At 42.9% G+C, this 62381-nt stretch overlaps 1 protein-coding gene and 1 pseudogene across 2 annotated transcripts; both read left to right on the forward strand.

Annotated features, from left to right (window-relative positions):
* The first annotated feature begins 12806 nt into the window (after positions 1–12806).
* On the forward strand, positions 12807–21861 carry LOC104988327 (pregnancy-associated glycoprotein 1-like). 2 transcript variants are annotated; one of them, XM_010839608.1, is made up of 9 exons: positions 12807–12901; positions 13982–14132; positions 15111–15228; positions 15327–15445; positions 16632–16825; positions 17756–17872; positions 19536–19677; positions 19765–19863; positions 21565–21861. In XM_010839608.1, the coding sequence occupies exons 1-9, from the start codon at positions 12849–12851 to the stop codon at positions 21712–21714; spliced, it is 1143 nt and encodes a 380-aa protein (XP_010837910.1). In that variant the 5' UTR covers positions 12807–12848; the 3' UTR covers positions 21715–21861. The 2 variants fall into 2 exon arrangements, with proteins under 2 accessions (XP_010837910.1, XP_010837911.1); XM_010839609.1 differs by lacking the exon at positions 17756–17872 and having other exon boundaries at positions 12816–12901; positions 21565–21859.
* Positions 21862–41697: 19836 nt separating this feature from the next.
* On the forward strand, positions 41698–51062 carry LOC104988351 (annotated as a pseudogene).
* Positions 51063–62381: the final 11319 nt, after the last annotated feature.

Genomic DNA, 62381 nt, shown 5'->3' on the forward strand with positions numbered 1-62381 from the left:
GAGCCACAGTCAGCTCCTGGTCTTGTTTTTGCTGACTGTATAGAGCTTCTCCATCTTTGGCTGCAAAGAATATAATCAATCTGATTTCGGTATTGACCATCTGGTGATGTCCATGTATAGAGTCTTCTCTGGTGTTGTTGGAAGAGGGTGTTTGTTATGACCAGTGTATTTTCTTGGCAAAACTCTATTAGTCTTTGCCCTGCTTCATTGCATATTCCAGGGATTTAATGTGTTTAATATGATATGCCCTTATTATTTTGTTGGGTTTGGTGAATATATTTATATATTACATTTCTCTAATTTTTTATTTTATAAATTGATTCATCAACCATTATATGTAAATTGTATAAATGCAAAATTATGATTATGAGTGTGCTTTCCTTTGGATTTTGAATTTTTATACTTTCTTATCTTCTTTCCAGTCTTGTTTTCTCCATATTTGTACAGCCTGGGCTATGTCCTCTTTTATAACCTCATCCATATCCATATCTGCAGGTGAAAACAGGCTGAAAGTTGTGTTGAGAGAACCAAAGAAGAACGAATTACAGGGACATGAATGAAGGGTGGTGCCCCTTGTTACTCATCATGAATATTCTGTAGTAGGATCACAGTCCCCTGCCCTTCTGTGTGCCCACCAACCCCAGGTTTGTCATGACCATGGAAGATACTTCACCCCGTGGAATTTGAATAGAGGTGATATGTTACTTCCAAATGGAAGTATTATTTTCTGTCCCACTAGCTGGAATGCAAATATAATGACAGGAACTAGAGCAGCCAAGTTAGACCAGAGGTAAGTAGCACAGGTGGAAGATGTGACAAGAAAGAAGTGGGCCCTCATCTCTGTGGAGAGACCTGCACTAACATTATATGACAGAGTATTGAAACTGTATTTAAGAAAATGTTATTTAGGTTTTGATTACAGTCGTTGAACCTGTAACCTAACACTCATAATAGAATAACTGATCTTTGTGTTAGCCTTGTCTTGACATTAGGATCTGAATAAGACAATATCTACTGACGTATACTTTCAAGTGAGTCAAGTGATAGCCCTGCACTCTGGAAGCTGTGCTCTAGTGTGGGATTCAGAAACTCAAGCAAGAACAAAGCCACATGGCAGGAGAGCTTCAAGATCCTATAGGAACCCTTGGGAGGGGAACCTCAATCAGTCCTGATCTCAGGAGGTTGCTTGAAACAGGGATAATCCTCTATCAGTCTCCTCATAAATAGGCCATGGTGCCAAGTTTCACGTAAAAGTTATTTATTTCCAATTTCTTCCAGAGAGCTTTCCCTTTTGATCCAGTGCTTAAAATGTGCTTTTGAGACCTGGCTTGGGAAGATTGCAAATGCCCCAGGGCAACTAAGCCAGTGGGCCACAGATACTGAGTCTGAGTGACCTAGAGCCTGTGATCTACATCAAGAGAAGCATAGGATTGAAAAGCCAGTGCACTGCAATTACAGAGTAGCCCCTGCTCGCTGAAAATACAGAAGTCCTGAGCAGCAATGAAGACCTGCTGCTGCTGCTAAGTCACTTCAGTTGTGTCTGACTCTGTGAGTCCCCTTAGACGGCAGCCCACCAGGCTTCCCCGTCCCTGGGATTCTCCAGGCAAGAACAGTGGAACGGGTTGCCATTTCCTTCTCCAATGCATGAAAGTGAAAATTGAAAGTGAAGTCACTCAGTCATGTCTGATCCTCAGCGACTCCATGCACTGCAGCCTTCCAGGCTCCTCCGTTCATGGGATTTTCCAGGCAAGAGTACTGGAGTAGGGTGCCATTGCCTTCTCCACAATGAAGACCTAGGGCTGGCAAAAAAAAAAAAAAAAAAAAAATTAAAAATATTAAAAAGAAAAAAAAAGATTCTTCCAGAGAAACCAGTGAGGTCTCAGAGGAAGTAGAACATGAAAAATGATGAAACCAGTCTGGGTCTGATATCATGCAAGTCATGGAGAGGGAAGCTACAGCCTGTTATCACAGGGAAATTGGGATATAAGTTGTGCTTCAAACATGCCCCAATCCAAGGCTAGGGAGCTGAGATTTCACTCTCAGACAGGTGACTCCCTCTCATCCTTCAGCTAACACCAAGCTGGTGTCTCCAAGCCCTTGTATTAGATCCTCCAAAGATAAATCAAAGGTGACACTAGAAGCAAAAGAAACCAAAGCTCAGGAAAATGCAACCTCAGATAATGTCTAGATTTCTGCACCCAGTCTGCCATCTCCAGCATCATATCTGAAATCCTGCCAGTCTAAAGAACTCCATGGGTCTCTACATGTAAGCATTTTTTTAATTCAAGTTTTAATTTACATAGGAGTGTAGTTGATTTACAGCATTCTATTAATATTAGTTGTATGGGAAATTAATTTCCTTATGCATACACATGTATCCATTGTTTATTAGATTATTTTCCCATACAGGATATTACAGACTATTGAGCAGAATTCCTGTGCTGTACAGTAGGTCTTTGTTGATTATCTATTAAATAGAATAGTATACAGATATTAATCTCAAACTGTCAATTTATCCCTCTCCCACCTTTCCACATTGGTAACTATAATTATTGTTTTGATGGAGGGAAGTGTCTAGACACTTTTTGGATCAGGGTCTGTGCTTGTGAGAGTGGAGTGGCCAGGGAAAGCAAGCCTGAGGGAGACTCATTTGAGATGATGCTAAATGTTGAGAAGGACCTGGATATGCAAAAAGCTGGGAGAAAAACTTTCTAGATGTGGGAAGTAGCCCCTGCTAAGGACCAATGTAACCAAGTTTAATGAATGGATAATGTTCTACTGCCAATCTTCCTTCCATGCCTGGAACTTGGCCTACAGGTCAACCATCATGACCTCATCCCATGCTTCAGTTGTGAGTTAGCAGCAAATGAGCCATGTCAGCCTTCCCAAGAAGGGAGAACCTGGGTTTATCACAAGACTGAATATGCTCTGGACTCAGGGTCTTGTCCACAAACTGGTTGTCACTACGAGGATCAGGTGCCAGGGGCACCACCAATGCCTGTGACTATCTCCACGTACTTGTTCTCAGGAGTAGAAACATCAAGGAACTGACAGAGCAATGAAACAAGTAATGAAGATGAAACAAGTCATTACTTGTGTGTAATGTGATCACACATTACCCTTGTGATTCCCACTGCCCTTTGACCACACTACTCTCTGCCCAAAATCTCTTTCCTCTTTTGCTTCTTCAAAGGTGGTTTGTGAATAACAACAGCACCTGACTCTGAAGCCTGGTGGCTGGAACTCAAATCACAGTCAGCTGGGACTCAGAGATGTCCAGCCTTGTCCTATGTTTCTGTCCTTTTTCTCCAACCAGATTCATAAAGCAAAAGTGAAAAGTAAAAGTGAAGTCGCTGAGTCGTGTCCAACTCTTTGAGACCCCATGCACTGTAGCCTACCAGGTTCCTCCATCCAAGGGATTTTCCAGGCAAGAATACTGGAGTGGGTTGCCATTTCCTTCTCCAGGAGATCTTCCTGACCCAGGGATTGAACCCGGGTCTCCTGCATTGTAGGCAGACGCCTTACCTTCTGAGCCACCAGGGAAGTCATGTCATAAAGCAAAGTCCCTACAAAATATAAGGGTGATTGTAATTCTCTTAAAGCCTTTGAATCTCCAAGGTCTATTTGGAGCATCAAAGTGGGAACACATCCCCTGCATCCAGGCTAGTCTCAGACCTTGACGTCGCTCAGCCAGTGGTTCCCTGAGGAAACATAAGGCACATATCTAAGTTGCCAGAAGGCTGAGAAGAGAAAACTTCTCGCTGTGAATGCAGGTTCATGTTACCCAGTCAGCCAAGGGTCTGTCTTGTATGAAGGATGAGAGGGGGCTCAGGGGATCTCAGTTGGGAGTGAGTCAGTCACCACCTGCACGATGGCCTCCTAGGGTCGCTAACAGCTGGGTTCTCCCACTGTGCCTGGAACCCAGAATAAACAGCCCTGAATATTGCTTTCCTGCTGCTACATGGAGGCTGGCCTGCTGATAAAATGGGAACCAGACTTGAGGGGCAACGGGGAAGAGATTTCCACTCTGATCTTGCAGATATCTAAGAGCTACCCAGCAGTGAATGCAATGGAGTTTTCTCCCATCTTTCCCTTCCTGGAAGTCTCCTAGCCTCGGAACCAGAGTTCCTGGGTCCCAAGTCTTCACTAACTTACCTGCAGCTAAGGTAAGTCATACAGCCTAGGGTTCAGTTTCCCATTTTTTGGATGAGGGAAACTGGACATGCACCAGAACACTTATCCCAGACTGAGGCTCAATGCCAATCAGTGGACAAGTGGCTCAGAGGTGGGTGTTGCTGAGGATGATGAGGTTGCCTCTGGTGGGCAGGGGGCTGTAACTGTCCGGTGATGTTCATGGGTCCTGGATCAGGACTGAGAGTGGTAGACCACTTGGCACACAGCTGCTGTGCCATGGAGGACTTTAGAGGCCTTGTCCACTAGAACTTACCATCATTTGGGTTCTGTGGGATGAGATCAGGTAGTTATAAGTCAGAAGTTACCAATGGAGATGCTTGTATATTCCTCAGCAGAAACCCAAATTAGGCGGATGAATCATCTCTCTAAAAAATCTCTGGGAACTAGATATGCCACAACACTTAAATAAATTTTATAGTATTTTAAATACTATTTAAAGTAAGTCATCTTTTGGATGACCTGCCATTTGCTCTCTGGCTTGGGATGATACCCACAGTTAGAGTGGAATCAAAGGGCCTCTGGGGGAAGCTGTCCCTCTCCCTGTGACTCATCAGCAGTGAGTACAGCTCTCTCCCCTCCACATCTGGAGCAGGAATTCCAGCAGGAAGGAAGTGGCCTCCAAGTTTAACCGGAAGGGTCAAGAAGGTCTGACCCTCGGTAGGCACTATTCTCTTCCCAGTGTTTCTTCTTTCCCTCCTGGGTCCTGTGCAAGCTGCCCACCTCCTGGTTACCGGGTTCTGAATTCCTCTGCCCTTCACTTGTAGATATCTAGGCAGTCCCACTTGTGGCTCCCTTCCTACCCAGGCCCAATCCCTCATCTGCAGATGGCACTAAAGAAGGGAAAAACGAGATGGGCCTTCCCAGTTCATTCTTTCTAAAAATATCTGCATTCTTTCTGCTTCCAGACCCTGTCCTGAGTCATTAACATGTCTAGCTAGATGACTCAGCTTAGGAGAGGAATGGAGATGCAGATTAGGAATGGGTATGCTAAGGGTTTCACGTGTGGGGGACAGTTTTCAGATGACAAGAGATGAGTTGGAGTAAGGAGCATGTGATCCTCCAACCACTCATTCATTTGGGACCTTCCTGAATCTATTATCTTGGGCTCCTCAGGGTATCACTAAGACAGAAACTTCAAAATGGACTTTCCATAAACTTCTTATTGCAAAACTATTTCAAACACAACAAATATAAGAAAGAAGAGTGTCGTGAACCCTATATTTCATCATTCGGCATCAATAACTACAAAACTAACCTCTTAGTCCCACAGGTTGTCATAGACTGGAGACTATCCAACATCAAGGTGGTGGCCAATTGAGTTCCCAGGGAAGACATTCTTGACTTGCATCCGTCTTTCTCTTCTTGCTATGTTCTCACATGTGGTGATTGAAGGAAAGGAAGGAGAAGGAGAATAAGAGAGAAAAGTGGGAGAGGCTAATCCCATCATGAGGGACCACCATCAAAATCACATTTCAACCTGGGTATCTCTTAAATTCCCTACTTCCTAATATCATCACATTGGGAGTCAAGGGTGGGCACAATTCAGTCCATAGCAGCTATGCATAGCTATCTGTTTTTACATCAAGACAGACCATCATTTCATTCTCTCTTTTAATGCTTATTCATTTTCCCTGAAGTATTTTAGGGACAAGATGAACATTTAACCAAATTTACATAATGAGTATTTTTGGTAGAATGATAGGATATGAAAAAAATGATCTGTTGTTCCCCATAAAATGATCATTTTATATCCAGTCCATGTGCAAATTTCCCTGATTCTCAAACAGCAGATGTCTTTTCACAGTTTATTGAAAGAATGTAGTCATATGTTACACTTGGTTGTTCTCTTTTAAGACAAAATAATTATTTCTTTCCCAATTTTAATGCCATTTAGTGTTCAGAAACAGGGAGGAAACAGAGTGGTTTGTCTTACAGAATGTCCCACTACTGGTTTTAGAGCAGGAGTCCACAATACCAGCACAGTGGGTCAGGACCAGTACCAGTCCTTGGTCTATTAGGAACCAGACCTCCACAGAAGGAGGTGAGCTGCAGGTCAGTGAGTGAGGCTTCATCTGTGTTATAGCTGCCCCCTGTCACTCTCCCATCAACCCGAGAAGGGAGAATTTAGCTTGTTTTCCTGCAACTGTTTGTATTTGCATAACCTATGCTTAATAGAAACAAAAATAGCTTAAATATTGATGATTATTTTCCTTTCTCAGTGCTCAGAATGGTGAGCTGGTGTCCTAGCAGTCTATCACATTGACAAATTAGATGTTTCCTTTTAACATTTGGACACATTCAGACAGCTTAAAATTAAATATTAAAAAACTAAGATCATGGGATCCAGCCCCATCCTTCATTGCAAATAGAAGGAGAAAACGTGGAAGCAGTGACAGATTTCTTCATCTTAGCTTCTAAAAACCACTGTGGATGGTGCCTGCAGCCATGAAACCAGAAGACATTAGCTTCTTGGCAAGAAACCTATGAGAAACATAAACAGTGTATTGAGAAGGAGAAACATCATTCTGCCCAACAAACTGGTAGATGTTTGGCCTTTTCATTTGGATTCCTAAACATTCTGTCCAGTCCCCACTGGTCTTTGAAGTCCCTCCATTTTCTGGTCCTCCACAATTCCCAAGATTATTTTGTGCATTTCTTTACCCAGTCCTGAAATCAGCCATCTCTTTAAGATGGTCTGATGGGAAATGTATTTAGAAGCTACGTGTTAGACCTCAGAATAGTAACGGTCATCAAGTTCTCACTGCTTCTAGGCTTTACAGTGGTCGGAGGAGGAAGTACACATTTTCTTAAAAATTAAAATAAAAAGGAATATAATTATTTGGTACAAACTTATGCTTTCAGTTCAAGATTTAAGACAGCAGGGTTTGAATTAAACTTGTATATGTTATGTGTGAACCTCTTTTTCTAGCCACTGAAAGGCTTACTTCAAAACATTAGTTTTAATTATTGTCTTGCTTTTACCTGTTAATATACATACGATTCTGTCACAATAACAGAAACAATATGAGGAACAATAAGTTGTTGAATTATTGCTCGCCTCAGCTGCGATGGCGGTGCAGATGCATGGCGGCTGCAATGGCAGCCCAGAAGTGTGGCGGAAAGGAACTACCCCACGTCCAAATCAGGGGCAGCAGCCGAGAGGAGCTACCCTACTTCCAAGGTAAGGAGCAGCAGCTGCGCTTTGCTGGAGAAGCCCACGTCCAGGGTAAGAGAAACCCGAGGAAGACAGTACGCACTGAGAGAGGCCATCAGAGGGCAGACAGACTGAAACCACATTCACAGACAACTAGCCTATCTGTCACACGGACCACAGCCTTGTCTAACTCAATGAAACTAAACCATGCTGTGTGGGGCCACCCTAGATGGACGGGTCATGGTGGAGAGGTCTGACAGAATGTGGTCCACTGGAGAAGGGAATAGCAAACCACTTCAGTATTCTTGCCTTGAGAACCCCATGAATAGTATGGTAAGGCAAAAAGATAGGACACTGAAAGAAGAACTTCCCAGGTCGGTAGGTGCCCAATATGTTATTGGAGATCAGTGGAGAAATAACTCCAGAAAGAATGAAGGGATGATGCCAAAGCATAACAACACCCAGTTGTGGGTGGGATTGGTGATAGAAGCAAGATTTGATGCCATAGAGAGCAATATTGCATAGGAACCTGGATTGTTAGGTCAGAATCAAGGCAAATTGAAAGTGTTCAAACTGGAGATGACAAGAGTGAACATAGACATTCTAGGAATCAGCGAACTAAGATGGACTGGAATGGGTGAATTTAACTCAGACGACCATTATGTCTACCACTGTGGGCAGGAATCCCTTAGAATAAATGGAGTAGACATCACAGTCAACAAAAGAGTCTGAAATGCAGTACTTGGATGCAATCCCAAAAATGACAGTATGATCTCTGTTCGTTTCCAAGGCAAACCATTCAATACCACGGTAATCCAAGTCTATGCCCCTATCAGTAAGGCTGAAGAAGCTGAAGTTGAACAGTTCTATGAAAACCTACAAGACCTTCTAGAACTAATACGCAAAAGAGATGTCATTTTCATTGTAGGGGACCAGAATGCAAAAGTAGGAGTCAAGAAACACCAGGAGTAACACGCAAATTTGGCCTTGGAGTACAGAATGAAGCAGGGCAAAGGCATTCTGCCAAGAGAACGTACTGGTCATAGGAAACACCCTCTTCCAACAACACAAGAGAAAAGTCTACACATGGACATCACCAGATGGTTGGCACCAAAATCAGATTGATCATATTCTTTGCAGCCAAAGATGGAGAAGCTCTATACAGTCAGCAAAAACAAGACTGGGAGCTGACGGTGGCTCAGATCATGAAATCCTTATTGCCAAGTTCAGACTGAAATTGAAAAAAGTGTAGAAAAGCACTAGACCATTCTGGTATGACCTAAATCAAATCCCTTATGACTATACAGTGGAAGTGAGAAATAGATTTAAGGGACTAGATCTAATAGACAGAGTGCCTGATGAACGATGGACAGAGGTTCATGACATTGTACAGGAGACAAGAATCAAGACCATCCCCAAGAAAAAGAAATGCAAAAAAGCCAAATGGCTGTCTGAGGAGGCCTTACAGATAGCTGTGAAAAGAAGGGAAGCAAAAAGCAAAGGAGAAAAGTAAAGATATACCCATTTGAATGCAGAGTTCCAAAGAATAGTAAGGACAGATAAGAAAGCCTTCCCAGCGATAAACGCAAATGAGAGAGTCATTTCCTAGGCAAATTGATAAGGAGTCTAGGGGTCCCCAACGAAAGAGGGGTCAGGAATTCTCAAGGAGGAAGAAAATACAAGCTTTTTTTTTCCTTCTCCACAGTTCCTGAGGATTATATAACAATAATGTATCCTGCCTGAGGACAGTCTCTGGATTAAACCTGGCTAATTCTGTTATCTTAAAATGTAAATTATGGGAGTAGACCTGGTCTTTACAAGGATTATATAACAATAATGTATCCTGCCTGAGGACAGTCTCTGGATTAAACCTTCTGGCTAATTCTATTATCTTAAAATGTAAATTATGAGAGTAGATCTGGTGAGGTCTTTACAACATCCAGACATTCTTTGGATTCATTGTAGAGTATATAACTTCATTGCTAACACTAGCAAGTCCATACTTTTTCTGCCCCCTTCTGATGCCTGTCAGAAGCTTTCTCTGTCTCCTTTACACTTTAATAAAACTTTATTACACAAAAGCTCTGAGTGATCAAGCCTTGTCTCTGGCCCTGGACTGAATTCTTCTCCTCCGGGGGCCAAGAATCCCGGTATCTTCATGTGATTTAACAACAACCTTTCACAAAGAAATAGAGGAAAACAATAGAATGGGAAATACTACAGATGTCTTCAAGAAAATCAGAGATACCAAAGGAACATTTCATGCAAAGATGAGCTCTATAAAGGACAGAAGTGATATGGACCTAACAGAAGCAGAAGATATTAAGAAGAGATGGCAAGAATACACAGAAGAACCTGTACAAAAAAGATCTTCATGGCCCAGATAATCACGATGGTGTGATCACTCACCTAGAGCCAGACATCCTGGAATGTGAAGTCAAATGGGCCTTAGGAAGCATCACTACGAACAAAGCTAGTGAAGGTGATGGAATTCCAGTTGAGCTATTTCAAATCCTGAAAGATGATGCTGTGAAAGTGCTGCACTCAATATGCCAGAAAATTTGGAAAACTCAGCAGTGGCCACAGGATGGACAAGGTCAGTTTCCATTGCGATCCCAAAGAAAGGCAGTGCCAAAGAATGCTCAAACTACCACACAATTGCACTCATCTCACACGCTAGTAAAGTAATGCTCAAAATTCTCCAAGCCAGGCTTAAGCAATACGTGAACCAGGAACTTCCAGATGATCAACCTGGTTTTATAAAAGGCAGAAGAACCAGAGATCGTATTGCCAATATCTGATGGATTATCAAAAAAGCAAGAAATTCCAGAAAACACCTACTTCTGCTTTACTGACTATGCCAAAGCCTTTAACTCTGTGGATCACAATAAAATGTGGAAAATTCTTAAAGAGATGGGAACACCAGACCACCTGACTTGCCTCTTGAGAAACCTGTATGCAAGTCAGGAAGCAACAGTTAGAACTGGACATGGAACAATGGACTTGTTTAAACAGGAAAGAAGTACATCAAGGCTGTATATTGTCAACCTGCTTATTTAACTAATATACAGGGTACATCATGAAAACGCTGGACTGGAGGAAGCACAGGCTGAAATCAAGATTGCTGGGAGAAATATCAATAGCCTCAGATATGCAGATGACACCACCCTATTGCAGAAAGTGAAGAAGAATAAAGTACCCCTTGATGAAGGTGAAAAAGAAGAGTTAAAAGTTGGCTTAAAGCTCAACATTTAGAAAACTAAGATCATGGCATCCAGTGCCATAACTTCATGGCCAATAGATGGGGAAACAGTGGACACAGTGGTTGATTCATTTTTCTGGGCTCCAAAATCACTGCAGATGGTGATTGCAGCCATGAAATTAAAAGTCGCTTACACCTTGGAAGGAAAGTTGAGACCAATCTAGACAGCATATTGAAAAGCAGAGACATTACTATGTCAACAAAGGTCCATGTAGTCAAGGCTATGGTTTTTCCAGTGGTCATGTATGGATGTGAGAGTTGTACTATAAAGAAAGCTGAACCTCTAAGAATTGATGCTTTTGAACAGTGGTGTTGGAGAAGACTCTTGAGTGTCCCTTGGACTGCAAGGAGATGCAACCAGACCATCCTAAAGGAAATCAGTCCTGAATGTTCACTGAAAGGACTGATTCTGAAGCTGAAACTCCAATACTTGGCCACCTGATACAAAGAGCTGACTCATTTGAAAAGACCCTGATGTTGGGAAAGATTGAGGGCAGGAGGAGAAGGGGATAACAGAGGATAAGATGGTTGGATGGCATCACCAACTCAATGGACATGAATATGTGTGGTCTTCGGGAGTTGGTGATGGACAAGGAGGCCTTGCCTGCTGCCATTAATGGGCTCACAAAGAGTTGAATACGACTGAGCAAATGACCTGAACTGAACTGAAGTTGTTGAACATAGTGTCAGATATCTTTCCTTTTTTCCTTTTGGTATTCTTTGGTTTTGTTTTGATGGGCAGGACTTTTGTTTTTCCTTAGAAGACATTCCACTCTGAATGTAGAGTCATAAGTCTGAATTTTAAAGCCACTTAAGTAATGTGTTGTTATAGGTAGCTAGTCAACAACTTGATGCAATTAGATTTCTTAGTCTTTGTTCTCAATTTGTTCAGTTCAGTTCAGTCCTTCAGTTGTGTCTGTCTCTTTGCAACACCATAGACTGCAGCATGCCAAGCTTCCCTATCCATCACCAACTCCCGGAGCTTTCTCAAGCTCATGTCCATCGACTTGGAGATGCTATCCATCCATCTCATCCTCTGTCTTCCGCTTCTCCTCTTGCCTTCAATCTTTTCTAATAACAGGGTGTTTTCCAATGAGTCAACATGTTCAGTATGCATTCAGTCTCTTTTACAATCAACCAACATGAATTAAATTCCTCTCTGTCCTCATTGCACTCCCAATTCTAGGCCAGAAACAAAAAACTGCAGAGACTGAAGGCTGATAACAGCACATTGCTGTGGAGATTTTGTTCCCACTTTTTTGGGGGGGTAAATAAAATTAGTTGCTAACATTAAAATCAGTAGACTGTACATAAATATCTAAACTTCTGATTCTCTTGAAAACATGCCCAACAGGCCTGCTTTCCAGCATGGGCGAAGTGAAGGAAAGGCTGCTCCCAGAGGTAAGGCCTGTGCTGCCCAGATTCCAACATGCCCACCTAGTCCTAGTATCATATCTCCTGCCTCCTGGGGCCAGGAGTTTGTGAAAACCAGGCTTCTAGCTCTCTTAAGATAAAGACTACTTTTGTCTTGATCAACTTTGACTTTGAAGCCTTTAACCCAGAACCTAGCACACAGTTCTTCCTTGTACGTTTGTTGGATGATATAAAATATCTTGTGGATGCATATGACATTTCTTCCAATACTGAAACCATGCAATTGAAGTACTGTTCTGCCCTAAATCTTTGATGCAGCCTGGCATCATAAATGCCCCTGATGTCTGCCATTAGACCCACTACCTAAAGCCAGTTGTTTGTCCCTGGGTTGTCCCTGAAGTCTTCACTTTGCCATTTGACAACTTATCATCCTAGAAATGTCCTTGCCAACGAAGACAGCAATGCATATCTCATGAGGTGGCTAGGAAGATGACATGAAACCACACGTGTCAAACATGGCCCCAAGTATCCATTTTCATGATGATTTTGGCAGTTATTTCTCCAAGTAGGCAAGGTTCTCTGTCTTCTTAGATGTCCATGCAGATCAGTTTGATTTTCCAGCCAAGGTTCAAGGAAGAGATTACAGTTCAATTCTCTGTATTCTGAAAAGCTTCAAAGTCGATTCGCCAAGAACTCTGATGAAGGTAAAGATTTTATCTAGACCTTTGTGTTTTTTTTCAGATCTTTTAGTGGCCTAAAGGGGAAAACTAGGGTAGGTCAGAGCATATATAACTAGGGGCTCCCGGTCACCACTACATGCTAAGAACCAAAACTTCCCTGAGTACTTGGAACCAGGAAAGAAGCATGAAGTGGCTTGTGCTCCTCGGGCTGGTGGCCTTCTCAGAGTGCATAGTCAAGTATGTATGGGGACCGTATGTCACATCATATTCCTTTCTCGGATTTTTCTTTTCATCTGATTATTCTACCACCCATCAGATTTGAAGGGAATGGAATATTTCCCTAAGAGTCTTAAAGTTCAACTCTTACTTTTTGATAAGTAACTTGCTATAGGAACTGTGGATCCCAAGGTCTTGGTGTAAATTTGGGTTGCACAAATCTTGGGGTTCAGACATGTCATGACCTGTTCAAAATGCAACTCCTTGCAACTGTTCAGTGCACAGTCTATGCAGATGTTGATGTGGTCCTCTGGAATAGCACTTTTCTACATTTTGTTCAACATGTTCTCTTTTCTCCTGTCTATTTCAATGTGTATATGCCTATGTCTACATCTCTGTATCACTGTCATTTATCTCTCCATCTCTTTGGAAGTCACTGGGAGTGTATTTCTCTTTGTGTTGTTTGCTTTTAATTGTTCATTTGACTCTTACTTCCTTCTCAAGCCTCTGAATTTCCCTTAATTTTTCCCTATGTCTTGGATTCTTCTTTTAACTCTCTCCTCTCTTTCAACTTTGAGGAAGATACACAATTTTATATACACTGATTTATATCTGACGAGCAGTGTGACCACTGCCAACTCAGAAACCTCTTGTATTTCAAATTGCTCCCTTGTAAAAGAGGATAAGAGTCCCCCTTCTACCTCCTTCCTTGAGGTTCTTTGAGAAGGAATGAGTGGGATGCCAACGGCAATGCTGATGGCTGTCATTGTTGAGACTTCCTATTTATCAGGTACCTTATATCCATCACTTCACTTATCCCCAAGGTATTCTATTTGGAGGGTTTGTATTGTTACATTCCACCATTTTGCTGAAGGGGAGACTCAGACACCACATGGTCATATGGCTTACCCAAGATTGCAGAAAAGAATCTGTATTCAAAACTATGTCTTTGCCATGTTATATGCATAAAATTCTGATAATAATGTGCCTCATAAAAATGATTAGAAAATACACAGGGCCATTACAATGACAGTTATACCTTAACACTGACAGCTAATTCTAGCATCTTCTTTGTTTTCTTTGTCAAATGCTCGGTGAAAGAATACCTATAAGGAGAGTGAAGACCATGAGAAAAACTCTCAGTGGAAAAAACATGCTGAACAATTTCTTGAAGGAGGATCCTTACAGACTGTCCCAGATTTCTTTTCGTGGCTCAAATCTAACTATTCACCCGCTGAGAAACATCAGAGATGTGAGTATTTGGGAAGGATGGTACTCCACAGCGCCCCCTGGAGCTCCAGCCTAGCATGGGGCTCATCTGGAGGTGCCAGATGGGATGTTGGGGTTTGGGGTTCCTACAGGAGGCAGAGACACTGGAAAAGAGGGACCCCCCCCCAAAGGAGAAGGCACTCTCATCCTCAACTGTTGGTTTTTGTGACTGGGCCTGGCAATTACCAGGTGGCAGGTAAATATCCATTTTTGTGTCAAAGATGTGTCATTAGTTTGAGGGTGACTGTTCCCTCTGAACTAAGTGAGCCACTCAGTTACAGATGAATAGTGAACCATCACTGATCAGAAGGTAGAACCAACTGCAAAGCAATTGTGAATCCCCAGGTAAAGGAATTCAGTTTCCACAGATGCAAGAATGACAGCAGAAAAAACTTACTGAACCTGTATTCTGTGTATTGCCATAAGAATCTAACACAGTGCTTACTGTTTTTAGATTAGAAAAGGGCTTATTTTGTCTTCAAGAATGCCAATGCCAGCCTGAGAGATAGGCAAAGAGTAAATACATCTCAAACAAAACAGTCACCTGTGTGGTGTTGATTGGATGTGGTCTAAGTTTAGAGGGAGTGGCTGGGGTTCATCAAGTAGGACCTCCTGGAGAAGGGGGTGCTATGCCTTGTTTTGAAGAGACCTCAGAGCTTCTCAAATGAAGGCACCAGGACTTTCCTGGGTGTCCAGCGGTCCTGGAGGCCCAGTGCTTATGCCTCTTGGCTTCCCATGAAGGAGCTATGACTTCAACACCTGGTCATAGAGTCAATATCCTGCATACAATGTAGCACAGGAAAAATATATCAAATGCAGATGCCTCTGTGACCAAAGTCTATGAGCTGCATGGTGGTTAGAAAGTGGTCTCAAGAGATATGTGACACCCAGAGGGAGGCATCAATGTGGGAATAGAGGATAGCCAGTTCTGCACTAACCCACTCCCTCCTTCTCCCTGTAGATCTTCTATGTCGGAAACATCACCATTGGAACACCCCCTCAGGAATTCCAGGTTATCTTTGACACAGGCTCATCTGACTTGTGGGTGCCCTCGATCGATTGCAACAGTACATCCTGTGGTGAGTACAGACACCCCCTACCCGGGCCATCTTTCACTTGCCCTGCTACCCTGTTTCCACCCTTGGCACCTGATGACACTCATCTCTTGTGTCTGCAGCTACACATGTTAGGTTCAGACATCATCAGTCTTCCACCTTTCGGCCTACCAATAAGACCTTCAGGATCATCTATGGATCTGGGAGAATGAACGGAGTTATTGCTTATGACACAGTTCGGGTAACAGTGTAACATATGCTGAGTCAGGACTGGCTATAGAGTGACCATGGCTTGCAAAACAGATGCAGGACCATCTGGCAGGACCCTTCCTAGCCTAACTCCCATAGATATTGGCCACCTTATCCACAGGATCATGTCTCTGGGGGGGCAGTGACCATGGTGACACACAAGCAAACAAATTAGCTAACCCAGAGAGTGGCTTGAGATGTGGACTTGCAGCTCCTCTGCCAATGAGCAGTTCAAGGTCCATTTATCTGGGAACGAGAAGGGATAAAGCACCCACTTTTATATTCACAGACTGTTCCAGCCACTTTCAGGTGATAACTGGTTTAATTCTGCAACAACTCCACAAAGCAGTTACTCTGATTAGCTCATGAGACATATGAGGAAACTGAGGTCCAGACAGCAAGGGCCTTGCTGAGAGCACACATGTGATAAAACATGGAGTTAGGCTGGCTTTTCAGGACTGAAGTTGCTGTGGGGTGTTTAGGGACAGGATAAAACTGATCTGAGGGCCATGGGGGCAGTCAAGGGCTTCAGGTATCCAGAGTGGGAAACTGGAGGCCTGAGAAGTCAAGGGGCCTGATAAATGAGTTTTCACTCTCGAGCACCCTAATAAATCTATGGCTTGCCTCCCCCAAAATACTTGAGTAGTTCCCCTCTCTCTCTTTCTCTCTCATACACACTCACAGAAATACACAGATATCCCCAAAAGTGAATTCCCCAGGCAGTAATTTCATAGAACTCTGCAAGCAAGATTGAGTTTTTGGCTTCTGTCTTCCTGGACAGATGCAGAGTCCACAGTACCTTACAGAGAATGCAGTCCATTCCTGTCATTAGGTCACAGTGACACCAAAGAGAAGGCTATCTTGCTCTTGATTGTTTTGTCCATAAGGTGGCATCAATGGGACCTGTCCTGACTCTTGGTTGCCCTACTTGTACAGGAGCCACGAGGCCAATTTAACTCACTCAGGTGGTGTTCTTCAGAGGGGCAGATGTTTTAAAATTCACAGCCTCTCTCAAATGGAACCTAAATTCCCCTTCTACCTTGCGCTAACCATCTGTGGGCAACCAAAGACAGAGCCCAGCCTCAATTCTTCTCTGAGGATCTAATGGCAATGCACCCCAGCCCAGTCCTAGCCCCACTTCACATATCTGTAAGTGGGAACACTCTTCTCTCCCACAGATTGGGGACCTTGTAAGTACCGACCAGCCATTTGGTCTAAGCGTGGAGGAATACGGGTTTGTGCACAAAAGATTTGATGGCATCTTGGGCTTGAACTACTGGAACCTATCCTGGTCTAAGGCCATGCCCATCTTTGACAAGCTGAAGAATGAAGGTGCCATTTCTGAGCCTGTTTTTGCCTTCTACTTGAGCAAGTAAGTCTGAGATGGACAATTCCTTTCTCCAAATTAACTGTAAGATGCTTTCAGTTGCACAAAAATTATAGAACACTTGATAAAGTATCCTGAGAGTAATATAACCAAGGATAACTATGGCCCCAGGGCCCTACCTGGCTTTACCACTGGTTTTTATAAATAAAATTTTAGTGGAACACAACCCTACTCCTGGGCTCAAGACCAGTAACTTGGTCTGGCGGGGGGGCAGTGGGTCAGTGAGGAGGAACGCAAATGAAAGGCAACAGGAAACAAGTTGAAGGAAAAGGCATTAGTATTTGCTTATGAATTTGATAAGGAAGGAAGGAGAAGGATGGTGGATATCTTTCCTTCCTCATTAGCATTTCACTGAGAAACCAGGACCAGCTACCCAATTTTTAGGAGCCAGGGAGTAATGAAAGTGTGGGACACAAAAGTGTGGGACCCCTTGTTCAAGACATATGAGGCATTTCAAGACAGGGAGAACAGAGGTGGGGTCCCTTCTGAGTGTGGAGCCCTTTGGACAGTGTAGGTCATAGGCCAGTGGAGCCAACTCTGGGTGATGTGAACCCACACCCTTAGAACTCCCAGGCTTTATTTTCCTGAAAAATGACAAAGAGGACACGAGGAAAGCCAAAACACTTCAGCACCCTGTCCTATGATGGTGTCTGAGCACTCAGGTCACTGGAGGTCCAGGGTGTCTTCAGAAGACATAAGGGATGGAGCTCAGACAAGTGATTCAGCTTCTAACCTCCTCTGTGCCACTCACGAGACATTAACAGACTTCAGTCTGGATCTAAATCTCTCCTAGATGCTATTTCTGCATCTGTACATCAGGACCTTTTTAGGGTGTTGATCATTGGATAAGCACAGCTCTCAGACAGTGCTGTTGTTACTGTCCTCCAAGGATCCCACCCTCACTTCTCTCTACAGAGACAAGCGGGAGGGCAGTGTGGTGATGTTTGGTGGGGTGGACCACCGCTACTACAAGGGAGAGCTCAAGTGGGTACCACTGATCCGAGCAGTCGACTGGAGTGTACACGTAGACCGGTAAGCCTCTCCCTCTGAGGGTCAGCCCAAGTGATGCTCCCGCTAATGTACAAGGACACAGGCAGACACACACAAATGCATTCTCAGACACACAGTCACACAGACATATACAGCACCTTCAACGACAGAGACAGACACACAGACACATGGAAACACACAAGCAGACACATATAAACAAACACAGAGACACATAAAAACATGCATAGCTAGTCAGAGACACACAAGCACAAACAGAAACACATACAAACAAACACACAAGCACATAGATACACAAACAACCCATGGGTTCATAATCCCCAGGCCTTCTGAACAAGGCTCTGACCAGGGTCCTAAAAGGGTCCAGAGAGGTCTGTGCAGCCGGGAGAGGGCTGCACCTACTGCCCTTTGAAGTGGAGAGCATGGTTAGAGGACTCTACAGTGTGGTGAACAGAGGATCAAGGAGAATTTCACCAGCCTGAACAGAGTTATGATAAGATGACCAACTGCCCAGGGCTACCTAGGACATAGGAAGTTCTCAGTACAGATAAATGTCATTTTAAAAACAGGGACAGTCCTGAGAAAATGGGGAAAACTGGTCTTAGGGAGCAGCTACCCAGCAGTGGAGAGGGGTTGGCTGCAGTCTTAAGACGTTAAAGCAACTAATAAAAAAGGCACCCCATGTTCATGGGCACACAGTGGGGCAGGGGCTATAACAGAGAATCAGGAAAGTGGGATCCAGGAGTGACCTGAGGACAAGAGGCATAATTGATAGGATTCTGTGTGATACTCTCGGACAAAAGCTGACTTATCCTTTGGAGTTTCTGTGGGCTAGTCATGTATTTCCTGGCCAGGGTCTCAGGGTCTGAGCTGGTTGTAGGAGCAGTTCTGGGAGATACCCTCTCCCAGAGGAGCCCCTCTCTCCCCCTACTATGAGAATCTGCTGCTCCTGCGAATCTCTATCTTCACTCTGTGTGTGACCCATTATTTGTTGCCCATCAGATACAGCTCTCTTGATGTTTCTTATTGTTTTCTCAGTCTTCATTCACTCATTGAACAGATAAGCATTGGACATCCACTGTGTGCCAGGCACTGTAGGGAGGCAAGGAGAATAAAACTCGCCCTCACATTTAAGAAGGCAGATGTACGTGAAGTGACTCACCCACATAGTGAATTGTAACTTTGGTACATGATAGACATGAGGAGGAGAAGGCAATGGCAACCCACTAAAGTACTTTGCCTGGAAAATCCCAGGGACAGCAGAGCCTGGCGGGCTGCTCTCTATGAGGTCACACAGAGTCGGACACGACTGAAGTGAGTTAGCAGCAGCAGCAGCAACAGTCATGAGGAAGGGTCTACAGAGATGACCAAGACAGGAGACTGATAAACACCAGGTGAAAGAATTCCCGAAAACAATACAATTAAGGTGGAATCTGGAAGATGAGAAGAAATTTGCTAATCAAAGGGGAGTGGAGTCTTCCAGGAAGGAAGACCAGCTTGTGTCAAGGTACAAAAGATCCTGGTGTATTCAAGTACTACATTTGAGGATATCAGGAAAGGTGCTGTGTCGAGAGCAAAGGAAAAGAGGGCAAAAGATGAAGGGCTGCTTAGGAGACAGTCGGGAAGGGGGCAACTCTGGGGAGACTCAGAGTGACCTTGATGCCCGCTTTCTTCCATTGTCTTTCAGCATCACCATGAACAGAGAGGTTATTGCTTGTTCTGAAGGCTGTGCGGCCCTTGTGGACACTGGGTCATCAAATATCCAAGGCCCAGGAAGACTGATTGATAACATACAGAGGATCATCGGCGCCACGCCACGGGGTTCCAAGGTGAAGGGTCATGCCCCAGGGTCACTCCCAGGCTCCACACACAACAAGGATCTCCAGGGCCAACCTCTCACCCTCTCTCTCTAACAGTACTACATTTCATGTTCTGCGGTCAATATCCTACCCTCTATTATCTTCACCATCAACGGCGTCAACTACCCAGTGCCACCTCGAGCTTACATCCTCAAGGTGAGGGGACAATACTGAGGGTTGGTTCTCAAACTGGAACTTGCAGGAATCCTTGGGCTGCTGCTGGGAGGAGGGCGCCCTCTGGAGGCCATGTCACACTATTGCAGATGCTGCTGAGCCCAGTGGCTGGGCCAGTGCCTCCCACAAAACCAAACACTTGAGAGTAATGGGCTGTGTGGGACACTGATCTTCCTGAAATAAATGTGGAGATACCACACCATATGGCATGGTGGGAGTCAGGGAGAGGGGAACATTAAAATTCTCAGTCCTCAAAGAGCTTCAATTCAATCTGAACCCTTAGGTGCATGAACATGAAATTCAGTTCTAGCAGTCCCTGAAATAGGCCATGTTACATGGAGAATGGCTGGGGACAGTCCCAGTGTGATGTCCCTGCATAAGTTAACAGTCTGCCTTCCCTTCTCAAGATTTTTCTGGTTTGAATGATAAATTACACGGTCAGCCTAGTCCTAGCCTGCATCTTCCCCTTGCTCTGGACAGGTGCCTCCTTTTTCAGTTGGGATACCAGACCCCTCTGTGGGGAGGTTGGATAATAAGGTGAATAAAGGGTGCACAGTGACTGCTCAGCCCCAGCAGAGGGAGGAGGCTTCATGTCAGCTCCCTGTGAGAGTTCAGAGCTGGCTGATGGGCTCAAAGAAGACTTTGAGGAAGAGAGGGAATTTCAGGAATTCTAAAACAACAAACTGATTGAGCCATTTTGAGGGTTGCTTGGTTTAGGAAAAAGTGCACTGGATTCCATGCAAATGGCATCTCAAGGTGGTCTGCACTGGGGCACTGGGGACTTACTAGGGCTGATGAGGGCTATGGACTGACCATTGGGGATGGGGAACCAGAGTACGTTACCCAGCTAAGCCTGGAGTGGCCAAAGAGGGTGAATGTGGGCCAAAGGAGGCTTCTCAGAGTTCCTGGGTTAAGTCTTCAAGAACGTGTTGTGGGCACTGCTGTATTTAAGATGGATAACCAATAAAGAGTTACTTTGTAGCACAGGGAACTCCACTCAGTTATATGACAGCCTGGATGGGAGGGGTGTCTTTGGGACCAGGATACCCGGATACATGTGGTTGAGTCCCTTTACTGTCCACCTGAAACTCAGAATATTGTTGATCAGCTATACTCCAATACAAAATAAAGTTTTGTTGTTTTTTTTTTAATAAAGTACAGATTGTGGGGATGGAGGAGGAGAACCAGCATTCTATGCAGAGAAAACAAGGAGCAGGAGTCAGAAGGAAAGAAACAGGGAGTGAGGGGAACTATGGACACACTTGTTCTTTTCAAAAAAATTATATTGAAGTGTGGCTAATCTTCAGTGATGCATTAAGTTCTGCTGCATAACAATGTGACTCAGTTATACACATAAAAATATATTTTTTCTTATTCTTTTTCATGTGGTTTATCACTGAATATTGAATATAGTTCCTGACGCTCTACAGTAGGACTTTGTTGTTTTTCATTCCTCTGTTTCCCCAACTCCCAGTCCTCCACTCACCACACCCTTCCTCATGATAAACTGATGTCTTGGCCCTCTTTGGTTTTGGATGAACTCTCATATACCCTGCTGCTGAGAAAACCCCTTGATACTTACTAAAAGAGGGAAATAAAACAAAGAATTGTGCTGGGTCTGGATATTGGGGGAGTCACCGGTAAGGGTTCATGCTGACTGCTGTGTGTCTTTGACTTCCCCAGGATTCTAGAGGCCACTGCTATACCACCTTTAAAGAGAAAAGAGTGAGGAGATCTACAGAGAGCTGGGTCCTGGGTGAAGTCTTCCTGAGGCTGTATTTCTCAGTCTTTGATCGAGGAAATGACAGGATTGGCCTGGCACAGGCAGTATAAATGCTTGGAGTGGTTCAGGAATTAGTAAGGCCACTCCTAACACACACTCACTCACACTTTGGGCACTCCTGCCCAGGATGCTGGTGAACTGTATTTGGTGTTCTGTACACCCTATTCTCAGTAAAGAATAAAGGGTTTCACTCTTAATGATGCTGAAACAAAGGTTGCTTCTGTTTGTGTCTGGGTGTGAGGAATCTAGAACCAAGTCTGAATCAAAATTGAGAGGAGCCCTACTCCAACTGGCTTCAAGGAATAGGGAGACTCACTGAAATGATTCTGGGAATCCAGGATACAAGAATCAGAGCAAATACAAAGATCTCAGTGACTGGACCCAAGAAATCAGAAGCCATCAATTCTCTCGCACCCTCGCTATTTCCCTTCTGTCTACTTTGATGGTTTTAGCCTGGCAACTTTTTTTCTTTAGGCTTCTACACCTAGTGAGGGAGTTCAAGCTACCTGCCCTAGGGTTTTAAATCCTGAAGGCATCACCTAGTAAGGAAAAAAGTTTGCAGACATCAGAGTTCAAGGGTGTTCTCTGAATCACCCACCTCAGTTCACATGTACAGCCCTAGATCAGCCATCCTGGCAGGGACATGGGGTCTTATGACTGGCTTTACATGGTCTTTGGCCTTGACCCAGCAACACACATGGTTGTCAATTTCCTCCAGAGCTATGTGACTGATGCTGGGGAGAGGCAACCCCAAGGATAGCAACTGGCATGTGGTCTAGGCCATGGAAGAGTTTGTGATGACCCACCAACTCCACCACTTCCACATTCAGAGGAATTATAAGGGATAATGAAATAGACTCTCTTCATCCCATCTCAGATGAACTTATCACTGGGCTTCTCCTCCAGTGGATTTTGGATGAGGTACTTCATGCAGAGCTGGTTCCCTCTTTTTCCCACGCCCCAGTCACCAGCTCTCTGCCACATATGCCTGTTCTGTCCTTTCCAGCCCTACTTGGTAAATGGTGGCTCCAGTGGATCCCTGAGCCATCCTCCTCCTCCAGGGCCCAGAATCCCCCTTCCTTGGCCTCCAATACTGTTGAGGATAATGCAACGCATGTATCGGTGAACCCAGGGTACACAGAGCCTTCAGCCTTTCTGAGCTTCCTCCAGGGCTGGAGCTACAAACTATCTGCTTGGAGCTGCCATGGTTAGGCTCTTTTGAAGTGGAAGAATCCATTCTTTCCACCTGGAGGCCCTTAGTACATGGCTCAGCTAAGAGAGCAGGGGTCACAGGTTGATTTCCTTTCAGATTGACTAGTTTGATCTCTTTGGTTTATAAGGGACTCCCAAGAATCTTCTCAAGCACCACAGTTCAAAAGCTCAATTCTTCGGCATTCACCCTTTCTTATGGTCCAAATCGCTCATCTGTATGTGATTACTGAAAAAAATAGTTTTGACACTACAGACCTCTGTAGCAAAGTGAGTCTCTGCTTTTTAATACACTGTGCAGGTTTTTCATAGCCTTTCTTCCTTCCAAGAAGCAAGTGTCTTTTAATTTTGGGCTGCAGTCAAGCTCCATTGTGGTTTTGGAGCCCAAGAAAATAAAATCTGTCACAGTTTCCACGTTTCCCTCATCAATATGCTATGATGTGGTGGGACCAAATGCCATGAACGTTGAGTATATTTTTGTGAAGAGTTTTTGAATATTGAGTGCCAGGGTCCAGCCCCGGTTGGATCCAGGGATTCCCTCAGGATGACGGCATCAGCGATTAGAATAGCAAAGCAAAGAGATTTTAGAGACTCATTATAACTGGTTTACGTGGAAAATCAATATAACCCGTGACACCAGGTTTGCTCTGACCATGGAGGCCACAGGCACTCTCTCGAATCACTGAAGGTGCCCCACCTTGGGCACCTTCTCAAGTGGGTCTTAGAAGCCCAGGCAAGTAAGTGGTCTCAGAGGACCTCCACGCTCCAATTATTTTGGCCTGAAGGAAGATCAGAAGAGAAAAGGAGGAAAAGGAAACAATAAAGAACGACACGGGGAGACCAACCTTTGAGCAAGGCCCATAGCTTTATTTTCAAAGAGAGCTTATTTAACTTAAGTTGTGCATAGAGGATAATAGGAGGTGTGAAATCATGCAAAGTCAGCAGTCTTTGATCCTTTTCGAGACCAGGCTTTCTTTTCTGCAAACTTATTATATATAAATGGTTTAGGTGATTTACATCATCTTCTGGTGAGAAGACCTGTTAACATTTTATGACTCTGATAAAGGTTTGTCAACCATAAGACTTATTTTCTCTAAGAGTAATTATTTTAAAGTTTGGCGCCATCTTCCGAAGGTGTTAGATAAGGTTGCATTCCTATAGGGCAGAGGTACAGTGGGTTTACAACAAGGAAATAATTTATTACCTTGAGGGTCTAAAGTTGTTAGCACCAAGGCCACTACTTATTTTTTCTATGTACCAACTATATTAATTAGTACACTTCCAAGGATACAATACAGGGGATGTGGAAACTTGGCAGCAAGCATTGGCTTAACAATGAAATCTTCTACTAGTTCTAACAATTTCTAACTCTCCAAGAGGCTCTATACTATTTGAATATCTTAAGCTTCCCGTGCCTTTCGTGGTTGGGAGACTGTAAACAATCGTAGCTGTAGGAGTCCAGATAAACCTGTCAGGCAAGTTAGAGAGCCATCTGAGGGGTTTGGATTGAAACACTCCTATTATGCCCAGGAGGCTAATTAGCTAGAGCTCTAAGTTGATTTCCTTCGGAGAAAAAGTGGTCAGGGATAGCCCCCCGTTAATGCCAGAGGAGGTGGTGAAAGTCGTAAAATAGTAAAACAGATTCTGGTATTGGGGTAGACACTCAGGCAGATCCAGGGGGACCCCCTTGAGCCCTGACTCGCCTTTGCATATCAGGCCTCTCCGCATGACCTTTGTCATGGGTGGGAACTCCTGTGCTGGCTCCTGGCAGTTGAGTTTTAAGCCAGTTTTTGCATCTGCTATCTCATCAAGAGGCTCTTTAGTTCTTTTTTGCTTTCTGCCATTAGGGCAGTGCCATCTTCATATCTGTGGATGTTCATGTTTCTCACAGCAATATTTATTCCAGCTTGGGATTTATGCAGTCCAACATATCAAATGATGTAGCCTATATAGAAGTTAAATAACCAGAGTGAGAATGTACACCTTGTCATGCTTCTTTCCCAGTTTTAAATCTATCAGTTGTTCCGTGTCTGATTCTAACTGCCACTTTTTGACCTACATACAGACTTTTCAGGAGACAGCTAAGGTGATCTGGCACTCCCATTTCCTTAAGAATTTTCCACAGTTTGTTGTGGTCCTTTATGTGAAAGGCTTTAGCATAATCAGTGAAGCAGATGGAAATGTTTTCTGGGATTCCCTTGCTTTCTCTATGATCCAATGGATGTTGGCAATTTGATCTCTCATTCCTCAAACCAGTTTGTACATCTGGAAATTCTCAGTTCATGTAGTGTTGAAGCTTAGCTTGAAGGATTTTGAGCATTACCTTGCTAGCAAGTGACATGAGCACAATTGCATGATAGGTTGAACATTCTTTGGAATTGCCTTTCTTTTGGATTGGAATGAAAATTGACCTTTTCCAGCACTGTGGCCACTGCTGAGTTTTCCAAATTTGCTGACATATTGAATGCAGCACTTTTATAGCTTCATTCTTTAGGATTTTTAAATAGCTCAACTGGAATTCCATCACCTCTCCTATCATTGTTTGTAGTGATGCTTCCTAAGGCCCACTTGACTTCATACTCCAGTATATCTGGCTTAATATGAGTGACGCAAACATCATCCCTATCCTGGTCTTTATGACCATTTTTTGTACAGTTCTTCTGTGCATTCTTGCCACTTCTTCTTAATCTCATCTGCTTCTGTTAAGTCTCTGACTTTTCTGACCTTTATTGTGCCCCATCCTTGCATGAAGTGTTCCTCTGGTAGCTCCAATTTTCCTAAAGCAATCTATACTCTTTACAGTTCTGTTACTTTCCTCTAATTCTTGCAGTGTTCACTTAAGACTTTCTTATATCCCCTTGCTACTCTCTGGAAGTCTGCATTCCATTCAGTATATCTTTCCCTTTCTCCTTTGTTTCTCTTATTTTCTCAGGTGTTTTTAAGGCCTCCTCAGGCAACCCCTTTTCCTTCTCACATTTGTTTTTCTTGGGTTTGGTTTTGGTGACCACCTCCCATACAATGTTACAAACCTCCATCCATAGATCTTCAGGCTTCCAGACCTAATCCCTTGAATCTATTTTTCATCTCCACTATAAAATCATAAGGGATTTTATTTAGGTCATAGCTGAATGTTCTACTGGTTTTCCTTACTTCAATTAAACCTGAATACTGCTTGCTTCTGCCTAAGCATTGTTGGCAGATCACCACCCACCACTCCCAGTCAGTGTGGAGCAAAAACACACAATTTGAAGACTGTTACCCTGGGTTTATGCTTGGCTTTTCATATGCTTAGCTGTGTGACCTTGATCAAGTCCCTTAACCTCCGTTTTCTCATCTGGTCAGTGGGCATGATGATAATAATTCCACCTCTAGTTGCATATGTGCCTGCTAAGAACAAGTGGCCCTGAGAGAGCTTACTTGGTTCCTGAGTCTGAAAGAGTAAGAATTATTCTGCCACCTAGGGAGATGGAAATCTTCTGTTTAGAGATTATGGTTGCCATCTCCAAGGCTAAATACTGATTCAAGCCAAATGACATCTATCTCTGAACCTGATCCAGAACTCTGACTGAGCCAATGATTCTGTTTTCTCGGCCCCCAAAAGAGCTAATGATTACTGTCTCAGATTACTCCCTTCCAAGCCTTACCAGTCAGCCTTTCCTTGTCAACTACTTCTAGCCTGAAATCACACTGCAAGGAGAGCTGTAAGACTGTTGGTCTCTTTTCGGTTTCCCACATCTCCAGCGTAGAAAGAAGTAGCTGTTATGGCTACTTGTCATAGCAACAGCTATGGCAACCTGTACAGTCCAATCTCAGCCTGTTAAATGAAACTGTCCCCATTTGGACCCTCATGTTTAAATTACCTACAGTTGCCTTAGAAACCTTCCTATGCTTGCTGTTTAATGACCAAATATGTGTGGACTTAATCTAGTTTTCTTTCCCAAGCATGATTTCAACCATTCAATGAAGTAAGCAGACATTTAGTCATCTGATTATCCACAGGAATTGACAAAAGCAAACCACCCATCCATTTCTTGCTGGCCCCAAAACAACATTGAAGTGATCTGCTGAAACAATGTGATACATTGGCATGTACAATCCAGAAGGGACATGTTTTCTGGATCCGTTTTCCACCTAGTGCCAGATGTCTACCACAAGCCTCACACTCCAGCAGCCGGTCACCTGGTTTTTGCAGACTCAGCCCACTCCAGATCTCTTCGACATCCTTCAGTAAAATCTAGAGAACAAACTCAGTCAAAGCTGTCTCTCCTGAAGAAAACAGTTTTTTGTTTTTTTAGAAAACAATTTTTGGTAACACATTCAAAATCTTGTGCTCCTTGCCTTGGATTCAAGGACCTGCACCAGAGGATGGGAAGCCTCCCCTTCCAACTAAGTATTTCTCCACTCCAACCAGGACCAGAGCCTTCACTGGACCCTGTCTGCTCATTGGTATCATTCAGTTGCTAAGCCATGTCTGACTCTTTGTGATTACATGTTTGGCAACAAAACAGGCCTCCCTGTCTTTCACTATTTCATGTAGTTTCCTCAAACTCATGTTCTTTGAGTAGGTGATGCCATCTCATATTCTCATCTGTCTCCCTCTGCCCACAACCTTTCCCAGTATCAGGGTCTCTTCCAAATAGCTGGGTCTTGACATCATTGGCCTAAGTGTTGGAGCTTCATCTTCATCATTAGTCCTTCCATTGAATACTGTTCTACCACTTCCAAAACAAAAGTCATTTTTCCAATCACCTAACAATATTGAACACTGATAAAGTTTAGTAGAAGTCGGATCTGGTCCTCTGAAAAAATCCCAGCACTGCCTCCCTGCCTTTCTCTTACCATTCTTTCCACCTAGCATAGAATTGCTTCCCTACAGCTTCTCCAGCTTGAAATGGCCTGCTGACCCAAAATTGTCAGCTATCCAGGAATTGTTCCTTCCTCCTTTCTTAAAGACTTCTGCCTGCTCCTTGATTGTCCTCTGTACATCAGTTCAGTTCAGTCTCTCAGTCATGTCCACTCTTTGCTATATCATGGGGTGCAGCGTGCCAGGCTTCCTTGTCCATCACCAACTCCCAGAGCTTGCTCAAACTCATGTTCATCAAGTTGATGATGCCACCCAACAATTTCGTCTTCTATCTTCCCCTTTGCCTCCTGCTTTTAATCTTTTCCAGTATCGGGGTCTTTTATAATGAGTCAGTTCTACCCATCAATTGGCCAAAATAATAGAGGTTCACTTCAGCATTGGTCCTTCAAATTAATATTCAGGACTGATTTCCTTTAAGATGGACTGGGTGGATCTCCTTGTAGTCCAAGGGACTCTCAAGAGTCTTGTCCAGCACACAGTTCAAAAGCATCAATTATTTGGTGCTCAGCTTTCTTTATGGTCCAACTCTCACAACCACTCAAGACTTCTGGAAAAACCATAGCTTTGATTCTACAGATCTTTGCTGGTAAAGTAGTAATGTCTATGCTTTTTAGTATTCTGTCAAAGTTTCTCATAGCTTTTCTTCCAAGGACCAAGTGTTTGTTTTTTGTTGTTGTTGCTGTTTTGTTTTTTTTTCCACAGCTGCAGTCACTATCTGCAGTTATTTTGGAGCCCAGGGAAATAAACTCTGTCACTGCTTTCATTGTTTCTCCATGTATTTGCCATGAAATAATGGAACTGGATGCAGTGATCTTCATTTTTTGATCTGTACGTACCTAATCAAGACCATTCCCAATATAATGAAATGCAAAAAGGCAAAATGGTTGTCTGAGGATGCCTTAGAAATAACTTAGGAAAGAAGACAAGCAAAAGGCAAAAGGGAAAAGAAACACATGCCAATCTGAATGCAGATTTCCAAAAATAACAAAAGAGATTTAAAAACAAAGCCTTCCTAAGTGATCAGTGCAAAGATATAGAGGAAAACAATAGAATGGGAAAGACCAGAGGCCTGCTCAAGAAAATTAGAGGTAGGGAAGGATCCTTTCATGCAAAGATGGGCCAAATAAAAGACAGTAAAGTCATGGACCTAAGAGAAGCAGAATATATTAAGAAGAGGTTGAAAGAATATGTAGAAGAACTATACAAAAAGGATATTAATGACCCAGATAACCACGATGGTGTAATCACTTACCTAAAGCTAGACATCCTGAAATGTGAAGTCAAGAGGGCCTTACGAATCATCACTATGCATAAAGCTAGTGGTTGTGATGGAATTGCAGTTGAGCTATTTCAAATCCTAAAAGATGATGCTGTTAAAGTACTGCAATTAATACGCTAGCAAATTTGGAAAACTCAGCAGTGGCCACAGGATTGGAAAGGTTGTTTTCATTGCAATCCCAAAGAAAAGCGATTTCAAAGAATGTTTAAATACCACACACTTGCACTCATCTCACATGCTACCAAAGTAATTTCTTCAAGCAAGTCTTCAACAGTACATGAACCATGAAATTCCATATGTGCAAGTTGGATTGAGAAAAAGCAGAGGAACCAGATATCATACTGCCATCATTCATTGGATCATAGAAAAAGCAAGAGAATTCCAGAAATATACCTACCTCTGCTTTATTGACCATGCAAAAGCCTTTGACTGTGTGGATCACAACAAACTGTGGAAAACTTACAGAGACTGGAATACCAGACCATCTTATCTGCCTTCTGAGAAATCTGTATGCAGGTCAAGAAGCAACAGTTAGAACTGAACATGTAACAACAGACTGGTTCCAAATCAGGAAAGGAGTATGTAAAGGCTGTATATTGCCACCCTGTTTATTTAAATTATATGCTGAGTACCTCATGTGAAATGCCCAACTAGATGAAGCACAAGCTGGAATCACGGTTGCTGGGAGAAATATCAATAACCTCAGATATGCAGAAAAGACCACTCTCATGGCAGAATGTGAAAAGAAACTAAAGAGCCTCTTGATGAAAGTGAAAGGGGAGAGTGAAACATCTGGCTTAAACTCCACATTCAGAAAATGAAGATCATGGCATTTGGTCCCATCACTTCACGGCAAATAGATGGGGAAACAATGGAAACAGTGAGAATTTATTTTTAGGGGCTCCAAAATCACTGCAGATGATGACTGCAGCCATGAATTAAAAGATGCTTGCTTGTTTGAAGGAAAGTTATGACAAGCCTAGCAGCATTTTTAAAAGCAAAGACATTACTTTGCTGAAAAAGTTCAGTATAATCAAAGCTATTTTTCCAATTGTCATGTATGGATGTGACAGTTGGAGCATAAAGAATGGTGAGTAATGAAGAATTGAAGGTTTTGAACTGTGGTGTTGGACAAGACTCTTGAGAGTCCCTTGGATTACAAGGAGATCCAACAAGTCCATGCTAAAGGAAATCAATCTTGAATATTCGTGGGAAGGATCGATGCTGGAGCTGAAACTCCAATACTTAGGCCAACTGATGTGAAGAACTTACTCATTAGAAAAGACCCTATTACTGGGAACGATTGAAGGCAGGAGGAGAGGAGGATGACAGAGGATGAGATGGTTGTTGGATGGCATCACCAACTCAATGACATGAGTTTGAGCAAGATCCAAGAGTTGGTGAAGGACAGAGAAGCCTGGCGTGCTGCAGTCCATGGGGTTGCAAAGAGTCAAACGTGACTGAGAGACTGAACTGAACTGAACATACTCCATAGCAAATGCTATTTGTAACTGTCATGTTTCTCCAGCAAGACGGGGCTCCCCAAAGTCCCATATCCCTAGTCAGTCTGCACCCATGCACAGAAGTCACTGCCTAACATTCACAAGGCATTCAGTGAGTTCTGATTTCAGGGGGACCTCCATTTTGGTAGACATAGAGGAGCAAAGGACACATTTATTCTCCTGTCTCAAACAAATCAAAGAGCAGTTTTTTACATCAAATGTCAAGCAGCAGAGAATGGATTTCTGAGGCAGGGAGCAAGCAAGGTGAGTTCTACAATTGCCCCAACTCTATAAATAGTTTCCAACACATACATGGAAGGGCTATCTAGGCAGAGACAAACGGTCTCCCCAAGAAGAGAGATTTGAGACTCTAGATAGTTAGAGTTCACAGGAGAGAGCTACACACAGAGAACTGTGTGAGTGTACAGGTGATAACCTTCCAGTTTTCAGCAGAGAGTCAATAGTACTGGTCAGGATTATAGGGAACAATCCTTGAGTCTCAAATTGCAGCAAGTCTAATGGTGTCCCCACCCACCAGCATGGAAATTACTCATAATCCCCATGACATCAGTATGGCCCTGAAGACAATACTTCCTTACTAGTGGGGAATAGTAAACCTGGTCTAAAGGTTGGTCTTGTATCAGCTAAAAAACCTGAACAGCAAGCCTTCAAAAAATGCAATTGTTTCCAAGAAATTAAGTGTCTGCAAACAGTGCCATGAATAATTTATAAAAATTAAGAATATCCAGCTTCCAAAGGGTAAAAATTGCCATATCCAGTATCTATCCAAAATGAGGGGAAAATCAATTAGTAAAAACACAGCTAAAATATACATTACATAATTAGCAAGGAAGGACATTAAAATGCTTCCTAGAATAATAATCTTTATAGTCATCAAGCTGAATAATATTGAGTATGTTAAATAGAGACATGGAAAATAGAATGAAAAGACTGTGGGAAAAAATTTAATTGTGCATCACAGAGATTTGAAACAACTTTAAGAATACTAACATATATGTAAATGGCATCCCATAGGAAGTGAAAGAAGAATAGAGAAAAGAACTACATAATTACTGGCTGAAAATTTTCCAGATATGATGAAAGCTTTAAACTCATTAACACAGAAGTTCAATTAATTCAAGGACAAGAAATGGGACAACTATTCAAAGGTGCATGATAAGTCATTGTTTAAAACAATCAACCAAAGAAATGTAACCAGAAGGAAAAACAGACACAATAGAACAAATATGGGAAAGACAGCAGATTAAGCATACGAAACAATGTTAGCCAGAGGACACTGGCACCACATCTTAAAATGCAGAGAGAAATATAATTGACTCAGAATTCTATACCCAAGAAAAATACATATCAAAAACAAGATAAAATACTTTCTCAGATGTACAACAACTATGAGACTGCATCACCACAAACAGACCAATGTAACAAGAAATTACTTTAACCAGGGCTGAAACGTGAGATCTCCATGATTCTAGCCATCTCAGTCCTTCAAAAGACCTTGATAAGGACAAACAAATATTAAAGTAGAAATAGTCATTGTGTTTCTACCCACTTCTAGAAAGTATTGCTAACTCCTCAGTTCTGGATCTTGCAATGCTGATGGACTAGATGGAGAAGTGATGTGAACAGAAATAAGCAAGGTGAGACAGGTAGGTCAGAATTTGAGATAACAAAGACAAGGTATTTAGAAGCTGAAGAATTGAGAGAGATTTGGGACCTGAGTTGGAAAAGCAGTTTTCAAAACAAATTGGTCCTCTGGTGTGTATAATCCTCACTTCAGTCCTTAAAAGATCTCTACTGATCAGTCTGCCTCTTTTTTCTGGAGCACAGTTTAGGTCCATCTAGGTGTTTCTCATTGCTGTTCCTTTCTCCTGGCTTCCACACTGTACCCAGCCATTCAGCCTAATCCATTTAGAAAAGGTTTGTTCTTTCAGACAGGCAATGCAGGCTACCTACAAAATGATCTATTCTCTGATTCTCTTTCAAAACTGAAAATAGTTTGTTATATATCCATGAGCCCAGTAACTACAGGACTGCATTTCCTACCCACCTGTGCTCTTAGTCATGACTGGTGACTGAGATGCAAACAGATCTGTAAGAGGGATTTCTTTAAAGACTGCTTTCAAGGAGCTGATTTAGCTGAGAGATTGGACTCTTCCCTTCCCTACTTTCTTCCTAACTGTTGTCTGGATTTTAGTTGTGATGGCTGGAACTCCTGCAGTTGTATTTTGGACAATCATGTAACCCAGGAGATGGATACCACCCAAGCTCTGGCTGGCCCACCTGCAGCTTTGTTTCAGTGGGAGAGAAAAATCAAGTTTATCTTGCTAAAGTTATAGTAGTTTTAGTTGTTTGCAATGTGCATCCAAACTTAATCCTGATACTACTATGTGTTTAATATGACATAGCGTTATTATTTTGTTAGCTTTAGTTTAGTGAATATATTTATGTTTTACATTTCTCTATTTTTTTATTTTATAAATTGATTCATCAACCATTATACCTAAATTGTATAAATGCAAAATTATGATTATAAGCATGCTTTCCTTTAGATTTTGAATTTTTATACTTTCTTATCCTCTTTCCTTTCTTGTTTTCTGCATATTGGTACAGCCTAGATCATGTCCTCTCTGTTAAACTCATCCATATCCATATCTGCAGGCCAAAACAGACCAAGAGCTCTGTGGGGAGAACCAAAGAAGAATGAATACAGGGATATGAATGAAGGGTGGTGGCCTTTGTTACTCATGGTGAATGTTCTGAAGTAGGATCACATTCCCCTGCCCTTCTGTGTGCCCACAACCCCCAAGTTTTCCATGAACATGGAAGATACCTTGGCCAGTGGAATTTGAGTAGAGGTGATATGTCACTTCCAAATTGAAGTATTATTTTCTGTTCCACTAGCTGGAATGCAGATGTAATGACAGGAGCTGGAGCAGCCATGTTAGACCAGAGGTAAGTAGCACAGGTGGAAAATATGACAAGAAAGAAGTGGACCCTCATCTCTGTGGAGAGACCTGAAGTAATATTATATGAAAGAGAGTTGAAATTGTATTGTATTTAAGATAATGTTATTTAGGGTTTGATTACAGTCATTGAATCTGTAACCAAACACTCAGAATAGAATAACTGACCTTTGTGTTAGCCTTGTCTTGACATTAGGGTCTGAATGAGACAGTATCTACTGATGTATACTTAGAAATGAGTCAAGTGACAGCCCTGCACTCTGGAAGCTCTAGTGTGGGATTCAGAAACTGAACCAAGAACAAAGCCACATGTCAGGACAGCTTCAAGATCCTGTAGGAACCCTTGGGAGGGGAACTTCAATCAGTTCTGATCTCAGGAGGTTGCTTGAAGCAGGACAATCCTCTCTCAGTCTCCTCATAAATAGGCCATGGTGCCAAGTTTCATGTAAAAGTGATTTATTTCAAATTCCTTCCAGAGTGTTTTCCCTTCTGAGCCAGTGTTTAAGACCTGGTTTGGGAAGATCACAAATGCCCCAGGGCAACTAACCCAGTGGGCCAAAACTACTGAGCCTGAGTGCCCTAGAGACTGATCTACATCAGGAGAAGTGCAGGATTGAAAAGCCAGTGTACTGCAATTACAGAGTAGCCCCTGCTCGCTGCAAATAGAGAAGTCCTGAGCAGCAGTGAACACCTAGTGCAGCCAAAATTAAAAAAGAAAAAAAATTCTCACAAAGAAACCAGTGAGGTCTCAGGGGAAGCAGGACATGAAAAAGGATGAAACCAGTCTGGGTCTGATATCATGCAAGTCATGGAGAGGGAAGCAAGAGCCTGTTTTCACAGGGAACTTGGGATGTAAGTTGTGCCTCAAACGTGCCCCAACCCAAGGATAGGGAGCTGGGATTTCACTCTCACACTAGCATCTCCCTCTCATCCTTCAACTAACATCCAGCTGGTGTCTCCAAGCCATTGTATTACATCCTGCAAAGACAAATCAAAGGTGACACTAGAAGCAAAAGACATGAAAGCTCAGGAAAATATAACCTCAGAAAATGTTTAGATATCTGCACCCATTCTGGCATATCCAGCATCATATCTGAAATCCTGCCAGTCTAAAGAACTCAATGGGTCTCTACATGTAAGCATTTTTAAAAAATCAGCTTTTAATCTATATAGTAGTATAGTTGATTTATAGCATCGATTAATATTTGTTGTATAAGAAATTAATTCCCTTATACATAGACATGTATCCATTCTTTCCTAAATTCTTTTCCCATACAGGATATTACAGACTATTGAGCAGAATTCCTGTGCTGTACAGTAGGTCTTTGTTGATTATCTATTAAATAGAATAGTATACAGATATTAATCTCAAACTGGCAATTTATCCCTCTCCCACCTTTCCACATTGGTAACTATAATTATTGTTTTGATGGAGGGAAGTGTCTAGGCACTTTTTGGATCAGGGTCTGTGCTTGTGAGAGTGGAGTGGCCAGGGAAAGCAAACCTGAGAGAGACTCATTTGAGATGATGCTAAATGTTGAGAAGGACCTGGATATGCAAAAAGCTGAGAGAAAAACATTCTAGATGTGGGAAGTACTCCCTGCTAAGGACAAATGTAACCAAGTTTAAAGAATGGCTACCATTCCACTGCCAATCTTCCTTCCATGCTTGGAACTTGGCCTACAGGTCAACCACCATGACCTCATCCCATACTTCACTTGTGAGTCAGCAGCAATGAGCCATGTCAGCCTTCCCAAGAAGGGAGAACCTGGGGTTATCACAAGGCTGAATATGCTCTGGACTCAGGGTCTTGTCCACAAACTGGTTATCACCAGGAGCATCAGGTGCCAGGAGCACCACCAATGCCTCTGACTATCTCCATGTACTTGTTCTCAGAAGTAGAAATGCCAAGGAACTGACAGAGCAAAGAAACAAATAATGACTCCTGTTTCATCTTGCCCCGTGTGATTCCCCTGGCCTTTTGACCACACTGCTTTCTGCCCAAAATCTCTTTCCTCTTTTGCTTCCTCAAAGGTGGCTTGTGAATAATATCAGCACCTGACTGTGAAGCCTGGTGGCTGGGACTCAACTCACAATCAGCTGGGACCCAGAGATGCCCAGCTTTGGCCTGAGTTTCTGTCCTTTCTCTCCAACCAGATTCACAAAGCAAAGTCTCTGAAAAACATAAGGGTGATTGTAATTCTCTCAAGGCCTTTGAATCTCCAAGGTCTATTTGGAGCATCAAAGAGAACATATTCCCCTGCATCCAGGCTAGTCTCAGACCTTAGCCTCTCTCAGCCAGGGATTCCCTGAGGAAACATAAGATACTTATCTAAGTTGCCATAAGGCTGAGAAGAGAATGCTTCTCACTGTGAAAGGAGGTTCATATTATCCAGTCACCCAAAGGTCTGTGTTGTCTGAATGAGGATTGGGAGCTCTGGGGATTCTGAGTTGTGAGTGAGTCAGTCACCACCTGTACGACGGCCTCTGAGGGTCACTACAGCTGGGGATCCCCCACTGTGCCTGGAACCCAGAAGAAACAGCCTGCAGTATTGCCTTCCTGCTGCTACAAGAAGGTAGGTCTGCTGATAAAATCAGAACCAGACTTGAGGGACAACGGGAAAGGAATTTCCACTCTTGTGCCTGCAGCTATCTGAGAGCTGCCCAGCAGTGGATGAAATGGAGTTTTCTCTCATCTTTCCTTTCCTGAAAGTCTTCTGGTCTGAGAACCAGTGTTTCTGGGTCACAAGTCTTCACTAATGTACCTGCAGCTTTAGAGTTAGTCATACAACCCAAGGTTCAGTTTCCCATCTCTTGGATGAGGGAGACTGGACTCGCTCCAGAACACTTGTTCCAGACTGAAGCTCAGTGCCAGTCAGTGGACAAGAGGCTCAGAGGTGCATGTTGCTGAGGAAGCTGAGGCTGCCTCTGGCGGGCAGGGGGCTGTAACTGTCTGGTGATGTTCATGGGTCCTGGGCTCAGGACTGGGAGTGGTAGACCACTTGGCACAAAGCTGCTGTGATACCGAGGACCTTAGAGGCCTTGCCCACTGGAACTTACCATCATTTGGGTTCTGTGGGATGAGATCAGGTACTTAAAAGTCAGAAGTTACCCATGGGGAAGTTTGTAGATTCCTCAGCAGAAACCCAATTTAGGCTGATGAATCATCTCTGCTAAAAAACTCAAGGAACTAGATATGCCAGGACTCTTAGACAAATTTTGTAGTATTTTAAATACTATTTAAAGTAAGTCATCTTTTGGATGACCCACCATTTGCTCTCTGGCTTGGGATGATACCCACAGTTAGAGTGGAATCAAAGGGCTCTGGGGGAGGCTGTCCCTCTCCCTGTGACTCAGTAGGAGTGAGTACAGCTCTCTTCCCTCCACATATGGAGCAAGAATTCCACCAGGAAGGATGTGACCTCCAAGTTTAACCGGAAGACTCAGGTAGATCTGACCCTCAGGTAGGCACTATTCTTTTCCCAGTGCTTCTTCCTTCCCTCCTGCGTCCTGTGCAAGCTGACCACCTCCTGGTTCCTGGGTTCTGAATTCCTCCTCCCTTCTCTTGCAAATATCCATGCAGTCCCACTTGTGGCTTCCTCTCTACCCAGGCCCAATCCCTCACATGCAGATGGCACTAAAGAAGGGGAAACAAGGAAGGGTCTGCCCAGTTCATTCTTTCTAAAAATATCCACATTCCTTCTGCTTCCAGACCCTGTTCTGAATCACAAACATCTCCAGCTAGTTGACTCAGCTTAGCAGGGTAATGGAGATGCAGATGGGGGGGTGGGTGGTGGTAAGGTTGTCAGGTGTGGGGGATGGTTTTCAGATGACAAGAGATGAGTTGGAGTAAGGAGCATGTGGTCCTCCAACCACTCATTAATTGGGGACCTGCCTGAATCTGCTATCTTGGGCTCCTCAGGGTATCTCTAAGACAGAAATTTCAAAATGGACATTCTATAAACTTCTTACTACAAAACGGTTTCAAGCATAACAAATATAATAAAGAAGATTGTCATAAACGCTATATTTTATCATTTTGGCATCAATAAGTACAAAACCATCCTCTTAGTCCCACCGGTTGTCATTGACTGGAGACTGCAACATCAAAGTGGTGGCCAATTGAGTTCCCGGTGAAGACATTCTTGACTTGCATCAGTCTTTCTCTTCTTGCTATCTTCTCACATGTGGTGGTTGAAGGGAACAAGAAGAGGGAGAATAAGAGAAAAATAGGGAGAGGCTAATCCCATCATGAGGGACCACCATCAAAACCCCATGTCAACCTGGGTACCTCCCAAACACTCCACTTCCTAATACCATCACATTGGAAGTCAAGAGTGGACACAATTCAATACATCGCAGCTATGCAGATCTGTTTTTAAATCAAGACAGGCATTCATTTCATTCTCTCTTTTACTTCTTATTCATTTTTCCTGAAATATTTCAGGGACGAGATGAACAATTCACAAAATGTACTTAATGAGTATTTGGGGTAAAATAATGGGATGTTAAAAAATGCACTTTGTTCCCAATAAAATTAAAATCTAATATCCAGTCCATGTACAAATTTCCCTGATGCTCAAAAAGCAGTTTTCACAGTTTACTGAAAGAATGTAGTCATATGTCGCACTTGGTTGTTCTCCTTTAAGATGAAATAACTGTTCCTCTCGCAATTTTATGCCATTCATTTGTTCAGAAACTGGGCGGTAGCAGGGTGGATTGTCTTACAGAATGTCCCACTATTGGGTTTAGAGCAGAAGTCCACAATACCACCACAGTGGGTCAGGACTAGTACCAGTCCTTGATATATTAGGAACCAGACCTCCACAGAAGGAGGTGAGCTGCAGGCCAGTGAGTGAGGCTTCATCTGTATTATAGCCGCTCCCCATCACTCTCTCATCACTCCCAGAATCGACAGTCTAGCTTGTTTTCCTGGAACTGTTTATAGTTACATAACCTATGCTTAATAGAAACAAAAGAGCATAAATATTGATGATTATTTTCCTTTCTCAGCGCTCACAATGGTGAGTTGATGCCCTAGCAATCTATCACAGTGACAAATTAGATGTTGCCTATTAACATTTGGACACATTTAGCCAGCTTAAAATTAAATATTAAAAAAGTAAGATCATGGGATCCAGCCCCATCCTTCATGGCAAATAGAAGGAGAAAAGGTAGAAGCAGTGACTGATTTCTTCATCTTAGCTTCTAAAACCTCTGTGGATGGTGCCTGCAGCCATGAAATCAGAGGATGTTTGCTTCATGGCAGGAAAGCTATGAGAAACATAAAAAGTGTGTTGAGAAGCAGAAACAACATTCTGCCCAACAAACTGGTAGATGTTTGGCATTTTCATTTGGATTCTTAAACTTTTTGTCCAGTCTCCATTGGGCTTTGAAATGCCTTAGCTTTGTGGTCCTTCATGATTCCCAAGATTATTTTGTGCATTTCTTTACCCAGTCCTGAAATCAACCATCTCTTTAAGAATCCATGCATCGTCTGATGGGAAATGTATTTAGAAGCTGCATGTTAGACCTCAGAATAGTCACTGATATCAAGTTGTCATTGCTTGTAGGCTTTACATTGGTCAGAGTAGGAAGTACATGTTTTCCTTAAAAAATAAAATAAAAAGGAATATAATTAGTTGGTACAAACTTATGCTTTCAGTTCAAGATTAAAGACAGAAGGGTTTGAATTAAACTTCTTTATGTTATGTGTGAACCTCTTTTTCTAGCCACTGAAAGGCTTACTTCAGAAAGTGAAAGTGAAGTCGCTGAGTTGTGTCTGACTCTTTGCAACCCGGTGGACTGTAGCCTACCAGGCTCCTCTGTCCATGGGATTCTCCAGGCAAGAGTACTGGAGTGGGTTGCCCTTGCCTTCTCCAGGGGATCTTCCCAACCCAGGGATTGAACCCAGGTCTCCGGCATTGAAGGCAGACACTTTAACCTCTGAGCCACTAGGGAAGCCTTCAGAACATTAGTTTTAATTATTGTCTTGCTTTTACCTTTTAACATGCATATGATTCTGTCACAATAACAGAAGTTATGAGGAACAATAAGTTGTTGAATATAGTTTCAGATTTCTTTCCTGTTTTTCTTTGTTTTGTTTTGGATGGGCAGTATTTTTGTTTTTAGTTAGAAGATATTCCACTCTGAATGTAGTCATAATTCTGAATTTTAAAGCTACTTAAGTAATGTGTTGTTATGGGCAGCAAGTCACCAACTTGATGTAATTAGATTTATCAGTTTCTTTGTTCTCAATTTATTCACTTCAGTTCAGTCCTTTCAGTTGTGTCGGTCTCTTTGCAACGCCATGGACTGCAGCATGCCAGGCTTCCCTATCCATCACCAACTCTCGGAGCTTACTCAAGCTCATGTCCATCGACTTGGTGATGCCACCCAACCATTTCATCCTGTCTTCCCCTTCTCTTCCTGCCTTCAATCTTTCCTAACATCAGGGTTTTTCCAGTGAGTCAGTTGTTCCCATCAGGTGGGCAAATAATTGGAGCCTCAGCTTCACCATCAATCCTTCCAATGAATATTCAGGACTGATTTTATTTAGAATGGATTGGTTTGATCTCATCGAGGTCCAAAGGACTCTGAAGAGTCTTTTGCAACACCATAGTTTAAAGGGCATATATGTGTGTCATTTGTCAGTGATGTCATGTTCCCCCTGTTGGGATTTAACCACCAGAACTGAATTTAAACAATATGAAAAAATGAGGACTAAGTCACAGTGACCCATCTAAACACACCTGGCAAAAGGAGAGGCTCCTGTTGTATTCAAGGGACAGGCATGGATAAATCTCATGCAGGAATAGGCCCTGGGAGTCCTGGATGAGTCATTAAACACGATTATCTTCGGCTGCCACAGTAGTTTTGTCTTCTTTGGTTGGGAAGACATTTCAAAATTATTTTTTGTATGTTTGGTTTGGCAGACAAAATTTTTCATAACATAGACCCTATGGGGAGATTATATCAGAAATATATCCATTTATCTTAAGCAGTTAAATTATGTTGGTTTGTATGTCCCTGATGATCTTTCTTTATAAATAGAAACGAAACTCACATGTTCAGTATGCATTCAGTGTCTTTGTAAATCAACTGACATGAATTAAATTCCTCTCTGTCCCCACTGCACTCCCAACTCTAGGCAAGAAATAAAAACCTACAGAGACTGAAAGCTGATTCCAGCACATCGCTGTGGAGATTTTGTTCCCACTGTTTTTCTGGAAAAAATTTAGTTGCTAACATTAAAATCAGTAGATTATACATAAATATCCAAACTTCCAATTCTTTTTAAAACATGGCCAACTGGTCTGCTTTCCAGCATGGGTGAAGTGGAGGAAAGGCTGCTGCCAGGGGTGAAGGCCTGTGTGGCCCAGGGTTCAACTTGGCCACCTAGTCCTAGTATCATATCTCCTACCTCTTGAGGCCATGACTTTGTGAACTAGACTGCTAGGTCTCTTAAGATAAACACTACTTTGTCTTCATCAACTTTGACTTTGAAGCCTTTAACCCAGAACCTAGCACACAGTTCATCCTTGTACATTTGCTGGATGGTATAAAATATCTTGTGGATGCATATGACATTTCTTCCAATATTGAAACCATGCAATTGAAGTACTGCTCTGCCCTAAATCTTTGATGCAACCTGGCATCATAGGTGCCCCTGATGTCTGCCATCAGACCCACTACCTAAAGCCAGTTGTATGTCCCTGGGCTGTCCCTGAAGTCTTCACTTTGCCATTTGACAACTTATCCTCCTAGCAATCTTCTCGCCAATGAAGACAGCAATGCATTTCTCATGAAGTGGCTAGGAAGATGACATGAAACCAAGAATGTTGAGCATGGCCCTTAGTATCCATTTTTATGATGTTCTTAGCAGTTTTCTCTCCAAGTAGGCAAGGTTCTCCATCTTCTTAGATGTCCATGCAGATCAGTATGATTTTCCAGCCAAGCTTCAAGGAAGAGATTACAGTTCAATTCTCTGTATTCCAAAAAGCTTCAAAGTCCACTCACCAAGGACACTGATGAAGGTAAAGATTTTATCGAGACCTTTGTGTTTTTTTAAGAACTATTATTGACCTAAAGGGCTAAACTAGGGCATGTCAGAGCATATATATCTAGGGGCTCCCAGTCACCACCACATGCTAAGAACCTGAACTTCCATGAGTCCTTGGAGCCAGGAAATAAGCATGAAGTGGCTTGTGTTCCTTGACCTGGTGGCCTTCTCAGATTGTAGGGTCATGTATGTATGGAGACTGTAAGCCACATCATCTTCCTTTCTGTGATTTTTCTTTTCCTCTGATTATTCTTCTACTCATCAGGTTTAGAGTGGAATGGAATATTTCCCTGACAATCTTAAAGTTCAACCCTTAAATATCGATAAGTACCTTGCTCTAGGAACTGTGGAACCCAAGGTTCTTGGTGTAGATTTGCATAGTTGCAAAACTCTGGGGTCCAGTCATGTCATGACCTATTGAAATTGGAACTCCTTGCAATTGTTCAGTGCACAGTCAATGCAGATGTAGGTGTGGTCCTGCGGAATAGCACTTTTCTAGGTTTTATTTAGCATGTTCTTTGTTCCCTCTCTATTCCAGTGTGTATATGTCTATGTCTACATCTCAGTATCACTATCATTTATCTCTCCATCCCTTTGGAAGTCTCTGTGAGTGTATTTCTCTCTGTGGTGTTTTCTTTTAACTTTTCTTTTAATTTTCTACATTTCCTGAACTTGTTCCCTATCTCCTGGATTCTTCTTTTAACTCTCTCTTCTCTTTCAACTTGGAGAAAGATTGGCAGATCTACTTATACACTGTTTTATATCTGAGCAAGCAGTGTGACCACAGCCAATTCACAAACCTCTTGCATTTCAAATTCCTCCCTTGTAAAAGAGGATAGGAATCCCCCTTGTAGCTCCTTCCCTGAGCTTCTATGAGAAGGATACAGTGTGGTGGCAACAGCAATGCTAGTGGCTGTCATTGTTGAGACTTCCTATTTATCAGACACCTTATATCCATGACTTTACTTATCCCCAAGATATCCTATTTGGAGGGTTTGAATCATTACATTCCACCATTTTATCGAAGGGGAGACTGAGACCCTGCATGGTCATATGGCTTACCCAACATTACAGAACAGAATCTTTATTCAAACTTACGTCTTTGCCATGGAATATGCATAAAATTCTTATAATAAGGTGACTCATAAAAATGATTGGAAAGTACACAGTGCCATAACAATGACAGTTATACCTTAACACTGACATCTAATTGTAGCATCTTCTTTGTTTTCTTTGTCAAATGTTCAGTGAAAGAATACCTCTAAGGTATTCACCCCCTGAGGAACATCATGGATGTGAGTGTTTTTGGAGGATGGTGCTCCACAGAGCCCCCTGGTGCTCTAGCCTAGCACTGGGGCTCATCTGGAGATGCCACGTGAGATATTGGGGCTGGGGCTCCTGCAGGAGGCAGAAACACTGGGTAAAAGGGGCCCCACACGAGGAGAAGGCACTCTCATCCTCAACTGTTGGTCTTGGTAACTGGGCCCATAAATTACTAGGTGGCAGGTAAACATCCATTTCTGTGTCAAAGACATGTCATTAGTTTGAGGGAGATTGTTCCTTCTGAGCAGAAGGCAATGACCACCAACTGCAGTACTCTTGCCTGGAATAACCCAAAGACAGAGAGGCCTGGTAGGCTGCAGCCCATGGGGTCGCTAAGAGTCGGACACGACTGAGTGACTTCACTTTCACTTTTCATTTTCCTGAATTGGAGAAGGAAATGGCAACCCACTCAAGTGTTCTTGCCTGGAGAATTCCAGGGATGGTGGAGCATGGTGGGTTGCTGTCTATGGGGTTGCACAGAATCGGATATGACTGAAGTGACTTAGCAGCAGCAGCAGCTCCTTCCAAACTAAGGGAGTCAACTAGTTACAGATGAAGAATGAACCATCTCTGATCAGAAAGTAGAACCAACTGCAAAGCAATTGTGAATCCCTAGGCAGAGTAATTCAGTTTCCACAGATGCAAGAACCTCAGCAGGAAAAAGTTGCTGAACCCATATTCTGTGTAAGGCCATAAGAATCTAACACAGTGCTTACTGTTTTTAGATCAGAAAAAGGGCTTATTTGTCTTCAAGAATGCCATGTCAGCCTGAGAGATAGGCAAAGAATAAATACATGTCAAGTGAAAGGGTCACTTGTGTGGTGTTGATTGAATGTGGTCTGAGTTTAGAGTTAGTGCCTGGGGTTGATCAAGAAGGATCTCCTGGAGAAGGAGGTGCTAAGGCTGCATTTGAAGAGACTACAAAATTTCTCAAATGAAGGCACCAGGACTTCCCTGGGTGTCCAACGTTTCTGGAGGTCCAGTGGTTATGCCTCTGGGCTTCCAATGCAAGAGGTGCCATTTCAACACCTGGTCATAGAATCAATATCCTGCATACAATGTAGCACAGAAACAAAAAAATCAAATGCAAGCACCTCTGTGATCAAAGGCTGTGAGCTTCACAGTGGTTGGAAAGTGATCTCAAGTGATATACGACACCAGAGGGAGGCATCAGTGTGGGAATAGAGGGTAGCCAGTTCTGACTAATCCACTCCCTCCTTCTCCCTGTAGATGCAATATAAGGGTAACATCACCATTGGAACACGCCCTCAGGAATTCCAGGTTATCTTTGACACAGGCTCATCTGACTTGTAGGTTCCCTCCCTCTTTTGTCCCAGTCCAGCCTGTTGTAAGTACAGACACCCCCTACCTGAACCATCCTTTACTTGCCCTGCCGCCCTGTTTCCACCCTTGGCACCTGATTACACTCATCTCTTATGTCTGCAATTACACAAGTTAGGTTCAGACATTACAAGTCTTCCACCTTCCAGCCTACCCAAAACACCTTCAGGATCGCCTATGGATCTGGGAGCATGAAGGGATTTCTTGCTTATGACACCATTCAGGTAACATGTAAAGAGAAGCTGAGTCAGGACTGGCTATGGAGTGACCTCTGCTTGCAAAACAGATGCAGGACCATCTGGCAAGACCCTTCCTAGCCTAACTCCCATAGACATTGGCCATCTTACCCACAGGATCCTGTCCCTGGGGAGGCAGTGCCCATGGTGACACATAAGCAAACGGCTTAGCTAACCCAGAGAGTGACTTAAGGTGTGGACTTGCAGCTCCTCTGACCATGAGCAGTTCAAGGTTCATTTTGCTGGGAGCAAGAAGAGCGGGGAAAAGCACCCACTTTTATATTCACAGACTTTTCCAGGCACTTTCCAGGACTTCCCTGGTGGTTCAGATGGTAAAGCGTCTGTCTACAATGCAGGAGACCCAGGTTCGATCCCTGGGTCAGGAAGATCCCCTGGAGAAGGAAATGGCAATCCACTCCAGTACTATTGCCTGGAAAATCCCATGGACAGAGGAGACTGGTAGGCTACAGTCCATGGGGTCACAAAAAGTTGGACACGACTGAGTGACTTCACTTTCACTTTCACTTTATATTCACAGACTGTTCCAGGCACTTTCAGGTAATAATTGGTTTAATCCTGCAACAGCCCCACACAGCAGGTGGTTAGCTCATGAGACATATGATGAAACTGAGGTGCAGAGAGCAAGGGCCTTGCTGAAGTCACACATGTTGTAAATGGTGGAGCTGGGTTGGCTTTTCAGGACTGAGGTTGCTGTAGGGTGTTTGCTGCTGCTGCTGCTAAGTCGCTTCAGTCGTGTCCGACTCTGTGCAACCCCATAGACGGCAGCCCACCAGGCTCCTCTGTCCCTGGGATTCTACAGGCAAGAATACTGGAGTGGGTTGCCATTTCCTTCTCCAATGCATGAAAGTGAAAAGTGAAAGTGAAGTCGCTCAGTCGTGCCCTACTCTTAGGGACCCCATAGACTGGAGCCCACCAGGCTACTCCGTCCATGGGATTTTCCAGGCAAGAATACTGGAGTGGGGTGCCATTGGGGATAGGATAAAACTGACCTGGGGACCCTGGGGGCAGTCAAGAGCTTCAGGTATTTGGAGTGGGAAACTGGAGGCCAGAGATATCAAGGGGCCTGATAAATGAGTTCTCATTCTAGGGTGCCTTTGAGAATCTCATAAAACGTATGGCCTGCCTCCCCAAAGTACTTGAGTAGTTCCCCTCTCTCTCTTTGTCTCCCATACGCACTCACATAAATACACACATATCCCCAAAAGGAAATTTCCCAGGCAGTAGTTTCATAGATCCGTGCAAGCAAGACTGTGTTTTTGGCTTCTGTCTTCCTGGACAGATGCAGAATCCACAGTACCTTACAGAGAATTCAGACCATTCCTGGCATTAGGTCATAGTGATGCCAGAGAAGGCTACCTTGCTCTCGACTCATTTTGTCCACAAGGGAGCACCAATGGGTCCTGGCCTGACTTGGTTGCCCCACCTGGACAGAAGCCACAAGGCCAATCTAACTCACTCAGGTGGTATTTTTCAGAGGGGCAGATGTTTTAAAATTCACAGCCTCTCACAAATGGAACCCAAATTCCCCTCCCAGCTTGGTCTAACCATCTGAGGTCCACCAAAGACAGAGCCCAGCCTCACTTCTTCTCTGAGGATTTAATGGCAATGCACCCCAGCCCAGTCCTAGCCCCACTTCACATATCTGTAAGTGGGAACACTTCTCTCCCACAGATTGGGGACCCTGTAAGTACTAACCAGCTGTTCGGTCTAAGCATTGTGGAATATGGATATGAGGATGCACCTTTTGCTGGCATCTTGGGCTTGAACTACCCCAACATATCCGTCTTTGGAGCTATCCCCATCTTTGACAACCTGAAGAATCAAGGTGCCATTTCTGAGCCTGTTTTTGAATTCTACTTGAGCAAGTAAGTCTGAAATGGACAATCTCTTTCTCCAAATTAGCTGTAAGATGCTTTCAGGTACATGAAAATTATAGAACACTTGATAAAGAAGAATCCTGAGAGATAATCTAACCCAGGATAAATATAGCCCCAGGGCTGTACCTGGCTTCACCACTGGCTTTTATAAATAACGTTTTATTGGAACACAACCCTGCTCCTGGACTCAAAACCAGTAACTTGGTCTAGGGGGTTGAGTGAGGAGGAAGACTAATGGAAGGCAACAGGAAACAAGTTGGAGGAAAAAGCAATATGATTTGTTATGAATTTGATCAGGAAAGAAGGAGAAGGATGGTGGATATCTTTCCTTCCTCATTAGCATTCCACTGGGAGCCTAGGACCAGGTACCCTATTAGCAGGAGCCAGTGAAAACTGAAAGTGTGGGACACAAAACAAACATGTGGGACCCCTTGTTCAAGAAATATTAGGCATTTCAAGACAGGGAGAGCACTGTTGGGATCCCTTCTGAGCCCTTTGAACAGTAGAGGTCACAGGCCAGTGGAGCCAACTCTGGGTGCCCTGAACCCATACCCTTAGAACTCCCAGGCTTTGAGTTTCCTGAAAAAATGACAACCTGGACAAGGAGAAAGCCAATATGCTTCAGCACCATGTCCTCTGAATGTGTCTGACCACTCAGGTCGCAGGAGGTAGGGCATCTTCAGAAGATAGAGTGGGTGGAGCCCAGCCAGGTGACTCAGCTTCTAACCTCCTCTGTGCCACTCATTAGCCAGTAACCAACCTCAGTCTGGATCTCAATTGCTCCTAGACGCTATTTCTGAATCTGTACATAGGGACCTTATTAGGGCCTTGATGGGTGGACCATCACAGCTCTCAGACAGTGCTGTTGTTACTGTCCTCCAAGGATCCACCCCTCTCTTCTCTATACACATGCAGGGCAAAAGGCAGTGTGGTGATGTTTGGTGGGGTGGATAAATCCTACTACCAGGGAGTGTTCAACTGGGTACCATTGATCCACGTGGGTGATAGGCGTGTACATATGGACCAGTAAGCCTCTCCCTCTGAGGGTCAGCCCAAGTGATGCTCCCGCTATTGTACATGGACACAGGCAGACACACACAATACATTCTCAGACACACAGTCACACAGACATATACACCACCCACAACGACACTGACACATAGACACATCGAAGCACACAAGCAGACACATATAAACATACACATATAAACATGCATAGCTAGTCAGAGACACACAAGCACTTACAGAGACACATACAAACAAACACACAAGCAGATAGATATGCAAACAACCCATGGGTTCATAATCCCCAGGCCTTCTGACCAGGGCTCTGACCAGGGTCCTAAAAGGGTGCAGAGAGGTCTTTGCAGCTGGGAGAGGATTGTACCCATTGCCCTGTGAGGTGTGGAGCATGGTTAGAGGACTCTACACTGTGGTGAACAGAGGATTAGGGAGAATTTCTCCATCCTGAACAGAGGTATAAAATGACCAGCTGTCCGAGGCTACCTGGGACCAAGGAAGGTCTCAGTACAGATAAATGTCAGTTTAAAAACAGGGAAAGTACTGGAAATGGGGAGAACTGGTCTCCTAAGGGAACAACGACTGAGAAGTGTAGAGAGATTTGCTGAAATCTTAAGATGTGAAAGTAACTAATAAAAAAGACACCCCACGTTCATGGGCACACTGCAGGGGCTATAACAGAGAATCAGGAAGGTAGGATCCAGGAGTGACCTGAGGACAAGAGGCATAATTGATAGGATTCTGTGTGATACCCTCAGACAAAAGCTGACCTGTCCTTTGGAGTTTTGTGGGCTAGTCATGTATTTCCTGGCCAGGGTCTCAGCATCTGAGCTGGTTGTAGGAGCAGTGCTGGCAGACACCCTCTCCCAGAGGAGCCCCTCTCTCCCACCACTATGAGAATCTGCTGCCCTCACAAATTTCCGTCTTCACTCTGTGATTGACCCTTTATTTGTTCCCCACCAGACACAGCTGTCTGGATGTTTCTCATTCATTATGTTCACACTTTTCATTCACACACTAAACAGAGAAGTCTTGGGCATCCACTGTGTGCCAGGCACTTTAGGGAGGCAAGGAGAATAAAACTTGCCCTCACATCTAAGAAGGCAGATGCACAGGAAATGAGACACACATATAGTGAACTGTGACTTTGGTACATGCTAGACATGAGGAAGTATCTACAGAGACTGTCAAGAAAGGAGACTGATAAACACTGGGAGAAAGACTTCCCTGAAACCATGACAATTAAGCTGGAATCTGGAAGATGAGAAGAAACTTGCTAGTCAAAGGGGAGGGGGCTCCTCTAGGAAGGAAGACCAGCTTGTGTCAAGGTGCAAAAGAGCCTGGTGTAATCAAGTACTGCATTCAAGAATGTCAAGGAAGATGCCCTGTCGGGGGCAAAGGAAAAGAGAGCAAGAGACAAAGAGCTGTTTAGAAGACAGTTGGGAAGGGGGCAGCTCTGGGGGGACTCAGAGTGACCTTGATGCCTGCTTTGTCACACTGTCTCTCAGCATCTCCATGAAAAGAAAGACTATTGCTTGTTCTGGCAGCTGTGAGGCCCTTGTGGATACCGGGGCATCACTGATCTTTGGCCCAAGAAGACTGGTCAGTAACATCCAGAAGCTCATCAGCGCCATGCCAGGGGGTTCCGAGGTGAAGGGTCATGCCCCAGGGTCACTCCCAGTCTCCATACAAAAGAAGCATCTCCAGGGCCAAACTCTCTCCCTCTCTCTCTAACAGCACTACGTTTCATGTTTTGCAGTCAATACCCTGTCCTCTATTATCTTCACCATCATGGCATCAACTACCCAGTCCCAGCTCAAGCCTACATCATCAAGGTGAGGGGAGAACCCTGAGGGGTGGTTCTCAAATAGGAACTTGCAGGAATCCTTGGGCTGCCGCTGGGAGGAGGGCGCCCTCTGCAAGCTATCTCTCACTATTGCAGACGCTGCTGAGCGGCGGGGGCGAGGGGGGCGGGGTGGCCAGATGAACCAATTGAGAGCAAAGGGCCATCTGGGACATTGATCATCCTGAAATAAAGGTGGAGACACCATGCCATGCTGGCATGGTGGAAGTCACAAGGAGAGGGAAACACTCAGGTCCTCAGTGTTCAAAGAGCTTTACTTCAGTCTGAACCTTCGGACGGATGAACATGGAAAGTCAGCTCTAGCAGTCCCTGAAATAAGTCATGTGACAAGAAGAATGGCTGGGGACAGTCCCAGTTTGCTGTCTCACCATAGGGATTAACAGTCTCCCTTCCCTTCTTGCAGTTTTGCTGGTTTGGATGATAAATTACATGGTCACCCTAGTTCTCGGATGCATCTTCCCCTAGCTAGGGCCGGGTGCCCCCTTTGTGAGTTGGAATACCTGACCCCTCTGTGGGGAGGCGGGATGCTAATGTGAATAAAGGGTGCACAGTGAATGCTCAGCCCAAGCACAGGGTGGAGGCTTCATGTCAGCTCCCTAGGGGAGTTCACAGCTGGCTGATGGGCTCAAAGAAGGCTTTGAGGAAGGGAGGGAATTTCAGGAATTCTAAAACTGTAAACTCATGGAGCCATGTGGAGGGTTGCTTGGTTCTAGGCAAAACTGCACTGGGTTCCATGCAAATGGCATCCCAAGGTGCTCTGCATTGGGGTCCTGGGGACTTACTCGGGGTGATGAGGGCTATGGACTCACCGGTGGGGATGGGGAACCAGAGTACGTTACCCAACCAACCCTGGAGTGGCCAAAGAGGGTGAATGCGGGCTGAAGGAGGCTTCCCAGAATTCCTAAGTCTTCAAGAACGTGTTGTGGGCACTGCTCTATTTAAGATGGATAACCAACAATGAGTTACTGTGCATCACGGGGAACTCCACTGAGTTATATGACAACCTGGATGGGCGGTTTATTTTGGGGACCAGGATACATGGATACATATGGTTGAGTCCATTTACTGTCCACCTGAAACTCAGAATATTGTTAATCAGCTATATTCCAATACAAAATACAGTTTATTAATAATGTATGGATTGTGGGGATGCAGGAGAACCAGCATTCTCTGCAGAGAAAACAAGGAGCAGGAGTCAGAAGGAAAGAAACAGGGAGAGAGGAGAACTATGGATATTCTTTTTCTTTTCTAAAATTTTTATTGAAGTGTGGCTAATCTTCAGTGTTGCGTTAAGTTCTGCTGCACAGCAATGTGACTCAGTTATACACATACAGAAATATATATTCTTTTTCTTATTATTTTTCATGTGGTTTATGACTGGGTAGTTAATATATTTCCTTATGCTCTACAGTAGGACTTTGTTGTTTATCATTCCTCTGTATCCCCAACTCCCTGTCCTCCCCTCCCCCACACCCTTCCTCATGTAAACCTCATGTCTTGGCCCTTTTTGGTTGTGGATGAATTCTCATATCCCCTGCTAATGAGAAAATCCTTTGATACTTACCAAAAGAGGGAAATAAAACAAATAATTGTGCCGGGTCTGGATACTGGGGGGAGTCGCATGTAAGGGCTCAGGATGACTGATGTGTGTCTCTGACTCCCCCAGGATTCTAGAGGCTACTGATATACCACCTTTCAAGAGAACACAGTGAGGACATCTAGAGAGATCTGGATCCTGGGTGACGTCTTCCTGAGGCTGTATTTCTCAGTCTTGGATCGAGGAAATGACAGGATTGCCCTGGCACAGGCAGTGTAAATGCTTGGAGTGTTTTCAGGAATCAGTAAGGCCGCTCCGAGCAAACACTAAATCACACTTAGGGTACTCCTGCCCAGGATGCTGGTGAACTGTATTTGATGTTCTGCACACCCTATTACAATAAACAGTAAAGGGTTTCACATGTAATGGTGCTGAAACAAACGGATGCCACTGTTTGTGTTTGGGAGGTGTACAATGATCAGGAAGGATCTATGACAAAGTCTGAATCACAGTTGAGAGGAGCCCACCTCCACCTGGCTTCAAGGAAAGGGGAGACTCATTGAAATGATTCTGAGAATCCAGGACACAAGACTCAAAGCAAATACAAAGATCTCAATGACTGGACCCAAGAAATCAGAAGTCATCAGTTCTCTATTTCACACCCTCACTCTTTCATTCCCTCTTGTTTGATGGTCTTAGCCTGACAACTTTCTTCCTTAAGGCTTCTACACCTAGTGAGGGAGTCCAAGATACCTGCCCTAGCGTTTTATATCTTGAAGGCATCTCCAATAAGGAAAGAAAAGTTTGAAGACATCAGAGTTCAAGGGTGTTCTCTGAATGACCCACCTCAGATCACAGGTACAGTCCTAGATCAGCCATGCTGACAGGGGCATGGGGTCCTATGATTGGCTTTACATGGTCTTGTGGCCCTGACCCAGAAGCAAACATGATTGCCAATTTCCTCCAGAACTACATGACTGAAGCTGGGGAGAGGCAGCCCCAAAGAAAGAGACTGGGAGATAGTCCTGGCCACGGAAGAGTTTGTGATAACCCATCAACTCCACCACCTCCTCACTCAGAGGAATTATAATGGGTAATGAAATAGACTCTCTTCATCCCATCTCAGATGAACTTTTCACTGGGCTTCTCCTCCAGGAGAGTTTGGGTGAGGTACTTCACAAAGAGCTAGTTCCCTTTTGCCCCACACCCAGTCACCAGGTCTCTACCACATATGCCTGCTCTGTCCTTTCCAGTCCTACTTGGTAAGTGATGGCCCCAGTGGATCCCTGAGCCATCCTCCTCCTCCAAGGCACACAACCCCTTCCTTGGCCTCCAATGCTGCTGGGGAGAATGCAACGCATGTATCAGGAGACCCAGGGTACACAGAGCCTTCAGCCTTTCTGAGCTTCTCCATAGGTGGGGCTACAAACTGTTTGCTTGGACCTGCCATGGTTAGGCACTTTTGCAGTGGAAGCATCCGTTCTTTCCACCTGGAGGCCCTCAGTAGATGCCTCAGCTGAGACAGCAGGGGTCAGAAGTTGATTTCCTTTCAGATTGACTGATTTGATCTCCTTGTGGTATAAGGAACTCTCAAGAATCTTCTCAAGCACCACAGTTCAAAAGCTCAATTCTTTGGCGTTCACTGTTTCTTATGGTCCAGATATCACATCTGTACCTTATTACTAGAAAAACCATAGCTTTGACACTACAGACTTCTATAGCAAAGTGAGTCTCTGCTTTTTAATACACTGTGCAGGTTTTTCATAGCCTTTCTTCCTTCCAAGGAGCAAGTGTGTTTTAATTTTTTGGCTGCACTCAAGGTCCATATTGATTTTGGAGCCCAAGGAAATAAAATCTGCCCACTCTTTCCACTTTTCCCTCATCTATATGCCATGAAGTGGTGGTACTGGATGCCATGAATGTTGAGTACCTTTTTGTGAATGGTTTTTTGAATGTTGAGTTTAAACTAGTTTTTTCATCTCCTCTCCTCACTGAGAGACTCTTTAGTTCTTCTTTGCTTTCTATTATTAGGGTAGTGTCATTTTCATATCTGTGGATGTTGATACTTCTCCCAGCAATCTTGATTCCAGCTTCTGATTTATCCAGAGCAGCATATTGAATGATGTATCCTACATATAAGTTACATAACCAGACAATGTATACCTTGTCATGCTCCTTTCCCAACTTTAAATCTTTCAGTTATTCCGTGTCTGATTCTAACTGCTGCCTTTTGACCTACATACAGACTTGTTAGGAGAAAGAGAAGGTGATCTGGTACTCCCATTTCCTTAAGAATTTTCCACAGTTTGTTGTAGTCCACACAGTGAAAAGGTTTAGCATAGTCAGTGAAGCAGATGGAAATGCTTTTCTGGGATTCCCTTGCTTTCTCTATGATCCAATGGATGTTGGCAATTTGATCTCTGGTTATTCAAGCCAGTTTGTATATCTAAAAGTTCTCAGTTCATGTACTGTTGAAACTTAGCTTGAAGGATATTGAGTATGACCTTGCTAGCAAGTGAGATGAGCACAATGGCATGATAGGTTGAACATTCTTTGGCATTGCCTTTCTTTTGCATTGGAAAGAAAAATGAATTTTCCAGCATTGTGGCCACTGATGAGTTTTCCAAATTTGCTGACATTGAATGCAGCACATTTGCAATCTCATTCTTTAGGAATTTAAAACAACTCATTTGGAATTTCATCACCTTCCCTAGTTTTTCTTGTAGTGATGCTTCCTAAAGCCCACTTGACTACATACTCCAGTATATCTGGCTTTATGTGAGTGACCCCAGCATCATCCCTATCCTGGTCATTATGACCATTTTTGTATAGTTCTTCTGTGCATTCTTGCCACCTCTTCTTAATCTCATCTACTTCTGTTAGATCTTTAACTTTTATGTCCTTTATTGTGCCAATCTTTCCACGAAGTGTCCCTCTGGTATCTCCACTTTTCTTGAAAAGATCTATACTCTTTACAATTCTATTGTTTTCCTCTAAATCTTGCACTATTCACTTATGAAAACTTTCTTATCACTCCTTGCTATTGTCTAGAAGTCTGCATTCCATTGGGTATATCTTTCCCTTTCTCTTCTTATTTTTTCAGCTGTTTTTAAGGCCTCCTCAGGCAACCACTTTGCCTTCTCACATTTGTTTTTCTTGAGGATGGTTTTGGTGACCACCTCCCATACAATGTTGCAAACCTCCATCCATAGTTCTTCAGGCTAACAAACCTAATCCCTTGAATCTATTTTTCATCTCCACTATATAATCATAAGGGATTTGACTTAGGTCATAGCTGAATGTTCTAGTGGTTTTCCTTACTTTCTTTAATTTAAGCCTGAATATTGCTTGCTTCTGCCTAACCATTGGTGTCAGATCACCATCCACCACTCCCAGTGGGTGTGGAGCAAAAACAATTTGAGGACTGTTACCCTGGGTTTGTGCTTGGCTTTTCACATGCTTAGCTGTGTGAGCTTGATCAAGTATCTTAACCTCAGTTTTCTCATCTGGAAAATGGGCACCGTGGTGATTATTCCACCTTCTAGATTGCATGTGTGCCTGCAAAGAGCAAGTGGCCCTGAGAGGGCTTTCTGAGATCCTGAGTCTGGAACAAATATGAATTATTCCACCACCTGTAAGAAGGAAAACTTTTTAGAGGTTATAGCTGCCATCCTCAAGGCTAAATAATGATTCAAGCCAAATGACATCTATCTCTGAACCCTGACCAGAACCTGACTGAGCCGATGCTTCTGTTTTCTGGGCTCCCACAGGAGCTAATGATTACTGGCTCAGAATACTCCCTTCCTCAGCCTTACCAGTCATGCTTTCCTTTTCAACTACTTCTCCCCTTAAATCACACTGCAAGGAGAGTCATAAAGTCAGTTTCCCACATCTCCAGCATAGCAACAAGTAGCTGTTATGGCTACTTGTCATAGCAACAACTATGGCAACCTGTACAGTCCAATCTCAGCCTGTTAAATGAATCTTTCCCCATTTGCCCCCTCATGTTTAAATTACCTATAGTTGCCTTAGTATCCTTCCTATGCTTGCTGTTTAATGTCAAAATATGTGTGGACCTCATCTTGTTTTCTTTCCCAAGCATAATTCCAACCATGCAATTAAGTAACCAAACATTTAGTCATCTAACTACCCACAGGAATTGACAAAAGCAAACCACCCATCATGCATTTTTGCTTGCCCCAAAACACCACTGAAGTGATCTCCTGAAACAATGTGATACATTGTTTCATTGGCATGTGATACATTGGCATGTACACTCCAGAAGGGACACTTTTTTCTGAATTTTTTTTTCCATCTAGTGCAGAATGTCAATCATAAGCTTGGCCCTCCAGTAACTGGTCACCTAATTTTTGCAGACTCAGCCCACTCCATATCCCTTCCACATCTCTCAGTAAAATCTAGAGAACAGATTCAGTCAAAGTTCTCACTCCTGCAGAAAACAGATTTTTTTTTAGTTTGTTTTTTTTAGAAAACAATATTTGGTAACACATTCAAAATCATGTGCTCCTTGCCTTGGATTCAAGGACCTGCACCAGAGGATGGGAAGCCTCCCCTTCCACCTAAATCTTTCAGCACTCCCACCAGGGCCACAGGCTTGACTGGACCCCAAAGACTTCTGCCTGCTCCCTGATGTCCTCTGTACATCAGTTAATTCAGTCTCCCAGTCATGTCCAACTCTTTGCTATATCATGGAGTGCCGCATGCTAGGTTGCTTGCTCAAACTCATCTTCATCATGTTGGTGATGCCACCCAACAATCTCATCTTCTGTCTTCCCCTTTGCCTTCTGCCTTTAATCTTTCCCTGCATCAGGGTCTTTTCTAATAAGTCAGTTCTTCCCATCAGGTGGGCAAAGTATTAGAGGTTCAGCTTCAGCATCGGTCCTTCCAATGAATATTCAGGACTTATTTCCTTTAGCATGGACTGGTTGGATCTCCTTGCAGTCCAAGAGACTCTCAAGAGTCTTGTCCAACACCACAATTTAAAAGTATCAATTCTTTGGTACTCAGCTTTCTTTATGGTCCAACTTTCACATACACTCATGATTCCTCCATTTTAGTTGACATAAAGGAGTAAAGGACACATTTATCCTCCTGTCTCAAATAACTCCAAAGTAGAAAAGACAAATGAAAGAGCATTGTATTACATCAAACATCTGGCAGCAGAGAATGCATTTCTGAGGCAGGGAGCAAGCAAGGAGAGTTCTACAATTGCCCCAACTCTAGAAATACTTTCCAACACATACAACACATACCTAGGCAGAGACAAACAGTCTCCCCAAGAAGACAGATTTATGACTTTATATAGACAGAGTTCATAGGAGAGAGTGACATACAGAGAACTGTAGGAAGGTACAGGTGATACCCTTCCAGTTTTCAGCAGAGAGTTTATAGTACTGATCTGAATTATAGGGAACAATCCTTGAGTCTGAAATTGCACCAAGTCTAATTGTGTCCCCAATCACCAGCGTGGAAATTACTCATTTTTTAATACAAATTTATTTATTTTAATTGGAGGCTAATTGTTTTACAATATTATATTGGTTTTGCCATACATGGACATGAATCTGCATGGGTGTACATGTGTTCCCCATCCTGAACCCCCCTCCCACCTCCCTCCCCATCCCATCCCTCTGGGTCATCACAGTGCACCAGCCCAGAGAATCCTGTATCATGCATCAAACCTGGACTGGCGATTCATTTCACGTATGATAATATACATGTTTCAATGCCATTCTCCCAAATCATCCCACCCTCGCCCTCTCCCACAGAGTCCAGAAGACTGTTCTATACATCTCTGTCTCTTTTGCTGTCTTATACACAGGGTTATTGTTACCATCTTTCTAAATTCCATATATATGCAATAGTATACTGTATTGGTGTTTTTCTTTCCGGCTGACTTCACTCTGTATAATAGGCTCCAGTTTCATCCACCTCATTAGAACTGATTCAAATGTATTCTTTTTAATGGCTGAGTAATATTCCATTGTGTATATGTACCACAACGTTCTTATCTATTCGTCTGCTGATGGACGTCTAGGTTGCTTCCATGTCCTGGCTTTTATAAACAGTGCTGAGATTAACATTGGGATACACGTGTCTCTTTCAATTCTGGTTTCCTTGGTGTGTATACCCAGCAGTGGGATTGCTGGGGCGTATGGCAGTTCAATTCCCTGTTTTTTAAGGAATCTCCACACTGTTCTCCATAGTGGCTGTACTAGTTTGCATTACCACTAACAGTGTAAGAAGGTTCCCTTTTCTCCATAACCTCTCCAGCATTTACTCCTTGTAGACTTTTGGAAAGCAGCCATTGTGACTTCCGTGAAATGGTACCTCATTGTGGTTTTGATTTGCATTTCTCTGATGAGTGATGTTGAGCATCTTTTCGTGTGTTTGTTAGCCATCTGTATGTCTTCTTTGGAGAAATGTCTGTTTAGTTCTTTGGCCCATTTTTTCATTGGGTCATTTATTTTTCTGGAATTGAGCTGCAGGAGTTTCTTGTATATTTTTGAGATAAATTCTTTGTCAATTTCTTCATTTGCTATTATTTTCTCCCAATCTGAAGTCTGCTTTTCACTTTCCTTATAGGTTCCTTTGTTGTGCAGAAGCTTTTAAGTTTAATTAGGTGTCATTTGTTTATTTTTGCTTTTATTTCCAATACTCTGGGAGTTGGGTCATAGAAGATCCTGCTGTAATTTATGTCAGAGAGTGTTTTTCGTATGTTCTCCTCTAGGAGTTTTATTGTTTCTGGTCTTACATTTAGATCTTTAATCCATTTTGAGTTAATTTTTGTGCATGGTGTTAGAAAGTGTTCTAGTCTCATTCTTTTACAAATGGTTGACCAGTTTTCCCAGCAACACTTGTTAAAGGGATTGTCTTTTTTTTCATTGTGTATTCTTGCTTCGTTTTTCAAAGATAAGGTGTCCATAGGTGCGTGGATTTATCTCTGGGCTTTCTATTTTGTTCCGTTAATCTATACATCTGTCTTTGTGCCAGTACCATACTGTCTTGATGACTGTGGCTTTGTAGTAGAGCCTGACGTTATGCAGGTTGATTCCTCCAGTTCCATTCTTCTTTCTCAAGATTGCTTTGGCTATTTGAGGTTTTTTGTATTTCAATACAAACTGTGAAATTATTTGTTCTAGCTCTGTGAAAAATACTGTTGGTAGCTTGATAGGGATTGCATTGAATCTATAGATTGCTTTGGGTAATATAATCATTTTCACGCTATTGATCCTTCTGATCCATGAACATGCTATATTTCTCCATCTATTAGTGTCCTCTTTTATTTCTTTCACCAGTGTTTTATAGTTATATATATATATAGGTCTTTAATTTCTTTAGGTAGATATAGTCCTAAATATTTTATTCTTTTCATTGCAATGGTGAATTGAATTGTTTCCTTAATTTCTCTTTCTATTTTCTCATTATCAGTGTATAGGAATGCAAGGAATATCTTTGTGTTGATTTTATATCCTGCAACTTTACTATATACATTGATTAGCTCTATTAATTTTCTGGTGGAGTCTTTAGGGTTTTCTATATAGAGGATCGTGTCATCTGCAAACAGTGCGCGTTTTACTTCTTCTTTTTGAATTTGGATTCCTTTTATATCTTTTTCTGTTCTGATTGCTGTGGCCAATAATTCCAAAACTATAGTTGAATAGTAGTGGTGAGAGTGAGCACCCTTGTCTTCTTCCTGACTTTAGAGGAAATGCTTTCAATTTTTCACCATTGAGGATAATGTTTGCTGTGGGTTTGCCATATATAGCTTTTATTATGTTGAGGTATGTTCCTTCTAGTCCTGCATTCTGGAGGGTTTTATCATAAACGGATGTTGAATTTTTTCAAAGGCTTTCTCTGCATCTATTGAGATAATCATATGGCTTTTATTTTTCAATTTTTTAATGTGGTGTATTATGTTGATTGATTTGCGGATATTGAAGAATACTTGCATACCTGGGATAAAGCCCACTTGGTCATGGTGTATGATCTTCTTAATGTGTTGTTGGATTCTGATTGCTAGAATTTTGTTAAGGATTTTTGCATCTATGTTCATCAGTGATATTGGCCTGTAGTTTTCTTTTTTTGTCGTATCTTTGTCCGGTTTTGGTATTAGGGTGATGGTGGCCTCATAGAATGAGTTTGGCAGTTTGTCTTCCTCTGCAATTTTCTGGAAGAGTTTGAGTAGGATAGGTGGTAGCTCTTCTCTAAATTTTTGGTAGAATTTAGCTGTGAAGCCATCTGGTCCTGGGCTTTTGTTTGCTGGAAGATTTCTGATTACAGTTTCAATTTCCGTGCTTGTGATGGGTCTGTTAAGATTTTCTGTTTCTTCCTGGTTCAGTTTCGGAAAGTTTATTTTTCTAAGAATTTGTCCATTTCTTCCAAGTTGTCCATTTTATTGGCATATAATTGCTGATAGTAGTCTCTTATGATCCTTTGTATTTCTGTGTTGTCTGTTGTGGTCTCTCCATTTGCATTTCTAATTTTATTGATTTGATTTTTCTCCCTTTGTTTCTTGATGAGTCTGGCTAATGGTCTGTCAATTTTATTTATCCTTTCAAAGAACCAGCTTTTGGCTTTGTTGATTTTTGCTATGGTCTCTTTTGTTTCTTTTGCATTTATTTCTGCCCGCGTTTTGAAGATTTCTTTCCTTCTACTAACCCTGGGGTTCTTCATTTCTTCCTTTTCTAGTTGCTTTAGGTGTAGAGTTAGGTTATTTATGTGACTTTTTTCTTGTTTCTTGAGGTATGCCTGTATCGCTATGAACCTTCCCCTTAGCACTGCTTTTACAGTGTCCCACAGGTTTTGGATTGTTGTGTTTTCATTTTCATTTGTTTCTATGCATATTTTGATTTCTTTTCTGATTTCTTCTGTGATTTGTTGGTTATTCAGCAGTGTGTTGTTCAGCCCCCATATGTTGGAATTTTTAATAATTTTCCTCCTGTAATTGAGATCTAATTTTATCTGCCTTGTGGTCAGAAAAGATGCTTGGAAGGATTTCAATATTTTTGAAATTACCAAGGCTAGATTTATGACCCAGGATGTGATTTATCCTGGAGAAGGTTCCGTGTGCGCTTAAGAAAAAGGTGAAATTCATTGTTTTGGGGTGAAATGTCCTATAGATATCAATTAGGTCTAACAGGTCTATTGCATCATTTAAAGTTTGTGTTTCCTGGGTAATTTTCTGTTTAGTTGATCTATCCATAGGTGTGAGTGGGGTATTAAAGTCTCCCACTATTATTCTGTTATTGTTAATTTCCACTTTCATACTTGTTAGCATTTGTCTTTCATATTGCGGTGCTCCCATGTTGGGTGCCTTTATATTTATAACTGTTATATCTTCTTCTTGGATTGATATTTAGATCATTATGTAGTGTCCTTCTTTGTCTCTTTTCAAATCCTTTGCTTTAAAGTCTATTTTATCTGATATGAGTATTGCTACTCCTGCTTTCCTTTGGTCTCTGTTTGAGTGGAATATCTTTTTCCAGTCCTTCACTTTCAGTCTGAATGTGTCTCTTGTTTCGAGGTGGGTCTCTTGTAGACAACACATTTTTTTTTAATCCATTCAGCCAGTCTTTGTCTTTTGTTTGGTGCACTCAACCCATTTACATTTAAGGTAATTATTGATAAGTATTATCCCATTGCCATTTACTTTATTGTCCTGAGTTCAAGTTTATACATTCTTTCTGTGTTTCCTGTTTAGAGAAAATCCTTTAACATTTTTTGGAGAGCTGGTTTGGTGGCACTGAATTCTCTCAGCTTTTGCTTTTCTGTAAAGTTTTTGATTTCTCTTTCATATTTGAATGAGATCCTTGCTTGGTACAGTAATCTGGGATGTAGGTGTTTTTCTTTCATCACTTTAAGTATTCCCTGCCATTCCCTCCTGGCATGAATAGTTTCTATTCAAAGATCAGCTGTTACCCTTATGGGAATGCCCTTGTGTGCTATTTGTTGTTTTTTCCTTGCTGCTTTTAATATTTGTTCTTTGTGTTTGATCTTTGTTTAATATGGTCTTTGATATTTGATTAATATGTGTCTTGGGGTGTTTCGCCTTGGATTTATCCTGTTTGGGACTCTCTGGGTTTCTTGGACTTGCCTGATTATTTCCTTCCCCAATTTAGGGAAGTTTTCAATTATTATCTCAAATATTTTCTCATGGTCTTTCTTTTTGTCTTCTTCTGGGACTCCTATGATTCGAATGTTGGGGTGTTTAACATTGTCCCAGAGGACTCTGAGATTGTCTTCATTTCTTTTAATTCATTTTTCTTTTTTCCTCTCTGTTTCATTGATTTCTAACATTCTATCTTCTACCTCACTTATCCTATCTTCTGCCTCTGTTATTCTATTCTTGGTTCCCTCCATAGTGTTTTTGACCTCATTTATTGCATTATTCATTATATATTGACTCTTTTTTATTTCTTCTAGGTCCTTGTTAAACCTTTCTTTCATCTTCTGAATACTTGTCTCCAGGTTATTTATCTGTAATTCCTTTTTGTTTTCAAGATTTTGGATCATTTTCACATTCATTATTTGGAATTCTTTATCAGGTAGATATCCTATCTCTTCCTCTTTTGTTTGGTTTGGTGGACATTTACCTTGTTCCTTTACCTGCTGGATATTTTTCTGCCTGTTCATCTTGTTATTGCTGTGTTTGGGATCACCTTTCTGTCTTCTGGCAGTTTGTGGAGTTCTCTTGATTGTGGAGTTTCCTCACTGTGGGTGGGGTTGGACAGGTGGCTTGTCAAGGTTTTCTGGTTAGGGAAGCTTGTGTCTGTGTTCTTGTGGGTAGAGCTGGATTTCTTCTCTCTGAAGTGCAATGAAGTGTCCAGTAATGAGTTATGAAATGTCAACGGGTTTGGAGTGACTTTGGGCAGCTTGTATGTTGAAGCTCAGGGCTATGTTCCTGTGTTGCTGGAGAATTTGCATGGTATGTCTTTCTCTGGAACTTGTTGGTCTTTGGGTGGTGCTTGGTTTCAGTGTAGGTAGGGAGGCATTTGATGAGCTCCTATCGATTAATGCTCCCTGGACTCAGTTCTCTGGTGATCTCAGGATTTGGACTTAAGCCTCCCGCCTCTGGTTTTCAGTCTTATTCTTACAGTAGCCTCAAGACTTCTCCATCTATAGAGCACCAATAATAAAACATCTAGGTTAAAGATGAAAAGTTTCTCCACAGTGAGGGACACCCAGAGAGGTTCACAGAGTTACATGGAGAAGAGAATAGGGAGAAGGGAGATAGAGGTGACCAGGAGTAGAAGAGGGGGACTCAAAAGAGGCGAGAGCAAGCTAGCCAGTAATCACTTCCTTATGTGCTCTCGAAAGTATGGATCCCTCAGAGTTGTTCACAGAGTTACACAGAGAAGAGAAGAGGGAGGAAATAGACAGGGGTGGCCAGGGGTATAAAGGGGGGAATCAAAAGGAGGGAAACAGATCCAGCCAGTAATCCATTCCCTAAGTGTTCTCCTCAGTCCAGAACACAAAAAGAGATTCAGCCCCTCCGCGCCCCGCCCCCGCGCTGGGGGCGGCCCGGCGGCAGCGCACGCTTCCTGCGGCGGCCGTGGGCGCGGAGCTGCCGGGCGG

This window comes from Bison bison, unplaced genomic scaffold, assembly GCF_000754665.1.
Source record: "Bison bison bison isolate TAMUID 2011002044 unplaced genomic scaffold, Bison_UMD1.0 scf7180017864124, whole genome shotgun sequence".
NCBI classification, from domain to species: domain Eukaryota; kingdom Metazoa; phylum Chordata; class Mammalia; order Artiodactyla; family Bovidae; genus Bison; species Bison bison.

Bases quoted from the DNA above. Each gene is read 5' to 3' on its own strand.
- LOC104988327 (XM_010839608.1), top strand. From the start codon at position 12,849: ATGAAGTGGCTTGTGCTCCTCGGGCTGGTGGCCTTCTCAGAGTGCATA. The intron at 15,446-16,631 runs GTAACAGTGTAA...TCTCTCCCACAG, and splicing joins TTGCTTATGACACAGTTCGG to ATTGGGGACCTTGTAAGTAC. The intron at 17,873-19,535 runs GTAAGCCTCTCC...ATTGTCTTTCAG, and splicing joins TGGAGTGTACACGTAGACCG to CATCACCATGAACAGAGAGG.